General features: G+C 38.6%; 1 protein-coding gene across 6 annotated transcripts; it reads right to left on the bottom strand.

The window, feature by feature from the left end:
- Positions 1-14702: 14702 nt before the first annotated feature.
- Positions 14703-66686, bottom strand: RHOBTB1 (Rho related BTB domain containing 1). 6 transcript variants are annotated; one of them, XM_063435207.1, is made up of 10 exons: positions 66580-66686; positions 30222-30423; positions 29570-29673; positions 22837-23022; positions 21655-22616; positions 20631-20749; positions 19881-20031; positions 17680-17768; positions 16026-16131; positions 14703-14939 (listed from the first exon to the last, which is right to left on the bottom strand). In XM_063435207.1, exons 2-10 carry the CDS (start codon positions 30411-30413, stop codon positions 14767-14769), a joined length of 2082 nt encoding a protein of 693 aa, XP_063291277.1. In that variant the 5' UTR covers positions 30414-30423; positions 66580-66686; the 3' UTR covers positions 14703-14766. The 6 variants fall into 6 exon arrangements, with proteins under 6 accessions (XP_063291277.1, XP_063291280.1, XP_063291281.1 ...); XM_063435210.1 differs by lacking the exon at positions 66580-66686 and adding an exon at positions 39977-40269; XM_063435211.1 differs by lacking the exon at positions 66580-66686 and adding an exon at positions 39880-39944.
- Between the last annotated feature and the right edge of the window lie 5403 nt (positions 66687-72089).

Below are 72089 nucleotides of genomic sequence, written 5' to 3'. Positions count from 1 at the left end.
ACGCTTGATTTTTCCCTGCAAAGACATGAAAGCTGGGTCATTTGGTGCTTGCCCTGTTTGAGCGGTGATACCCCAGATAGCTATGCCATGGAGCCCATTCGTATAACGAAAGACTATGGGAAAGACTTTGGCTCCATGGCGATTGAACTGTATGTATGTGATCTGAGCACCATTCGGTAATAATGTGCGCTCAGATCTAAGCTATCTGGGGATAGGTGGAATGTATATGTTTTATTCATTATTTGCAATATTATGTATTTTATTGTATTTTAGTGCAATGGAGTTTTGCCTCTGTCCTTGGACATAATTGGATTACTTCTCCAATTATCTCCAGGATAGAGGGGAGGGATTGTAATGTACTGTGGTTGTGTTTTAACCCTGTATGCCTGTGATTGGTTATTTTGCCATTTGTGTCCCAGTCTTCCATCTGGTCCCCTAGGGGAGTGTCCACCAGGTGGAAGACCTGCATAAATACCGGGCAGGTAGCCCACATTAAACCAGACCACTGCTTGACCTTCAACATGGAGCTCTGTCTCGTTTTTGGGGGGATTTACTGTATGCTGTTAGAGACTGATTGCCAGGAGTGTAAGCCGCTTGGGTGCTTTTCGTGTTCGTCTGCTAGCAGCTATTCGTGAAGTTCCAGTTCGGGAGTTTGGAGTGCTATTTTGTATGCAGTTCGGGAGTTTGGAGCATTCCCTTGTATTCAGTTCGGGAGTTTGGTGTTCTGCAGTAGCTGTGCCTATGTCTCTGGAAGGGGAAGATCTTCTAAACGGCAGTTTAACCCTTTTATGTCTGGGGGTGCCGTTACAATTTTATTGAGTGCTTAGACATATTTCAACAAAGAAATATTAAGAAGCTGAGGAATTTATCATTAACTCTTCTGAATAATCTAAGAAAAAAAACAAAAAAAACTAATTAACATTAATGCTATCATATTTATTGTTGGATGAAGAACTAACTGATAAGATTTTCTTTTTTCTTTAATGTTTTTTTTCCCCCTCTATATAGCAAGGGACTTAAAGTGACACTAGGCACTATAACCATTTAATTTAATTGAATTGGTTATAATGCCTAAAGTCCATTGGCACTGTCCTTCAATTCAAAATTATACCATCTTCAAGCAGTTTAACACTGAAAGAGGGCCCCTGGCTTCCAAGCACTGCACCCACTAGAGCAGGGGTTCTCAACCCAGTCCTCAAGGACCCCCTACCAGTCCAGAATTTATGGATCTAAGGTGTTTTTTTTTCTTTCTTCTCAACACCTTAGACACACTCAGGTAATCCCTAAATCCTGGGCTGGTAGGGGGTCCTTGAGGACTGGGTTGAGAACCCCTGCACTAGAGGCATGGCTAAAGTAGAGATTACACACTTCCTTCTAGCCGTACTGGTTTATACCTGAATGGGCACTTTGAAAGGCTGAGAGTGGTCAGATGACACTCTCAGCCAATCACAGCCACCCATTGCTACTTGGCTAAGGCTTCCTCATTAACCTGCACAGTTTAGGGGGATGAGCTTCTGGGAACTCTGATATAAAACAGATATAAAACTGAATGGAAGGATGGCACAATGGGACTCCAGACATGGAAACCACTTTACAGTATTGAGATAAAGCTGTTACTGTGCCTACAACCTACAAAAGATTACTGTATATACTCGAGTATAAGCCGAGTTTTTCAGCACATTTTTTGTGCTGAAAAACCCCAACTCGGCTTATACTCGAGTCAATTGTCTGTATTATGGCAATTTACATTGCCATAATACAGACAGGGGGCTGTGTGCGTTTACTTACCTCTCCTGAAGCTCCTGTCCCTCCTCCTCCGCGCCAGTCCGTTCAGCACCTCTGTCAGCTCCCAGTGTAAGTCTCGCGAGAGCCGCGGGGTCATAGTGCGGCCGCGAGACTTACAGTGTGAGCTGGCAGAGGGAGCTGACCGGACCGGCGCGGAGGAGGTGGGAGCTGACAGGAGCTGCAGGAGAGGAAAGCGCTCTCTGCCAGCCCCCCTCCACTGAACTGCCAATGCCACTGGACCACCAGGGAGTGAGAGCCCCCCTCCCTGCCATGTATCAAGCAGGGAGGGGGGACGAAAAAAAAAAATATATATAAATAATAATAAAATATTAATAAAAATAATAATAATAATAATAATTAACTAAAATAAAAAATAACAATAAAAAATAATTATTAAAACAATTAAAAAATAATAATAATAAAATTGCCCACCCCCCACCAACGCTCTGCAACACACACACACACACACTGCATTCATACACACACACTGCATTCATACACACACACTGCATTCATACACACACACTGCATTTATACACACACACTGCACTCATACACACACTGCACTCATATACACACACATTGTAATCATACACACACTGCATTCATACATACACTGCATTCATTCACACACTGCACTCATACACACACTAAACTCATACACACTGCACTCATACACACACACTGCACTCATACACACACTGCACTCATATACACACACACTGCACTCATACACACACACACTGCACTCATACACACACTGCACTCATACACACACACTGCACTCATACACACACACTGCACTCATACACACACTGCATTCACACACACACACTGCATTCATACACACACACTGCATTCATTATATACACACACTGTAAAAAAATATTCAATTAATATAATTTTTTTAGGATCTAATTTTATTTAGAAATTTACCAGTAGCTGCTGCATTTCCCACCATAGTCTTATACTCGAGTCAATACGTTTTCCCAGTTTTTTGGGGTAAAATTAGGGGCCTCGGCTTATATTCGGGTCGGCTTATACTCGAGTATATACGGCATTAGCGTTTTCTGAGACGCATATGGCTAAAGCCAGTGTTGCGTTCTCTTTAAAACCTTGGTAGTCTTGAGATCACTCCGGCTCAGAATCACATAAAATAAACAAGAAGAATATAATAGTGAAGTACAGTTAAGAGATCAAATGGATAAAAATACAAGTACATGTATTTCATATGTTCATAGACAATACATGCTATCCAAAACTGCAATAAACACAAAGAATATGCAGTTGAAAAACAAAATAAAAGTATAAATAATAGTAAAAACAACAATATACTGAGCCTCTTACAACATGTCCGTTTATGTCATCATATTCTTTGTGTTTATTGCAGTTTTGGATAGCATGTATTGTCTATGAACATATGAAATAAATGTACTTGTATTTTTATCCATTTGATCTCTTAACTGTACTTCACTATTATATTCTTACTGTTTATTTTACGTGATTCTCTGAGCCCAGGTGATCTCAAGACTTCCAAGGTTTCTCTCCATTGGCGCTCCACCAGTTTAAGTATATCTCTATATCTGTATTTATGTGTTTACATTTTGGGTAAAACACAGGTGTGTAGCTGCCTAATATATAATTTTGGAACTCCTGATTCTGGGTGTATACATTTTTAAGGTGGTTGGGAAGGATTTTCCACATTTTTCTTCCCCTATCCCCGTTTTAGCGCTTTTATATTAGTATTTTCTCTTTAAAACCTACTATGCAGGTTACCATTCGTACTATTAAACTAATAAAATAGATGTCTTACCCTTTGTAGAAGTCTATTGCATATAAACCTCGAAAAAAAAGTTTCTGACAAGGGTGGCAGATTTCTAATTGCAAAACGTTTACTTAACAACACTCTCTATGCTTTAGTAAATCTGTGTGGCCCTAGTGGTGACCTACTTTCTTTTTATTCAGACATTTTCACATCTATCCATGTCGACCCCCTACAGTGAAGTATTCACGGGAGATGACTGCAATTTTATGTTAGATAGAACCTTGGATACTATCACTACTTCCAGTAGTTTTTAAGCAACAATTTTAATGATGTGTGGAGAGTGATAGATCCACATGAGGAAGGTTCATTACTTCTTCCTATATTTCATTTTTCTTTTTTCATTTTTCTTTTTGATCTTTAAGTACAAACTGAATACAGTTATTATCTGCAGAAACACATTGGAGGGATCGTTCGATGCAGTATAGATGTTTTGTCAAAATATCTACCAACACACAGAGTTCAAACCCTTACAGAGACAAGGATACATGAGGACATATTACCGGTGTTTAGAGGTGGCTGGATTTAACACTATACAGAGTAAAAGAATTACTGTAAACAAGTCAAAGTCAAGAAAAATAGAGATCTGACAAACGAGGAAACAGAACTGGACCAGAGATGCCAGGAATCAGAATATTGAAATGGAAAGTTGATTCAACATACCAAGGAATCCAAACTGAGTCTAACTCTATATAGGAACCAAACAGGAACCACAACAGGGCGATGCACATAGGATAGATTAAAGTATTTCTGTACTCCAAGATAGTACGAGTACAGTGTAGCAGGAAGGATGCAGATGCTAAGCATCATTAGAACCATACACTGGTATGGAGCGTACAGCATCAGACATTAAGCATCATTAGAACCATACACTGGTATGGAACGTAAAGCATCAGGCATTAAGTGTCATTAGAACCATACACTGGTATGGAACGTACAGCATCAGGCATTAAGTGTCATTAGAACCATACACTGGTATGGAGGCTAAGCGTCATTAGAACCATACACTGGTATGGAGCGGCCGGCGTCCGACATTAAACCAGGGAATGACGCGGCAGTGTTAGAATGACTGCACATACAGTGGTGTGTTGCAGTTATAGACAGGTAACCTCACAATGTTATAGAATTAAGTCCCTCAAAACTGTGCTGAAAAATTAACATCTGAAAAATAACTGCAAACAACTTCATGTTATGTAGAAGGTAGTCCAAAAAGTACCACAACCTCAAGCTGGTCCATGTCCAATCATTTCTCATCTGAGGTGTAGGCCAATTAACATTCACACATTAAATTTGATGTGAGCAGAGGAGGAAGGTAATTTCTGACTATGCACAAGAATGATCTGCCAGTAAGGCTAACCAAAGAACCTGATGGCATAATTGAAAAGTGCAGGTATAGGGCGTCCAATGCAGGGTATTATTACTATGACCTAGACATGTGCAATTCGTTTTGGTCCGAATGTACATTAGGCTGAATTTCGGAAATTCGGACATTCGGATGCTTCTGAATGTCCGCATTTCCGAAATGCGGAACCGAACCAAATTGCAGAAGTGACGAATATCCGAAGTCCTGAATTGCCGAATTTTGGAAGTGCGAACCGAACCAAATTGCAGAATTTTCGGAAGTGCCGAAGTGCTTTGGATTTCTGAAAAGTGGCAAAACAGGAGAGGGAGGTAAAATTAAGGGAATGATGACAGGAATCTAACCCTACTCCTAACCAAACCCCTAACACCAACCCTAACCCTAGTAGGGTAGGGTTAGGGTTAGGGGTAGGGTTAGGAAATTGCCGAATTCCCGAAGTCCCGAATTTCGGAAGTGCTGAACCGAAGTGCTGAATTGCCGAATTTCGGAAGTGCTGAACCGAACCAAATTTTTTGCCCATGCACATCCCTACTATGAGCTACATGTGAAGTGCGGTTGTTCGCCTGGTCCACTGAAGTTACAATTGGAGCTTGGTATGTGCCTATACTACATTTTGAACTGTATGGGTTGCCAATGGCTTACAAGAATATCTTGCTGGCCTTGCACATGATTATACTCCTCATTCTTATCTCCTCCCATTTACTCTATTATTATATTATTTGAAGGACTGTGCTCATAATTCATGTTCTCCCTAAGCTCCCGGCCCCACTGCATCCTTGGTTAACCACTATGAGAAAACAAGGGGCTGGCTGCACTCACCTAATGCATAAATACTGTGCTGCTGGGAGCCAATGAGTACAATAAAAATTAAAATCCAGCACAGTCCCTTATCCACTAAACAGCAACTTTGGTGTTAGCAGATTTTATTAGGTTTTTTTTTTTTTTTTTTAAACACCTAATCTAGGCAAAAAATAATGGGGGTTTAGTTACATTATATGATCATACATTACATAAGCCTGCCACAATGTCAATGTAAGGGAGTGCGATTGATTTTCATTTTTATTGTCTAGCATTTTAGAGTCTAGCCAACTCCTTGGTTTTGCACCCCTCCCTGTTACAGGTGCCTAATCCCAGGACCCTATTTAGCCTTGTACTGCAGAGAACTCGAGATGGAATTTTCCGCCCAAGTAAGTAGCTCATTTAGCAAACATTTGGCCAAAGATGGGGTACATTGACATTGTGGCAGGCTTATGCAATGCATGATCATATAATGTAACAAAACCCCCATTATTTTTTTCCTAGATTAGGTGTTTTTTAAAAAACGAATAAAATCGATCAGCACCAAAGTTGCTGTTTTAGTGGATAAGGGAGTGCGCTGGATTTTCATTTTTATTGGTTAACCAGTATGACTAAGAAAAGTTTTACTCTATTCATAGTTCCTATATCTGGGATCTTTATTTAATTCTTATGCAGTTTCCACTCCAATGTATGCAACACGTCTCCCTTTTTTCTATTCTGAACCACACGTTATTTTATCAAGAAAAATCAATTTATGAAAAAAAATAGTTGGACAATGATGATCTAAGAGTAAATGAACCATTTTGGAGATGTTAATCTTGTGTGGTTCAGCCAAGATTGCTTGTGTTTAATATAAATTGCTCTCTCAAACAGCTAGGATATAATCTGCATTAAACTCTTGCCAAAATATCTGCAAGCCAAACACAAACATAATTCTGCTAACTCTCTCTATTAGTAGCTACAGGAAACCTGGAATACATCCAGATCATAACAGGGCATAACCTAGATTCTAGCATGTAAGTGGTATTCAAGGAGAGACAGAGAAAAAACACTTTCAGTCTCTCAAGTCAAATAATGTAAAAAAGAGACAATACCATGTTTTAAAGGGGGAAAGTGTACAGAGATTTAATACGAAGACAAATCACTTTTAATAGTTTACGTATTGATATTCCTTTTGTAAAATATATGACTAGGTGGGTCATTCACCAAAATTAGAATTGTTGAGAATTCTAAGTTAATTTCAAATGTAAATACAAAATTCCTCTATTGGAAAAAAAAATTTAATTGACTTTGAGTTCCTGACGATTCTCACTTTAGGCAATAACCCTCTAAATTATGTTAATCTTGTGTGGTTCAGCCAAGATTGCTTGTTGTTTAATATACATAGCGCTCTCAAACAGATCGGATGTAATCTGCTAAATTATATTCTATGCTACTGCAATATTGCTTTCAGTCTGTGATTGTGATGTTACACAATGTTCTAGCTAGTAAAACATTGATTGAACGTGAAAGAGCACACACATGTATTCTTAATGCTATAGTGTCCTAGTACCTAGATTATTGGCCAACCTAAATGAAACAAGTAAAGAGATTTGCTTACTTTTACTCCCCATGTGGAAGCATTAGGAGGCTAGCATACATGCGCAGCAAGTTGCCACACTGCTCTAATCAGCATGACGTCATAGAGATGCAATCAACGTCTCTATGGATAGCATGGAGATTCCGAATGTAGGTCCTGCAAAGATTACCGAACTTCTTCTAGGAAGTCCCTCCAGTGGTTGTCCAAATGATCGCTACTACAGGTGGCTTAGGCAGAAACATGAACACTGTCCTTTCTCTCAAAAGGCAGCGTTTACAATGATTAGTCTCCATGGACAGGCTATTTGCCCCAGAGCCACTACATTAAGCTGTAAAACAGAAGCAAGTGGGAAAATTCTGGTAGAGAGGATTGAAATAATTGTGAAGGATGAGTTTGTTTACAATGGGTTGTAAAACGGATGATATTATTAAGCATGGTGTAAGCCAGGGGTAGGCAACCTTTTAGCAGCACTGTGCCGATATAGGATTGTGATGTCCTGTAGTGTGCGGTCCTATTTTTTTTTAAATTGAGCTGTGCATGCTGCCGTATTCTGCTTGAGTTATTTTTACTGTAATTGCTTTGTATCGTTGTATATGTGCATAAATGCAGGGCCGTCTTTAATATTGACTGGACCCTGGGCAAAGCATTTGCTTGGGGCCCCCTGGACCCTGTCCCCCCTCCCCAGGCATGCAAGCACGTCCTCCACCGCAACGCTGACACACACAGACATGCTGACACACACAGACATACTAACACACACACACAGACATGCTGACACACACAGACATACTGACACACAGACATAGTGACACACAGATATAATGACACACACACACACATACTAACACACAAAATTTACACTTTAAAACCCACCCTCCAGTTTCCTACCTCTCCTGCTTGTAGCTGAAGGTGTTGGGAGTTGGAGTCTGGCTCTCTCGGCCAGCCCCCGTCCACTCTGCCTACTTTTCTTTCCTGCGCGCTCCTCTCTTTGTGGGTGGAAGTGATGCGCGGCCGTCCCTTCCTCCCAGCCTGCTGCCGAAAAGCAAGGCGCCCACTCGCGCTGTTAAAGTGCCTTAGTGCGCAACCAGACCCCTGCTGACAGAAGCCCACCGGGCCAGCCAGTGGGCCTCCTTCGTGTGCGGATTACCGTCCGGGGGTGAGAAATAGTTGAGGCCAGCGGGGCTCACGGTGCAGCGGCCCCGTTTGCCCCGCGTTAAAGACAGCCCTGCGTATATGAACTATTATATTGTATATGTTCATAAGTAGTTTATGGTATTGTGTATGATACATATGAATATAAGCTGTGTATGGGGGCTGCTTGTGGAATTGTGTGTGTGGATGGATATGTCACATTGTGTGTTTGATAGTGTGTGGGTGCGTTTGTGCGGATTGTGTGTATGTTTGTGTGTGGGCTGTCCGTATTATTTGTATGAGGGGAGGGTTATTCTGCATTACTGTGTATATCTAGCAGTGTGGGTGGCTTCCCTGGGTTCCAGTGGGGACCAGGCCGGCCAGGTACATGTCAAGGACAGGAGCTGCAACAGCAACTGCGTGCTGCTCTACTACTGTGTGGATTCCCATTCACAAGTGCTGGGAGGAAGTGATCTGAGATCACTTCCTCTACGTGCTGCAATGCATAAATTGAGGATTGTCCTTCACCACCTTTTCGGATTAGCAGATATCTGAAGTTTTATTGGGACTCCTGATAGACCAGAGCTTGTTTGGCTCTAGCAGCCTTGAGTGCCGTGCAAAGGCGCCTCGAGTGCCGTGCATGGCACTAGTGCCGTAGGTTGCCTACCCCTGGTGTAAGCAGTAAGAATGCTGGCTGTGAAGAATAAGCACTGTACACTTTTAATCTGACAGAACAGACAGGGGGCATGGTCTAATTTGACATTAACAGTGTCAGAGGTACAATGGTGAGTTGAGATTGTTTAAAAAGTTTTGTTCTAAAAATCAGTGCAAAGTATGTAAGAGGCAAGTGGTCACCAATGGAATGTTCTTCTGGTTCCCATGGTGATTGTTCCACTTTTAGTACTTAAGAGCACTTTGATACATTTCCCCCCTTGTGTCTGGAAAGGTTATTGGAGATAGTGACATTAGCAATATGTTATGATTTGTTGATGTGGTTGTTATATTTTGTGAAACAAATTCCATCTTCCTGAATGCATAACAATTTATATATTTTGTGGGTGGTACCCTTTAATATCAAACATATTCACCAATGTATTTGAATAAATGCCTACATTTTAGAGTCAACTCAAAAAGTTGCTTTATAGAAGGTTTGAAAAAGAAGAACAGAAGATCAAGATTCTATTCCTAAACTACAGCTCTTACAAATCGTTGTCCAAAAGGTAGATGTACATATTATGGGTCATAGATATTGCACTTCAACATATAAGTCAAAGCAACTCTGTCAAACCCTTTCATGAAACGCTCATAATGGCTGGGTTGGAAATTCACTGAAATTCCAACCCAGTCAAAAGATATACAAAGACAAAGTAGGGACTATTTTGTCTCAGTATTTGTCCTACACCTGACACCTCTCGACACTGGGTAGAGCTACTGCAGTCTTGACGTGCCAGTCCATCTCAGACGTCACCAGTGACAGCTGCACGGCATTGGCCAGGGCTATGGAGGATCCTGCGGTCCTGCAGGACCCTCTATAGACTTCAATGCTGTACTCTCACGCATGCTCAAGAGTACAACAGTGATGTCGGCTCCTGTGGAGCGCCAGGAGCAAAAGAAGACCTACTGGAAGAAGAGGGCGGCACCAGCGAGGGATAGGTTCCGGTAAGTTAAACTCACCTTTGCCTGTCCTCCCCCACAAGCCACCGGACCCTCAGCGACAATGTCACTGTCCGTGGACTTTGCAAATTATGCAAGTCCCCAGACGGTGAGAGACGCTTTAAGTCTCATGTTTGCGACCTTTGATTTAATAGTTAAAAACACTAATGTTTGATTACATCACTTCTGAATTAATGCCTCACCTGGAGTATAATTTAACTAGCATAGCAGAAATTCTAGGATTCTCTGAGTAATAGCAAAAAGCCTGGTGCAAACAAAGTTATAAAGCAGGTTTGAGCATATGGTAAATGATTATTTTAGCTGCCCTACATATTATACAAACACTGGCAAAACGTATTTGCTGCGTGTAGGAGTCAAGATTTTAATGAATTACAGTTTAATACATACTTTACTATTTTAATATACTTACAATTCACACATCATATGTGTAAATTAGCAGAGTTTGAAACATATGCTAAAAATACAGATATAGCCTTAAAGTTACACTCCACTCCTCCATCCCCCACCAAAAAAGAATAAAATCAATGAAAATGTGCATACATTGAATTATGCATTTTTTAAAAAATCTTTTATTAGTGGTATATTTAGAAACAGCTTGCAAAACCTGTAGACTTTTTGTCTGCTTACACTGCTTTGTCTGCTTACACATCATGCACGGTTTGGAGTGTTCCCTTTAATACAGATATAGCCTTAAAGTTACACTCCACTCCTCCATCCCCCACCAAAAAAGAATAAAATCACAGTCTACCCTCAATGCAAATGTGCATACATTGAATTATGCATTTTTTTAAAAAACTTTTTTTTAAATCTTTTATTAGTGGTATATTTAGAAACAGCTTGCAAAACCTGTAGAATTTTTGTCTGCTGCCTTTGCACGACATTTCTTACACATCATGCACGGTTTGCCTTTTAGTGCTTTAAAGGAATTTAAAGCACTATAACCACCACATTTTAGCTCTTCTGAAGTGAACGTGCTAATGCTGCTCTCCACTGGCTCCGAGTGAAACTCTGCCCAGCCCACCACTCACTCACTGTATTGCTACCCCAGAAGATGCAGGGGTGAGGTAGGGGTGAAGTAGAGCTTCTGTAACAGGTACTACCACCACTTCTCTTGCACTGTTGAAGATGAAATAGCCTTTTCCTTTATAATAAAAATGTGGAGTCCTACAGTGTCCGATACAGGATAGAGTTCTAGAAATCTTTCCTTTACACATAGTAATTAGACTCTTTTCCCCCCCACAATTATTATAACCATCCTAGTTATGAGCATTCAGGCAGGAATTCTTCAATTCGTTTTCCTTTTAATTCATTTCAGTTCCATAATATATTTACAAGGCACCAGGGGCAGAACTAGAAACCACAGGCTTCTAGTGCAAGAGTCAATGAAGGCTCCCCCATTGTGTGTAGGGTTGGCTGAGTTTGATTGTGTAGGGTAGGTTGATTGTTGTTATTTCTTAGATCCCCCCCCCCCCCCACCCTGCTAACCTTAATGCAGGTAGAGGAGTTTTATCCGTGGTGCTCAAGTGTGTGCTGGCAGGGCTCCTGGTGTCCAGTGGAGGAGCATGTGGTCTGTACTTCCAGCTGGTGCAGACCACATGCTCTTCCACTATTCCTTCAGGGATCCTTCCGTTCAGCACTCATTCAATGAGACAAAGGGCTGCCATGGAAATCTGGCGACAGCACGCTGACTCATCAAAGAAGAGCTGGGACCGCAAAAGGGGGATAGGAAGGGGGCAACCCATTGAAAGTGGAACGCCAGGGCCTGGTCACCTTAGAAACCCTGGTAGTTCTGCCACTGCCAGGCACTCTTGATTCTCCCCTTACACATTTTAAATTCCAAAAGGTGGGATTTTCATTTTAACAAAAAATGATTTTAACAACTCATTGAGACTTAGGTACCTGAATAAATAAACAAATAAAAACCAAAAGAGATTTATATTTAAACAAAATTTATTAACAGTTTAATTTTTTTTTTTTTACAAATAAAAAAAAAAACAAAAAAAATCACAAACAATAACCACGAAGATAAAGGCCATAGGCTGCATTAACCAAATGAACCAGCCACTTGGTTAAATAGATTGACATTAAGATTACAACTGGATATTATTGCATATAACCCAGGTGCATTTGTATAGTTGTAACATTTTGGCAAGTTTGCAATCATAGCTTTGGTTGTATAAAACCATAACTGTTGAATTTCTCCAGGGGGTCACGCCACACGTTATCTTCTGAATTTATCCATTCCATCTTTCCCTGGTCGTGTAAAAGCCTACAATGACATACTCATGCCATCTTGAGAAGATCACACAAGTAAATCCAACCAGCTACTGTGCCTACTTTATGGATTAATTTTGCTGGTATCCAACACGGAATTCCCGTGGCAGTAGCACCCGTAACCACTATGTTAAAATACATTAGTATTAATGACATTGCCAACAACTAACAGATTTATTACCTAATTAACAGTATATATGGATATTAGCAAAGTTCCGTGTGACATGTTGCACTTGAGATATTGAATTAGTTCTCATTATACCTACTTTACCAATACTTTGTGATATCTACACACCAGCATCAGTCACACGTACTCAAAAGAAGTCTTGACATCTCAACGTGTTTTAAGGTTTAGCACCCAACTTCCATCTTCATGAACGGGAGAAGAGTGATAGAGCCAAAAACCCTTTACTTTTGGGATCGCCTGAGGCATTTTTGTAAAAAAAATGTTTTAAAGGCATTTTTCTAAATCCTAGTGCCGAATAACAATCTGTGATATGGTTTTGTAGTGGTTAAGCCCTGGCACCTTGAAATGAACCCTCCAGTCCTAAGATAAAAAGACAACCAACTACCAGAACATGTAATACAACAGGATGGTCCTAGAACATTGAAGATGTTCCATCAAAAGTGATTTACACATTGTTCTCATAATTAACACTGAAAACTCACATTAACGACCAATTTAACAGGTGACTACAGTAGTGGTTATCTCCATGAAATAACACTGCACTGGAAGCATTTGCACTATATAACAGAAGGAGTAAGGGTTAATAAGCACATCCTGCAATGTCTTGTCTTAATAAAATTGAATATTCACGGAGATACAGCATAAATTAGATCTTTAAATTTTTTTTCTCCTGAAGAACTTGTGACACCCTGTGTTGTGACCAGCTTGGTTTATGAGACAGTGTTGACCAGGTTATTTTGTAGACACTGAAGGTGGAAGACTACTGCCTTGTTAAGAAATGGTATAATAGGAGAAATACATATTTTAGGTACTAAAGATCGTAACACACATTCCCGCCATAGGTCTGGTCTATTGTTTGCCCTGAATATTACTGTGAATAAAGCCCTTTCCGTGTGTATAAGTGTTCTTCTACAATCTAAACGTAGCCATTTTACACAGATGAGTATTTATATATGCAAAGTAAGACAAGTATAAAAATTTTTTCCAGTGAAGGTGGAAAAAAACATCACAGCTGGGTACTAACACCAACAATACAGGGTAAAATGCACTTGCATCTTTCCAGTTGCAAGAGAGAAATGCTTAACCCCGAGACGGACATGCCGAGCATTATGTCAATAGGTCGTGCCCTTGACTGAGTGCACTCCTTATCCTACCGGCACTGAAAGGGTTAGTGTTTAAAGTGAATCATTTAGTTCCATTGCGTTGCTTTTTTTTTTCTTTTTAAAAAGTAGAAACATGAAAATTTAACGTTCTTCTAAATGACATTTCTCCCTGAATTTTCTTTTTTTAAACAAAACAAAAAAACAACACGATGGGTGGAGGTCAATTGCGATAACTGCCCTACCAGCTTGATTAGTAGAATACGGCTTCTCTTGTCAATATAAATAGTTAGAAGCCGCATCGACTTAACGTGTTGTGGATCGAAAAAGAAGCACGCAACAGAACAGCATATATTTATCTATACATTTATATATTAAAATAAAAAAAAACATAAATTATATGTACCTGAACCTGAAGATTTTGTCTGATTGTTGAGAATTGTCATTTTGTGGTTGTTTGTTTTTAACCATGTTACATACATACAACGTTAAAAGTGATTGTCGAGCTCTCCACTTACTAAGGTTAGCTTGACACAATACTTACTATAGGACACCTCATTACACTGTGATCAAGTCAAAGGTCCGAACCAGAGTCATGCTCTACCCCATCACATACACATATAGAAAGTCTGTATTGGTTGGGGTTGATTCTTATTTTAACCCCAAAACGGTTGATGCTCATAATAGAAGGTAAGATGTTGCTTCCATGGTGGCTATCCCTGTATTTAGTGTTTTGTATATCTTCGAAATATACATTGTATTGCGACAGGTGACGGTAAAACCATAATTTCACAAAATATTGTACCTTTTCTCTCTCGGGTCTGACCGGATGAGTAGCAAGACCGTATGCCAGCTTAAGAGTAAAAGATTGTGAGTCTTTGACCTGCTTGAAGTAAAATTGTGCTTTGATCATATAAACGATAAATGCACACATGTGGATTCAAATCAGTGCTTGAAACCTAAATACTGTACAGCTTAATTTGTTTTTCTTAACATTAAGACATCATGTTAAATTTACATGTGTTTTGTTTCTATAGTCTGCAACAGCATCGTTGCTTAAGCGAAGGCTGCGGATGACGAATTCCAGAAGCACCACTTGCGTTTTGAGCGATATTTGTTAAGAGCACTGTCCTCTTTCTCCCTCTCTTTTTTCACCCTTTGGTAATGGTCTTCTTCTTTTAGGTACCACACTGGTGGCCAACGATGTCTTTCAAAATATTCCTGATTTTCTGGGGGAGAAAAATAAAAGAAGAAAAAAAAAAAACTTATTTAGATATTTTTTTTTATCAATCAGGATTCTTGGTAAGCATGGTTTAAAAATAAATAAATAAAAATGCATACACGAAGGAGAAAAATCTCAAATTAAATAAAAAAAAAGAATAAAAAGTTTTTTTGAAGAAATTGAAACTTTGCACTCATGTTATCTTCTTGTGAGAACATACTGCTTGAATCATAAAAGATTATGCATTTTCACCAAACAATTCCAAAAGGTTATCTAATTTTTAGATAATTACTCATTAACCAGCAATAAATAAAAAAAAACTAAAACAAAGGTCACATGAAGCTAAATGTTGCTTCACACAAGGGAACAAGGGACAATAGGAAAACTAACAAATCATAACAACTTCATCAGGTCTAAAATGATCAAGGTTAAAGGGACACTAGGTACCAGACCACTTCAGCTCACTGTGTATTTCTAACACTACCAAATCACTTCACTCTTCCCATAACTTAATGTTAGGCAAAACAACACAACACGTTCTATTACAAAAGCCATTCTGTAATATAGTGTTTATGTGTGCTCACATTCCCAACAATTCTTCAATTTAAAAAAAAAACAAAAAAAAAAAAAAAAAACACCTCCAAAATTTGAAATTAAGTGTTCTGGCAATACATATTTTTGGTATTAAACATTGTTACACCTACTTCCCTATTGCAAACTAATATGAATGTTAAAACTGCCCATATGTATACAAAGATTTTGCAAGCTACAATTAGAAATCTTGTTTAATTTCTCCTTTTCTCTGTATCATATAGATCTATAGTGACAATAGAATGACAGGGAGCCAAGGTGGAGACTTTCAGTTGCATGATAAAGAGGTGTGAATTTCTACATTTCATATTATATAACACCACAAATGTAAATTTTTTTTACAAATGTTTATAATATTAAAAAAATAAAATAATAAACACTTCCTGAAGAAGTGATAGTTTCCCACTAAAGTTTATATATATATATATATATATATATATATATATATATATATATATATCTATATATATATATATAAATAGCCCAAAAATTATTAACATACCTGCAGATTTAGACTTTATGTCCTTGCGAAATTTGGAGCACACGCTGTTATAGTTTGTGCAGATGTGGTGTAAGCACCATGCTGCTAATTGATGGGCATTGTGAAACTGCAAATAAGAGAGAAGTACTTAAATATTGTGTTATGCATGAGTCATCTAAGGTCACAGTTCTGTTTGAAAAACCCTTACATATCATGAACGTTGGGTCATTAGATTATTAGGTCAGATAGAATCTTCAAACACATTCTGGATGCTCGGATAAAGATCAGTGAACACGATCCCGGTATTTTCATGTCGGTGTTAGGCATGGAATGTTTTAGTTTGGTTTCTAAAAACCACTCAAGTCATTTCCACATTAAGAGACTGCACAATCATACTTTCATAATAAAATGTCAACACTATTCTATTGTTTTATCTTAATGACATCTGGGTATATATTATTACACTTGCACAATAAAAGTTTGTCCTGTGTTTCTGTTTCATGGGGCAGTTGTAGGGGAGGGTCATGGAGGACATGGCGGTGTCTCTTTTGGCTCTCTGCTGATGTCCATGCACTAAAACTATTATCAATTATTGGATCTCATACACTATTTGTTATTGTGATACAATGTATTTAGCCTATACCCTTGAATGTTTCTGCATCCCCTTTCTGCTTTTTGCACCCACGGCAATATTGAAACCCTTAATAAATATAATTTATTTTTATTTTTTTATAAAAGTTTGGTCTGTGTTAACCTTTTTAAGAAAAAGGAAGAGGCTGCTATTATGAAGGCTCATCCAGAATGTTAATTAGTATGTAGTAAGCCCTTTTCATTTCAAGTTAGACAGCTGGAAGTAATAACTATCCTTCTGTTACTGTTACCAAGAAGTAAAACCCACAACAAAAGTTTAAACACACACGTGCACAACACTACTTAACAACATAGGACAGAGTTTAAAATACTAACAAAACAGCAAGTTTAAAAGCTTTTCATAATCTTATTACACTAAAAACTTAAACAACTGGGCAGATATGCCTTAGAAGAACCAAACCAGAAAAGTTCTAGCAATCAAAATAACGACCTTAGCTGCAGTGGGTTCTTATCACATTCAGCGGCTCAACAGGGTTAATTAACATTGGCGGTAGGAAGGACCAAGTAGCTTAGGGATTTTACAGAACAAAATTCTAGTTTAGAACAGCAGACCCGAGGTCTTGTTTACTTTAATGATTACACAAATGTCTGTGATAGTTTAAAACTGACTTCACGATTCTATTTACAAAATCGTGAATTCACAATATATTAGTACTTAGCAATTTAACCTCATATTGCCAACTTTATAAAATGCTCTTTAAAAAAATAAAAAATTAAAAAAAAGAAGGCAAATACAACACAAAAATAAAAATGAATAAACAAACCACCTTGTACAGTATTTTAAATTGGTGGCTTTTTTTTTTTTTTTAATCCCAATTGCCCCAGTCATGGAACATTTGATGATCCATAAAGCAAAATGCCTTTTACTTATCTGAATGAATACTCTTTGCATGACTTTTAGCCGGATAATCCCTACTGCAAGATTAAGACCTCTACAGCTGCTATTCTTCTGCCTGCGCGCTGCCACTATGTTTAGAATAGAATGCCTTTCAAAAAGTGGTTGAGGCAACATAAAAATACAGACCTGTGCAAGTTCCAGGTACATCAGCACTTCTTGATCGATATCAACGCCATTCACCGAAGCCTTGGTCAGCTCCTGGACCGCATGCTGTTCTGCAGAACAAAGAAAATTCCACACTCAGTGACGTACTTAATAAATATTCCAAACTATATTTATAAACCAAAACAATAAACAACCTTTCTCAGCAAAACCTAGGAATACAGCAACAGAAACATACATACAAAAAAACAAAACAAAACAAAAAAATTATATATATATATATATATATATATATATTAACCCTTTAAGTGCACATAGGGTTACCAAGCATTGCAATGCCTTATTGAAATCTTTGAAACTTCTAGAATTAAGGGTTGTATGCTCATGAAAGGGTTACTTCAAGCAACATAACCACCACAGCCTGCTGTAGTGATTATGATGCCAGGGATATACTGGCCATGTTCCCCAGGTAATGGAGCAAATGGCTTACTAATGGTTTGCTCCTTTACCGGGGTACCCGCTGGGCTCCTGGTCATCTCTCCTCACTGCTCACGAACGTCCAAGTTCTGCATGGCTGCAGACGTAGAAAACAACAGAGTCACCATTCATTGTCTAGAGCTTTAGCCTACCTGTGACACAGTATGCAACAATGAGACAAACTAAAACACACACACACACCATGCTGCCAGGTGGCATTATACATCAGGCAGCCAAGGGGTTAAACTCGATACGTACAGCATTTCACAGCGGAACGCTGCACATGCTCTGATCACTATGACAATCTAAAAATCACTGAAGTGGTCATGGTGCTTGGAATAACCCTTTAATGCAGAATATTAGAAAGCGGGGGAAAATAACGGGACAATTTAAAATATTAGCGGTAACAAGCTCATTGGGCTCATAAATTTGTTTCCCCAAGTACTAAAACTGGGTATATAGAGGATTACATCATTATTGTTCTTTCTATAGAACCAACATGTTCCACAATAGGTAGAAAAACAAACAAGCAGTTTTAAAAAAGTAAAGTTGGACATACAGTAACAAGAGTTGGTGATGACCATGCTCATGGTTTAGTGTCACAAACATAGACTTGTCAGGGAAGGTGTCTCCATCTAAGCCCAAAAGTGATCATTTATAGAACGCTCTCAGCATGCAGCAGTAGTAAATTTGTGTTTGGCTGGCTAAAGATCATAGGATTTGCATTCTATGATGTATTGCAATTGCATTTGTATAATGCATCATAGAATACAAACACTCTAAGAAACCTAGCAACAGAAGGCATAACAAGGGACGGCTATCATATCACTTACTGCCAATAAACTTATGGCCAGCTTCTTCAAGCCTCACAAGCCTGTACAAGTGAACTATTAAACAAGGCCTTCTATAAGCACACCTTAACAATTATGTGGCATAGCATAATCATTATCCCTTCATCCATGTAATCATTAGCATCCTGTGAAGTAGTAAAACTTGGTTCATCTTACACAATGATGTCCTACATTGAAATGCTAGCCTGTAGATCAGGGGTTCTCAACCTTGTCCTCAAGGACACCCTACCAGTCCAGGGTTTAGGGATTACCTGGGTGTGTCTAAAGTGTTTAGAAAAAATAAAAACATTTCCCCCTTTTCCTAAACACCTTAGACACACCCAGGTAATCCCCAAATCCTGGACTGGTAGGGGGTCCTGAGGACTGGGTTGAGAACCCCTGCTGTAGATCTTTCAAAAGCTTGTGTGTTGGGCTCAGTAATGGACACATTCACTCATCAAGCTTCCAACTGGACAGTGCTGATCTAAAGGTCTTAAACACACTCTGTATAGGAGATCGATATATAGATTTCTGTTCAAGGTCTATTTTTTGTCTCAAATATATGTACAAAATTGTCCTTCTCAAACTGAAATTAAAGCAGACTAATCTAGACTGGGGAAAAATGCATTTTAATAAAATATATTTACATCATACACATACACACACTCATTAAAAGGCATTTTCCCCCAGTCTAGATTGGCCTGCTTTAATTTCAATGTATATACACACATATTTCACAATGCAAAAAAAAAAAAAGACAGCTATTCGCAGGGTACATGTGTAAGAAAAGATTTTGCTTTAAGACGGAAATTCTCTTGTCATACTGTACACATAATATTGAATGACAACGCTGGCTCAAGTGAAGGGCAAAACAGGTTAAGTCCATTTGATGTAAAACAAATAATTTTTCGCACTTACCAGTAAGTGCAACCAAATGCGGAAGGCAGATTCTGTTTGCCAATGCTATAAGCTCCAGAGGGTCCATTTCAGAAGAAAATGATAACTGCTTAATATACAAGTAATCTAACACCGCCTGCATTGAAGATTTGCTTGCATTGGGAAGATCAATCTGCAAGGGTAAGAGGAAAATAAGTGATCTGTATGGAATATCAGAAATGCATGCAAGGACATTCGATGACCCATGTAATCTACACAGAAAAAGGTGACCGATACAATTTATTCATCCATTTTCCAGGAATATCTAACAAGAACCTCACTTGCGAAATCAAGTATTCAAAAGTAATTTTCAATATCTACAGTTCCAACATTTGGCTAAATCAGAGGATTCCACAACAGATATGAAATATACGCCAACATATTTTATCATTGTCTGTGAACTTGGTAAAAAAAAACAAAAAACCAAAAAAAAAAAAACAGTGGTACAAAAATTGAGGTGTCCAATCTTAACTCTCAAGTTACTGTCCACCCATGGTCATGCATTGCATTATAGGAATTATAGTCCTAATGACAGCTGACAAAGTGAAGATAAATATTGTTGCTGTGGACATTTGAATTACATTTTTAGATGTAAAGGATAGAAAGAAACAGCTTTTTGCTGTTCGCTATAGTAGATGAAAAAAAAATGTTCACATTGCAGAACCACTCACAAGTGAAAAGGGTTAAGAAGAACAAGAGGAAATAAATAGCTCAAAATACTCAAAAATGTACCTCGCTATTTGCACTTTCTACAAAGGAGCCCCCGAACATTGCAGCCATCCATTCACAGCTACAGATTAGCAGAGGCTTATGGGCACTGATGTTTCCATCATCCAATGTAAAAGTCACATCTGGAACAAAGATAACAAAAATAAAAAACAGAAAAGTGGGTTATTGGTGAATATGTCCGGACATCGTTTTCTAGACGGAGTACCTGGGAGTCAGACATAATGCAGGATTAGATTATAATGTGTATTCACTATTAAAACATAGCTCTCTCCCCCCGCTTCTGCCTTTGGTATGACAATCAAGGTGCAATGAATTACTAATATTCCGTTGAAATCAAGCAGACAGTCAGCTGGTCTTGCCCAAGGACAGATGACAGTTTGCTTTACAGCTGTTGAACTACAACCTCCATAATGCTTAGCTAGTCTCTGGCCAAGAATAGAAGAGGTTGGCAAGTACCAAACTTTGATTCTGCTAAACAGCAGCCATAACAGTCACAGCATGTATACATTGGGGAGATCAAGGTCGGATAATTAGGTCTGACTTGTAGATTGCACTCCTAGTCATACCAAATGTGTTCGGTTAGGTTGTGTTCTGGAATCTGTGTCGATCATGCATTGTTTTCCATATGATAAACTATTTGTGTGAATGGCCATTGCTTGGATACATGGATGTGGTCATGTTCCAATAGGAAAAGGCCTTTGCCAAATGTTGCCAGTTGTTAAGAACAAGCTACATTTGCAATAGCTACAATGTACTTGGGCAGTAATTGTTCACATTTGTGACCCAAACCTTTTACAGGCTTAGCTTTCAAAATAAATACATTAATAAATAATACAAATTGATGTTAAGAAGTGCCAAAGAATAACAAATCAAATCCATAACAGAACAGATCCACAAACCTTCCCTTGAGTGCGAAACCACCCATGGGGCTATAGATTATTATCCTGCTTGTCACAAAAATAAAAAAAAATTACACCAGAAAGAAAAAGTTCAAAAAGTCAATGTTTTGTATCATACATTTACTTACCAGAAAAAGTTGCCTTGGAAAGACATTCTTTAATTCGGTTTGATTTCCGTACATGGAATGCTTTTGTGATCTCCTGATTCATGAAGGCTTCTTTATTGGTTATATTTTCAACCATCATGCGCAAGTCAAAGACTTCAAGGATTTCTGCAATCTGGGCCACTCGCATCAAACCCTTTTCATTTTCATCTAACTGTCCAGTGTAAAGAAACCGTAAAACGGTTTTAAAAGGCCCATATTGTATAGAGGAATCCATTCGTACCACTGTCATTGAACAAGTCCTGCTTGAGATTGGGTTGTTCAACAGTTCTTGATGCATGCTGAGGAAGCCTTTACTCCAGGAGGATAGAGATATGCAGTTTTCCTCATCAAAGTCAGTGGTTAGTAACGTATCATCACTTCTTGATATCCGAAGACACGCATTGGAAGGTTTCAAGGAAGCTACATCTGTATCCTCATCTGTATCAAGGCTTAATGTCCTCATAAGCAAGTCCTTGATTGGCCTTTCCTTCTTTGAACATCTATCTACGGGGTTTTGGAACTCTTCATTTTCCATTAAAAAAAGGTCATAAAATTTTGAAGAGGAGGTAGAAAGGTAAATCTTATGAGCAAAGATCCTTTTTTGGTCCTGAAGGACAAACATGACATCTGCACACAAAGGATTGTCCAACAGATCGCCAGCATCATTTATGTTAACTGCACTGGATTCCGGTATCTTAATAACCGGAGGCGGTGCTTTAGGGGGGAGGAAAGGAGCTTGTAAAAAAGGTTTCTGAACTTTTTTCAAATGGGATTTCCAAAACTGGAGATGCCTCCGGGAAATCAAAGCAGCCCTGATTGCATTGTCAAAAACATCCTTAATACCAAATTGATCAAACACACTGGTTTCATAATATGGAATCCCAAGCTCTTTGGCCACTTCCCTTCCCCTTTCTGGTGGCAAAATATCACCTCTTTTGATTGGTCTAAAGGAAAAAACAAAATATATGTATATATATATATATTAAAATAATTCAAATACAGTTTTCTGCATATCTGTATTGACATTTAAACATAGTACAAACACTTTGATAAATATTTGATATTTAGATATACTGGATCTTTCATCAGAAGGCGGCACACATATTGTACATTCTACATACATACGGAAATAATACAATGTTAAATGCAAATTACAGGGCTTACCTGGCTAATGGTCTTCTTGCCCGATTTACGGCCTCCAGATCAGCATAGCGCAAGTCTAGTTGACAGCCAACTAAAATTACAGGTGTTCGGGGACAGAAATGTTTGATTTCTTGAGCCCACATGGTTTTAACATGATTTAAAGAATTGGGATTTGCAATTGAAAAGCACAGTACAACCACATCCGACCTGGAAAACACAATATGGATATATATGTTTAATTATTTAACACATCAGGCAGAAAAACACAAACACAAACTGGACGGGTTATTTTTTTTAAAAAGTGATTTTAAGGTAAAATGAGCTGAACTTGGAGATTTCCCCCCCCCCCCTACCCCCCCCCCCCTTTCACCCACCGTGGCAATTTTGACCTCAACATAAGAAATTCACTTTGAATTCTCACTTTTTTGAATAACCTTGTAAGTGAATTGCTATAAATGTTGTGTCCAACCCCAGATCTTGAAACCCAATCTATAGGTTTGTAATTCCCTGATTAAGCACAGGTGGTTAGCTAAAAAGGTTGAACAAAATAAATAAAGTATATGATCAACATTCAAGGAGCTATATCCAGAAATCTGAATTCATTCATATTCCACATTTCTAAGCAAATTATAACGGGAGACTGAAATGCAAAATGTTAAACAGAATGGTTATGTCTACCATACCAACAGCCTCTGGAGGCGATTCCACTGAAATAGTGGATTCAAATTGCACTATTTTCAATCCGTTGATCTCAAAGAGACTTTGTCTCGCATGCGCACATGCCTCGGATTGGCTAAAATCATACATTTTGAAAATCTCAGCCAAGGAAGCGGGACAGCAGCACGGAGACAGTCGCTGCGAGGTAGAAGAAGCTAATTTAAACAGCCTTTTTCCCCCCAGCAAACGCTACTGTTTCTTTAACCAATAGTTCATGCATGCACTTGTTATTTTTCTAGGTTTCTCTAGATTGGCAGGCATATCCTATGCCAGACACACACTGTCTAAAAATAATATGCTAATAACTGTGCACTGCAGTTTTCTTCTCTTCATAATCAGGAAAATGATTTCCAAGCCAAATATAAACTATATGGCTGGTTTTATGCTCAAACATGTCTCACTTATAAATAACACCTAAATAAATGCATGCTGCTTGTCTGATTAAAACAAGCTTGTTATGGATAAGAAGAAAAAAACAAAAACACTACTCTAGAAGTAATGAAGGGATACATTTGCAAACGGGCACTATTGACAAAGCATTTATTCACGTGAATGGATGTCAAAAATCAATCTCAATCTCCAGGAACTGCTTCTAATGCTGGATACATGTTAAATGCGTTTCTATTCTCTTGCAAATTATGTAACATAAGCTTGGTCAACGGGGACATCTGCAAAAGCACCAATTCTCTCAAACCTCTGCAATATAAAGAATATAACGTATGTCGCAATTCTATCACATGAAAAAAAGGTAACACACATACCATCCATCATGAAACAGGAGGCTTGAAAACAAACTTTAAATTGTGGGCGGATCATATACATTACTGGTATATATTTAATGTACATACAGTAGATCATGGATAATCCATACGTCTTTGGGGATATGGCTATGGGAATATCAAATTTAAAGGATAAATGATCTTGTATGTGATCCCATTTTAATATTGTTTATGCGGCAAAAAAAAGGCAGTTTATGCATTAATGCTGATCAGATAATAAAGAGAAAAAAAAATTCAAGTGGATAATCAATGACTTACTGCATATATTTATAAATAGCAACGTGCATTTAACAGAAGAAACATTGTGTCCTAATAATGCTAAATGGGGCTTCTTATTTTTTGCACTTCTATATTTATAGAATTCATATACCTCTCCTCTGTCCCTCTTTAAGCCTACAATGATGTGGGGTTCGGTAAATCGCTTTATCATGACAGTCTTGACACAGTCTCCTGATACTGTTAAATAATTATTTTTCACTCGTACATATATAGTCCATGAGAACTCAATTTGTGGAATGTGTTCCACAAAGAATTAGTTGTTTAATACTAATTATCACTGTTGGGTGGGGCGGGGCCAGGCCGCCGAGCCGAGCGGCAGCCATCCTTGCCAGCTCCGGCACCAAGCGACACAAAACGCACGCAAACGGGCACAAAACCTACCACCACACTCACGAAAAAATGAGCAATCAAGAGGTGAGACACCCAGGAGCATAGAGCCGTGATACCGACCTGACAGGCAACGCCATCGGAGCACGGCAAGCCCCATAAGCCTGAGGCACGCTACACAAGTAGGCAACAGGAAGAGGAGAAGCAGGAGAAACGGCCCGGTCCCGTTCCCCCCCCCACCCGGCCCGGGGGGGTGATCCCGGCCCAAGAGTCCAAGCTTCAGATACTGGAGATGGGGGCATGCCAGACACACAAGGTATGCCCACATTGAGCTAAAATGGCAGACGGACGCTCCACGTCAATACAGCGAGCGGCAACCTGCGCACACGTGGCAGAGGCCCAGGTTGAGAAATCCCAGCCCCTAGAACGGAGGATCCCGCAACTGAACCCCAAAGGCGGCGGACCGGTCGGCATGGAGCCGGCTATGACCTCTGGATTCGGGGGTGGTCCAGAGAATAAGCCCCCACTTCTGTGAGCCCTGTGGCGCTAGAGGGCGTGGGCCCCTTGGCGGACCGGTGGCCGGAGGGACGCACACCGGCGCCATATATGAGACTGGAGGCGGGAGAGGCAAGTTGGGACTGGAGCTCCAGGGGGGCTCTGCTGCAGCTGGGGAGGTGCAGGAGGTTGGAGCCCTGGCTGATCCTACAGGAGGGGGGGGGAGAAGCTGGACAACTGTGGCCTCTGAGTGCCCACAGTGCAGTGGAGCTTACCGCAGGCACGGACGCAAGCCTTGGGGGGGAAGGAGGGGGACCTGCCGTGACAGGAGAAGCTGGGGGGACTCGTGTGGGAACAACTGACCCACTGAGCGCACACAAACCCCGTAATAAGCTACGGCGCAGCCATGCTGGAGGGAAGCCCGCGGACACACTAATTAGGCAGTTGGAAGCCTTGCACTGGACAGTCCTCTCACACAGGGCGCCAAATCACCCGCTCCAGTGAAGCGACTCAGATTTTTCTTTTTTTTTACCTTCCTCTTCCTTTTTTATGAAGTACGTTTTGAAACTCCTAAACATGCAATAGCATATCTATAAATTCTTATACCTGCACTGTTTAAGTAGCTACATTCTGCTCCTGATTGAAGCGTTATGGAATGAAAACGGTAGCACAGTCGCTTACTACTGTGTACATGACAACCTGATAGCTCCATTATCTATTACTGCACAGCAGCTTAAAAAACAAATATACTCCTTATGTTTAAATGTTTGAAAGTTATTTTTACTATTTGTATATCTACTTCATAGCATACATATTGCGCAAATCATGAAAACATAGTCATAATGGTAATAACTATGATTTACTATGGCCACACGATGCCAGACAAATGCACCGCTTTGGCCACAAAAGAGAGTTAAAGCACTCATGTTAACTATACGGAGTACAGCATGTTAAATGTATTAAACATGCCACCTCTCCTTATTGGGGGAGCCCATCTGCATTTCATATAATTTGTCTATGTTTATATGTTTTATGTATATAGACGCACGGATGAATCTAAAGGCTGTCACACTGTGATAATTAGCCGCTCGCTCTTTGACATATCGTAAGCGAACAACAGGAAGACTGTGCTAGCTCAAATACAAAACCGGTTCCTTATACTGGAAACTTAATCGCATGCTCAGATAGACAGAATCAGACTATGCAATAAAGTATAGGGTTATGCTTTTATAGATGTACTGGCTATGTTTGATGATAGCTGAAACTCGCATGTTAGAACCATAACCTACGAGGTGCTAATACCGAGCTCTATGTAAAGAGTCTGTTTATGTATCCCTTAGCTGGAACAGCACCGCCAGCAATAGCCTGCGTAATGTAGTAAGACCACTCAGCCTAACAGTGCATTCACCTGTCTCTGTATTGCTTGTTTATTCTGACTTCTATGCCTCTGCGCAGGCAACCAAATGTTATTTTTAGCAAAAATACAAAAAAAATTACAAAAATGTCTGCCTACGCATTCTTGCGACTATAATAAACATATTCAAAACAAATTATTACTGTTGTATGTCTCTTACCCCTTTCAGGGCTTCAAATTTTAATCCTACACTACTGGACAAGTATAAAAAAAAAAAGTTTCTTGCCATTGCAACCCTTGCGTGTCCACGGCACAACAACTAGATGGTAATTTCTACTCGCTAGGGCAGAATTTTCACTTGCCAATCGCAGGTTGAAGTTGTGAGCCCTGCCACTATACTTCTCATCAACACCAAACAAGGCCTAAAAAACATTTAAAGAATCAATAACACTCTAATTTTCTATATCTACTAAAATTTTAATATATATATATATAAAATTACAAAAAAATTACGGTTAGAGATAGGGTTCTTCTAACGTTATGGTTCCAAAATGAAAAAGACTATGGATACCAAAGGAAAAATTCATAACATTATACATTGTCTGGCAATATGTATTTTAAATTAATATTATAATTCCTTTAAAGATGGAGAGAATGAATTAAATATGGTTTGTGTCTGAATATTGTGTGCAATACAACAAACAAAACAAAACAAAAAAACAGGTTTATTATCCAACCGCTTGCCTACTCCCCACCCCAAAAAGAAATTAATAAATTTAAAAAAAAAAATAGAATTATGAGCCATAAATATCTCTACAGGCACTTCTCCAAGAACCTAAAGATATCCAATCTTTTATTAAAATAAAAAAAATAAAAAAAAGAGAACATGCTTTCTATCCAAGACTTTGCCCTTGGGCGAAATGCTGATTATTCTGGAAGTGCACAGTAAAAGACAAGCTGAATAGAGAAAGTCTGGCCCAGCTATGATTTAAGTGTTTTTTTTAGGTCTATAAACAACATTTTCACTACATGAAGAGAATATATGCAAGCTGTTTGCAATCATTCTACACTCGGCTTAAAAAATTATTTAATGCATGTATATATTTTTCTGTATACCTTGAAGAATAATAATTTAAACTTTATTCTTTAACACCGCTTAGATCTTCAAAATATATTAGATATATACATTTAGCCGCTTATATAAAACCCACAGAGATATAGATTAGCTGAAATGTACTTTAAGTTATACATGCAGTTATGCAATTTCCTGTTGGTTGCCCCACTTTCTAAAAAAAAAAAAAAAAAATGTAGCGACACTGCTATGTGCAATCAGCATACTGTGCCTTTAAAGTGGAAGAGAGTAATGGCAACATAAAAATATAATACCATGTATGGACATGAATGCATAAAGCTATAATTTACAGCACTGTTTACTATAGCGATATTGGCCATACTGGCACACGTCAAGTAAATATTACTTGTTTGTTTGGTGTCGACTATCAGTTCTAGGATTCCCTGCCAAACCTTCATTGGTTACAAACTAAATCATGAACCTTGGTGTGGTCTGCAGCAAATATTCAAGGATCATGTTTTACTACAAGCAACACATGATCTAAAACAGGCTGCACACATTCTGGGGTCAAACGGCACAAGTTATGCCTGGAATAACTATTTGTATAACTTACATTATACATTTGTATAAATATAGACATAAGCACTCTAACCTATTTGCAAACAATGCAGATGCAACTCCTTACTGGTGATACGTGTAGCTTTTCTGCACGAATGTTCCGGTCTATAATTTAATCCTAAACAAACACTTAAGTAATTAATGCTTAGAGTTGGTGCGTGTTCGAGGAAAATAACCCTAGATGGGGACAATCTCCTGTGAACTGTTTACCTAACTGATGTATCCAACACATGCCAGCTCAGGTCATACAGAATAAGTAGAGATTTGTAAGGGTCCTCAAGTACATGTGGGGGGGATTTACTTTAGATTATCAGCTTGACCTTTTCATCTTTTCAACATCTTAAGGGACACATTGTTTATTATTCAAAACTAACGGACTGTCATGTATTTTTTAATGATGGAAACATTCTGGTGCTAAATGCAAGGGTAGAATGTTTTTTTTTTTTTTTTTATTTTTATAATTTACTTGCCAAACCACTGTTAAAAGCCTGTAAGTGTTACATCACTGGGCATATTTGGATAGCATAATAAACCTACAAATCTTGTACTGTGTTTTCACAAATAGTAAGGGCTAATTATAAGGGGGATTACATTATGGGTATGAAGGGGTTATCTTGTCTACAATTCACAACATACAATTAGGTTGTTCCCTTTTTACTGATGCTGCTCCATGTTGCAGTAATCTTCTGACAATGTGTAAGCTACAATTTGTTACCATAATGGAGTATCTATAATGTGGCTTCCTAAATATTAACAAAAAAAGTACAAAGAGAGAAACAGAAATACAAATTAAATATAACTGTGCAGACCGTTGTCTTAACACCATGGGTACCTGTACATAATTTCCTTGTAACACCCTGCTGACTCATTAAGAAAAATAAAAGAATAAAACTATGCATAAAAATACATCCATAGGGCCAATATGAATTGTGCTGCAGAGTTAGTCAATACATGGCACCTTATAAAAGACATGCATAGTATGCGAAATAGGAGACAGGTTTCTGTTTTAGCACAGAAAGCCATTAATCCTTGAAAAAACTGTTTTTATATCTGTACAGTTTTTATATATTGTGCAGTGCTAGGCATTTTATAGCAAGCATTATATGTTTGTACCTTCCATAAGCAAATCGTCTGTCCTTGTGATGGTCACCAAAGGTGTCCCACAGCCGTAGAGAGACACTCACTTCATCAACGACATCCCGGGAGCGTTCAAGGACCTGCACACCATAAATGGAAAATAAAAATTGATATGTCAAAGTATAAAGAAAACAACAGTTTTGAGAACTCTCAATAGCAGGCAAATACAGATCACCGGGGTGTTTGGTTTTATCCATCTTAGAATTTACAATTTAGTCATAAATATCTTGAAGATAGTAAACATATCTGCCCTGAAGAGGGAACCTCCTTGCCCCAAGAGTAGTACATTAAATAATATATTTTACATTTTTCGATTAATACAATACTCTTATGTCGATTCAAATACAAGTTACTTTAATAACTCTTCCCTCTCTGTGAATAAATGAATCACAACGGGATTTTACCTAAATGCAGATATTACTCATGGTAATAAACAAAACAAAAAATAAATATAAATATGTATATATATATATATTTATATATATATTTAAAAAAAAATATATATATTTTTTTAAAGAAAGGGGTCCTGTTTTTTTAAGGGGGGGGGGGTTAGTTAAAATATAGACAGATGCAAGTAAAAGGAGAGGAAGGTGGAGGAAAGTGTCCTTGTAGCATTACAAAAACTTACTTCTTGGCAAACCCGGTACTGGTCAATTGCCCATACTGTAGGCACATGTGTGGCCAGCAGCTGGTACTGTGTTAAGGTTGTGTTACATGCTCTTGCACATATTAGTCGAGTCTTCCCAACTGCGTTGTCTCCCACCACCACACATTTGATGGTCTCCACATTTGGTCTCTCGTAATCCATATCAGTGTCCATTGAAACGGCCCTGAAGAGAGAATAGAACAAACCGTATTATAATCTTTCAGCACTACTAAATGCTAAAAAAGTCACACAAAGAACTGACCTCAGAATAAACCAGAAAGCAGAAAGATGTTCCTTCTTATAGCTACTGAAACCCTCTTAACCGTGAACTCTTGTTTTGACTGATCACACTTGGATGGAGTAAACACATCATTAAATCCTTGTTTTCTACAAACAGAAACCAGTCCTCTTAAGGTATATCTGGAATTTAGAAGAGTTTCTGGAATCTTATGAATTTTATATGCGTTGATGAACAATTTAGAGGCAGCTGAGACAAGATCTGTAATGTTTCTTTTAACCCTGTGTAAGACTAGCAGAAGCCTGTTCCTACTGCCCAATGTTTTCTTCTTTCCCCAATATACTTTTGTAAAAAAACCAACTATTACCAGACACACACAAAAGTAAAAAAACAGTCAAACAAAAAAACACCACAAAATCTCTACAAAACTTATGTTTTAAACAGACCTAGCACAGGTTTATTGTGCTTTAAATAACCATCCATGTTTCATGAGCAGGATGTTCCAAACAAGAAAAAATAGAAGAAAAAAAGTAAACCTTGATAAATCAGACTCAAGAAAAATAATTAACAAAAGAAAGTCACACACATGAAGTTTCTAATTTATCAAGGCTAAAACAGGATTAATTCTGGGGAAAGTGCACAAATGTTGTGACATGATCTATAATGGTTGCACACCATTTACTACTTTGGCCTAGAATAGAAACGGTTTTCCCTTGCTAAATTTTGCCTTCTTGAAGTTGTGGTTCGACTGAACACAAAAGCCGAGAGGCTCATAGAATCACAGGGCTCTTTACTAAAGTGATAATACAAAGTGAATTTCAAATGTAAGGCCAGGGTAGCTGAACTGAAAGAAAAGCTGCCTTAGAGCATTTTTCCAGTTTTATTATTTTTACCTTAATGGTAAAATCTTTTACCTACAGTTACCAGAACAACTACAGCTTATTATAGTAAATCTGGTGTCTATAGTATGTCCCTATAGAGAAAAGGCAGTGTTTACATTATGGCCTAGGACGGCCTTTAGATGTGCTTCCTGGGTTAGTGCACCACAATGTGGAGCACTGCCATTCAGTGTCTCCACGCTCTGCATGGGGGCGCTGAATGCTCCCCATAGAACGTTAAATTGTACACCTCTATGAGGAAATGCTGATTGGTGCAGCGTTTTGCCATGCATGCACAATAGGCTCCCAATGCTTTCCTCTTGGAAAGCATTGGATTGGCTGAAATCATTAATTCGGATGAAGTCAGCCAAGGATGCAGATCGGGGGCAGGGCCAGACGCAAGGAGTGAATTTCCTTTCTAACCTGAGCTAAGGGGGGTTGACCACCTAAACAGTGGTTTTAGAACTATAGAGTCAGGAATACACGTTTGTGTTTCTGATACTATAGAGCCCCTTTAAAATTTCTAAATTCGCACTGTAGTGAAATGCCCCGCCAATGCTGAGTAATGTATGACTGAACTCTGTCTTTTTCTTATTTATTTAGTATATCCATACTATAAATACCAGATACACAACCTTTTGCAACATTTTGTGAAGGTAAAGTGTTAATGTTTCATAATTTACCATAGTTTTCTGTAGTTAAAATACGATAATGATTCTTGTTTTTAATTTGGTGAATACAGTATTCCTAGTGTTTTACTGCAGTGCAGTCATTATACCTGTTAATTTTCACCTTGCGCTCCCTAAGGAAATCACTCATTACACCACTTCAGCTTTCTGCTTTTGAGCCTTGGCGTCTATTCTCTTAGCTTGTTATCTATCAGAAAGAGATTATACTAAACGAAACAATGCCTTATGGAGAGGTGAGCTTTGAATGCTTTCTAGAAAACATGGATCTATGTAGATTTCCATTTTCTGGAAATTATACTCGCTAGTGTATTCATAATAACAGTGACGCCCTATGGGAATAGTAGATTGGCTTATCCACTTTGTATCTAGCTCTCTCCTGAGTTACCAAATGCTAAATAGAACAGCTGCGAAGATCAATTCCCAGAATTCCATTCTCTGTTGCACGTAAATCCCAGGATTGGGGAAAAAAAAAAAATTAACACATTTAAAAGTAATATGAGAAATAATGAGAGGTGGAATAAAAAGAAAAAGTTAAGTAAAATGACGTCTTAAAGTGCTAACCGATGTTTACAAAAATAAAATTATGAAATATAACACTTGGCAACAGTCTCGAATCTGGTAAATCAGTCCTGATTTCGTGCTCCTGCCCCATATCTCAGGATTTACCATTTTTTGGTTTGATGTTCTTATAAAGCACAGTGCAAGCTCAATAATAAAAGTACTAAGGGTTTACCAGGATATGTACACCTATAACAGAATGCTTCAGCAGCAATCTGTGTATGGGCAGTCACGAGTAATTGCAGTGTAGAGCTTCCCACCATCTAGACAGAAATTAATACTGGAATTACATAAACCCTGTAAGAACACCAACATCACTCATGCTGCCCCTCGTTGTCCTAACTTCATAATTGCCAACGTGGGCAAGTTGTTATACAATGTGTAAAGGAACACTGTAGGCATGTCAACAACTTCATCTTATTGAGGTTGATATAGTGCCTGCAATCCTGCCTCCCGAAAAAACCCACAATATAAAACTAATTTGAGGGCTTGGGAATACGGCTTCAAACCACGTCTCCAAACCCTCTGGGTGCAAGAGCTAGAAATCTTACTTCCTGGTTCTCATACCATAACATACAGTGACGTCATGAGAATGATTGAATATGATGATTCTCGATGGAGGAAATGTTGGTGCATTGTGGCGAGCGCCACTCACGCGCCTACATTCCCCAATGCTCCTCTATGAGGAGCGTTGAATTGGCACGCCTCCAGGATGATGCAAGCCAAGAAGGAGGTCTCAGAAAGGGTGAGTAATTAGTTTATTTTTTTTACATTTTTTTTTGTGCAGATTGGGAGAAGGGGTAAAATGTTAAGGGGCACCCGGACTCTAGCGTTAGGAATACATATATGTTTTTTACAAAACATAGAGGATAAAAATATATATATATATATATATATATATATATATATATATATATATATATTGCAAGTACTCAATGTCTCAAGCAAGAAAGTTACTCTAGTGACAATGTGAATTACACCACAGTAAAAAGAAACTCACTAAGGGAAAGTAGCTAGTATATATTCTGACTTTGTAACATATTTACAAATTTCTGGTTGGTGGAAGGTGCTTGGCAGGTAAACCAGCTCTATACAAAAGGTTTATTCCAGTAACAAATATATATATAGTATGTAAGCAAGTGATTATATATATATATATATATATATATATATATATATATATATTTTTTTTTTTTTTTTTTTAAAGGCCTCTTTTTCTAGTACCAGGAATGACGCTCTGAATCAAGAAATGAACCGAACATGCGCAAGCAGGTTCTTCCAAGTGTCTGGTACGTGGCGACTCTGTAATCGTAAATTCAGTTTGAATTACAGATGGACCCAAACAAATCTTCAAGTCTATTATTTAGTGATTAAATCACAGAGAATGATATCATATCAATATATAAAAAGGAAGAACAAATGGCTCACTTTCAAATGCAGGCCAATTAAAAGAGGCCGCTATGTAGCGGTCTGGCATTGCCTTTAGACGTTAGACTGCTGCCACAGTGTTTTTAAACTGTATCTGCAGATTTCTAGGAAGCAGACTGTCTGGTTCATTTTTCGTCCCATTATCAATGCCAGAGCTGGAAGAAGTCATTGCAGGAATACATATGATAGCCACAAGCGTAGAAGCAGACAGGCTTAGAGGGGAACTGATCAATACAAGTCAGACAGAGGATAAAAGCAATGAGAATGAAGCATAGAGACCATTTCCACTCAGCAGGAGACCTCAAACCTGTGCATGATGAATTGATAAGCGTTTAATTTAGCTGTTCAGAGCCAATAATTTTGTAATTTATGCTTAAGATCTGTAACCTTGGTAAGGGAGGAAACACATTATTCTTTGCACAAAAGGAAAGTGGTGAGTGGTTTAAAAAAGAGACATGGTACTTGAAATGTCAGTAGAGATGAAATTAAACAGAATCCTTATCACAAGTTTATCATTTCTGCCATTTTGTAGTGGATTACAAAATTTTCCTTACGTCACCTTCTTATTTTGTTTGTTGCGGTATTTTTGACGAAGAAAGCAGTAATTCAAATATCAAGGCCTAGTAGAACAATCAAACCTACTCTTCTAATTTATTTACATATTGTGCTTTTAGTCTACGTGCGAGAGCCTGGAATATAAGTAGTTTGAACCCATTGGTGGTAAATGGCCACATTTAACAAAGTGAAACTTTCTGGCGCATGGACAATGTGTAAGTTAACATGAGTTTATTAAAGTGCTGAAATCAACACTTCAAGAACAATTTGTAGAAACAAATGGCTGTCTGTCAGACAGCCAGGGATGTTTTTTTCAGATTCCATCAATTTCACGAAGTTAACGGAAAAGGCAGGCACACTCTGCTAGAGCATACCAGACTACTCTCCCACGTAAAAGTGTGCCTGAGTGTGTCCTCTGAATCCACTTTTAACCCAGTTAATGTCACTAGAACAGTCATGGCCATGGACCTAACATCACCTGTTTAAACCAAAAACATCCATAAAACTTTGCAAGCCATAAGGCAGGAAGAGCAGCATGGGAGGAGTGGCTCTTAAAACGTATGTGTATTTACCTTTAACCCCTTAAGGACCAAGCTTCTGGAATAAAAGGGAATCATGACATGTCACACATGTCATGTGTCCTTAAGGGGTTAAATAACCCTGGACTAGAGTTAAACGCAGTTTTGTGTGAAGCGGAGGTGCTGCACTTCCTAATTTTCAGCTCTGTAAGGTTCCTATAATGCACAATGACCATTTCCTCCCTTTATTAAAGGACCACTATAGGCACCCAGATCACTTCAGCTCAATGAAATGGTCTGGGTACCAGGTCCCTCTAGTTTTAACCCTGTAGCTGAACACATAGCAGTGTCAGAGAAACTGCTATGTTTACACTGAGGGTTAATCCAGCCTCTAGTGGCTCTCTAACTGACAGCCGCTAGAGGCGCTTCCGCGATTCTCACTGTGAAAAATCACAGTGAAAAGACGCTGGACGTCCATAGGAAAGCATTGAGTAATGCTTTCATATAGGCTGTTTGAATGCGTGCACGGATATTGCCGTGCATGCGCATTCGGATCTGATGTCAGCAGGGGGAGGAGAGTTCCCCAGCACAGAGGGAGCCCGGCACTGGAGAAAGGTTAGTGGCTGAAGAGGTTTTAACCCCTTCAGCCCAGCGGCAGGGGGGCCCTAATGACCCTATAGTGCCAGGAAAACAAGTTTTTTCCAGGCACTATAGTGCTCCTTTAAGGATACACACACGCAAGCAAGCATGGGACTAATTTCTTTGTGCTGGACGGCAGCCTGAGCCTGATGAGCCTTGCATTATATTCCATTACTTTTTTATACTTTGCTTTTCAAAACAAACTTGTTAGCTACATTTTGTTACTTCCTCTTAAGTTTCAGTTCCTATTTAATAAGCATCTCCTACAGTTATATAGAAAGAGGATTAACAGATATACAAGTAATAAATATTAGAAATTTATGAAAAACTCCAAGGGACACAGTCCAAAACATTCCACTTCTTCCCAGGTGATCTTGCTTCTTATGTAGTTTGGAGGTATTTCCGTGGGTAAATAAAGAAGTTGGAAGGAAGGAGAACCTAGAGTTTAGTATTTCTTGATACGTGGAGACATACACCTTTATGTTGTACAAGAGCTCACATATTAAGGTGCTTCAGAACCAGCTCCAGCATAAATGGCGTGCGGTCTTATAATCCACACTTATGGATATATAAACTCCTTTTGTAGACTATTATATTATTCTGGAAAATTCTGTACGGTGTCCTTTAGACTTTTTCATAATTTTCTTATCATATTCATTACTTGCATATCATTAGGTGCAGCCTGTTGAGTTGTGTTGTTTTTTTTGGGGGGGGGGGTTACTGATGGAGTTTTGAGTGGCTGCTGCCTTTGAAAAATCTGTTGTCTAATTTGTTCAGTGCATATCCTTTCTTTGTTTCTTGTTCATCTACACCGATGTGTAGGCCTAAAAAGGGCTGCTTCGTCAAACTCAAATGACTATAAAATGATTAACATGGACATTATTGTGTGATACGGTAAAAGAGATTGGTTAAAATAGATTATTACTTTACTATATTACTTCGGTCTGATTACTCTTAAAAATAAACATAAAATAAAGCTCACGTTTAATAACATCTACAAATTTAATATCACTTGCACCGTGTACATCTAGATTATCTAGGTTGGTGCTTTGTTTTATAATGACCGTTGTGCAAATATTTGCCTTTGATTAATAAGTAAGGAGCAACAGATGGATGGTATGACCAGCGTATACACTAATTTAAACCAAACCCACAGAAATAAATAAAGAACCCACAATAGCCAACTTTCAGTCAGCCATTTGAATGTGTCACTACCTTTTAAAGGTACAGTTCATTATGAACTCAATGTGCTAGCTCCAACAAAGCTTTATTCAAGTTAGGATGCACTCACTTGCTAAGAAGTACATTTTAGATTCTGCCGATTTTGTGAATGATTGGGAAAGCTTTAGTGTTGCAGAATACAAGGCCCATATTTCATCCTATATCAAATTTTGTTATTTCTGGAATAAATTAAAATGCCCAGTCATCTATACATATTAACAGATATTTCTGTGTTACCAATTAGGCGCCATCTGCTTTCTATCTATATGGCTTCCAACATGCTTACGGAATATGTTGGAGCCATATAGATAATAATCTGTGCAATGAAAACACAATGGGATCTCTCAGATTGCTTTTGATTGAATGGTTAGCCAAGTCTAATCCCCGCCATGCTGTCTGTGCTCAGCAGCATAACTGTAGAAAGCAATATATATGTGAACTTGAATCACATCCTATAAACCAGCCGCTGGAAAGGACACAAACTGACTCACGTTCCTGGCTGTGACAAGCACAATAAAAATCATACAGATGTGTCATTTAAGCATGTATGACTTGGTAGTGATCTCAGCCTACCCTTAACATTAAAGGACAATACAATTTGTCAACAGCTCCCTTTTCTTAATGCTGCAAAATTAATATATTTTATTATGATCTTGTGTGGCTGTTTTTGTTTCATTTAAGACAGAATTAATGTTTGCAAATCTCAAAACAACAAGAGAGATGTAGGATTATAAATATTACACCTGTACAAAAACAGTGACGAAATTGCCAGAGCATTCGAAGGTTGGGATATAGATAGCCATACGCACACACACATCTTCTTACATCATGATAATCATTATATATATATATATATATATATATATATATATATATATATATATACACACACACATACATACATACATACACACAGCTTCTGCAATGCTTTACAGTAATATAAAACAGCACATTATTGACAAACAGGGTCCCTCTTAAATTAGATTGCAATCTAGGTAAAGCTGTTAACTACCAATACATGTTTACAAAAATAAGGCATTAAAAATTTAGTAAATTTCAGCCCTTTGGCTACTGGCGTACCAATCTCACCAACACCAGCCATTTCTAGGTGCATGGGAAACGATGACGGCCATATGGCAGCTTTGTGCCTTTAAACTGCTCATCCCAACGATGGCTGAGGATTGCAGGTAGTTATAGTCCATGTTCATGGACATGTACGTTGCCAAATAAGGAAAAACTAAAAAAATCTGTTAGATCTGTATTAGCAGTGCTGCTCATTTGCAGCCACGCATGTGGTTAATTAAATAACTCAAATACACCAAGGTAAAATATCATTAAAACCCTGCATGAGATTCTGCTTTATGGGCGAATCACGTGAATGTATTTATTTTTACTCCCTGACAAATGTCCTGCCTCTTATTTTTAACTGATCATATGGCATGTTTATGCTCTCCCAAGTCCCCCTCAAGACAGCCTACACTGTTGTCACAGCAACACACAACAGACTCCATAGACACAACAGCACCCAATCCCCAAGCCTTGTGTTGCTTGTGTAAAAAGCTCAGTGTTAGTGAATACAAACAATGCAGCTCATTGCCAAAGCCTTTCCCTAGACACATGCACCTTTGTTTTTGCACACGAAAAGAGAAAAACCCACAAGGCAATTAAGAGTGAGCATTCCCTTTCACAAAAGGTAAAGTGGCTCATTAAATCCTCCAATAATGAAAAGAAAAAAAAATGTACACAAAGCCTTGATCTGCTGTATTTCCTGGTAGCTCAGATAACGCCTCTCTGCCTCTCACTCCCGTTATATGAACTTGCAGACAATCACCAGCCTGCTGCCATGACAGTGTGCATGCTAAGGAATCCATGCAGCTTCCATGTGACTGAGCATGCATGTCAATAGAGCCAGCTGCAGTGTGCATCCCACCAGGACCAGTGCATGGTGAGCAGCACATGACAGCAAGCAAGCAGGCATGCACAGTCCTGAAATACATAACATGGGCACACATGAAAGCTGTCACAGGGAGCATGTCAACCTATAGAATAATACATACAATAACAACACAGCAGATGTTAAGTAAAAATATAATAAGAAATATGATAACAATGCAGCAGATACTAAGTAATCATATAATAACAAATACAATAACAATGCAGCAGGTACTAGGCAATACTATAATAATAAATACAATACTGCAGTGTGTATAAAGTAAGAATACAATAATGAATACAATAACAATGCAGGATGTATTAAGTAGTAATATAATAGATACAATAACATTGAATCCTTGAATTTATAATATATTATGCCTGGTCAGTTGTCTCTGGTAGCAAGTATTAAGTACATTATTATAATAATATTAATAATAATAATAGAGGTAGCATACCATGTGTGATCCTCTTGGATCCCTGTATATAATAGAATGTATTGTCCCAGTCAATGGTCTCTGGCAGCAGATATTTAGTAATAATAATGGTAGCATACCCGGTGTGATCCTCCCTGTATATTATAATATAATGTCCCAGTCAGTGGTGTCTGGTAGCAGGTAATAATAATAATAATAATAATAATAATAATAATAATAAAGGTAGCATACCCTGTGTGATCCTCCTGGATCCCTGTATAATCTACTGTAATATAATGTCAGTGGTGTCTGGCAGCAGGTGATAATAATAATAATAATAATAATAATAATAACAATAACAGAGGTAGCATACCCTGTGTGATCCTCCTGGATCCCTGTATATTATAATATAATGTCAGAGGTGTCTGGCAGCAGGTGATAATAATAATAATAATAATAATAAAGGTAGCATACCCTGTGTGATCCTCCTGGATCCCTGTATATTATAATATAATGTCAGAGGTGTCTGGTAGCAGGTGATAATAATAATAATAAAAAAGTAGCATACCCTGTGTGATCCTCCTGGATCCCTGTATACTATACTGTAATATAATGTCAGTGGTGTCTGGTAGCAGGTGATAATAATAATAATAAAGGTAGCATACCCTGTGTGATCCTCCTGGATCCCTGTATAATATACTGTAATATAATGTCAGTGGTGTCTGGTAGCCGCAGGAGGTGCAGGGTTTTGGGCTGCTAGAAGTTCACAGAGCACCATATCGCCATCTCATTGTCTCCTCTCTTTGCGATGACAGTCCCTACCCCTATCCATCTCAGGAGGGGCCATTTCTACCCTGCTCAGCATCTCCACCCTCTTTTTTTTTTTTATCCTCCTCTCTTCTTCTTTTCCCTTTCTCCTTCGCCCTCCTCCCCTCTCAGACACTCCAAATTGTGAATTGAAGAGAGGCGCAGCTACAGAGTTGCAATGCCTCCTCCTTCCAGCTGCGGCGGCGGCGAGCCTGTGACGTCAGCAGCCCTCATTCTATTTATATCCGCCCGATTGGATTTCATTCATGAAAAAAAAAGAAAGAAAGAAAGAAAGAAAAGTGGCAGTAAAGGGGGTGCGCGCATTCGAACGCAAGCATGCACGCGCGCTCCGCCTGCGAACCCTGATCGAGCGTGCGCGGGCACGGGCGCCCCTGTCACCGCTGTAAGGATGTGTTACTGTACGTGCAAGTTCACTGCAGCCAGAGTGAGCCACAGGCAAGAGGCAGCAGTACAGTGTGTGGGAGGGGGAAATGACCCCCAGGCTGTGTTGGCTAATTGAAAAGAATGACGTCACATGTCTCACAACAACATGTTTTTTTGTTTTTTTTTTGTATCATATTTCAACCCCCCCCCATCCAATAATACCTATGTCTAAAACAAAACCAAATTTACTAAACTACTAAAGTAAACTACCCTTAGGCTTACATGAGACAAAAACAAATGTCACATTCAAATGTAAGGCAAAATAGCCGAGCTGGATAAATTATACAAGGACTTGTTTAACGTTTTTGGATGAGCTTTTCAAGTGATTTGATATTTCTCGATAAATTTGTAAAATTATTTTTTTTCAAAATATTCAAATATATATGAAAAATATAAATGTATTAAAATATTGAAACAGTTTTAAAAACATTACAGCATTTAAAAAGGCTTTTCCAAAAATATTAAATCAAGATAAGTAATCTATCTAGCCACTTTGGCTTCCTTGGGTTTTAAAAATTGAAATCCACTGTGAATCACAATTTGAATTCACAAATTGTGAATTGTCAGGAATTCAGATTGTGTTTGTGATTTTAGACAAAAACGTTTAATTTCAGTTCCACAGAATAGCTCTGATTTCAGGCTCCAAAGGTAAATCCCGGATGGATCGATTCGTTCGGGGCGTAGATTAAGAGGGATTTGATTCGTTCGACAAAGCTGAAACGGATTTGTGCACAAGTTTTACCTTGACCCAGTTATTCAGTAAACTGGAAATTGTCAGGAATGGACCATAGAATTTAAAATTATAGTCCAGAGAGACCTGTGTGGCGACTGGCAACTTTCTGGAACAATTTTTCCCACTAAATGATTTAGGTTTAAAATGTGAAATTCCCTCATCATTTACAGTGACTAGCTTAGTAAATAACCAGTGACAGTGTCTAATTGCAAGCGGTTGAAGTATGGTGAAAGATTAAAATGTATGATAATTTTCACTTTCGGTATTAAAAAAATAAATAAAAAGGCACATGGTTGGGGTGGGATATACGGTAATTCATTTTGGTTAAGAATTTCAAAAAAAGAAAATCTCTCTGATTTTCCAAATTAGATAAAAATGATTAGGTACTGCCTGCTTTTCCCATGTGTTGAGGCCCCATTGATGCCAACTGAGTACTCATCTTGATTAATGTCAAAGATGCTCAGTAAATAGTGGATTTATATTATGCACACAACACAAATGGAATCCTGTCATTTTTGCCAGAGTACAGCAGGTCACCTTCATAAGGGAATTAAGGGCTTACATGTTTTGCAACATTGCATTTTTTGCAATCTTTGGTATCTGTTAGTTAAATAAGTCATAATAATTTTCCTTATAAGTGGAAAATATCTGGCTTTTATATGGACATGCTAAAATATGTCAAATATCAAAATAAAATAAGGTAGTACTCAGAAATCCTACGTTTGTATGAAATTCAGATCAGATTTTCTTTGTGTCTATCAGTATTGCTAAAGACCTGCACATTTTAGCAAGCTGAAGAAAAAGATATGTGTATAAATTACACAAACACCTTTATACTTCAGTGGTTCTAGAACATTATTGTTTTTTCAGGTTTAATTTAAATCTGTTACAGTCTACGGCTGTTAAACCAGACAGGGAGAAATATACAAAATCATGGTTGTTTTAGTATAGTGTTTTTATTTGACAAAGTGCTCACCACTATGAACCTGAACCTTGCAGCTAAAGGGACACTATAGGCACCCAGATCACGTAGTCTCACTGTGGTCTGGGTGCAGTGTCCATGTCCCCTTAATCCTGTAAGAGAAAACATTGCAGTTATTGAGAAACGGTCTCGCAGACAGCGACTTAGAGCCGGTTCCTGCTGCTTCATGGAGTTTTACTCCATGAAACTATACTGGACGTCCTCACACTTTGCATGGAGATGTACAGCGTCTTCAAATCCCCCAATGGAAAGCATGCATGGCACTTTCCGTGCATGCACATTAGGTTTCCCCTCGCAATGATATTAGAAGAGGTGGAAAAGGAGAGTGTTTAAAGGGTTAGTTGAATGCTGGAGTGTGTAGAGGGGGCAGAGGGACACTATAGTGCAAGGATAGGCAACCTTTTAGTAGTACAATGCCAAACAAGATCTTGAAGACCCTTGGCATGCCGGTCCTATTCCATAAGTGTTTATGGTGCCGTATTGCACTTTTGTTATTTATGGGTGTTGCAGTTACTTTGTAACATTGTATTTGTGTGTATGTGGGCTGGTATAATGTATGTGTTCATGAGCAGTTTGTTGTATTGTGGATGATAACTATGAATGTGGTCTGTATATGGGAGCTGCTTGTGGAATTGTGTGTGTGGATGATGTCACATTATGTGTTTGGTGGTTTGCGAATGTGTAGGTCTGTTTGTGCTATTGCATGTGAGAGGCTGCTTGTGGGGTTGTGTGTGTGTATGTGAATGGTCAGTGGTTTTGTGTTTGTGGGGACTGTGTGTGTGTGTGTTTGTGTGTTTGTGTGTGGCCTGTTTTTATTATTTGTATGAGGTGGAGGCTTATTCTGCAGCTCTGTGTCTATCTAGCAGTGTGGATGACTTCCCTGGGGTCCAGTGGGGACCAGGCTGGCCAGGTACAGGTCAAGGGCAGGAGCTGCGATAGCTGCTGTGAGCTGCTTTACTCCAGTGGGGATTCCTGTTCACAAGTGCTGGGAGGAAGTGATCTGGGATAATTCCTCGAAGTGCTGTAATACGTAAATTGTGGATTGTCCCTCACCACCTGCAATCACTGCTTAGTTTGCACTAGTAGATATCTGAAGTCCCACTGGGACTCCTGCTAGGCCAGATCCTGTTTGTTTCTGGCAGGCTCGAGTGCCCTGCAAAGTCATCTCAAGTGCCATGCCTGGCACACGTGCCATAGGTTGCTGACCCCTGCTATAGTGTTACAAATTCAGCTTTGTATTCTTAACACTGTAGTGTTCCAACTTTATCTAAATCCATATAGTTCCAACAGGAACTCAAAAGGTGGCTGGGGGTTAACACTTTGCATCTTCAAAATTCTTACTCCGTTAAAGACAAGGACAGGATTTCTTTTTTCATAATAGACCCACCAGCACACAAAATGTTATTTTGTTTTTAAACATTAGTTATAATTTAAACACACAGTGAAGTTTAACAAGGAATTGTATACATCACATGTATATGGGTGAAGTGTTTTTTTTTTTTTACCCTTGATTATACACTCCTAGTTACTCAAATCTCACGTGTTGTATGGAAAAAAAATAGCATAAGGGAGGAAAAGAAATGCATTCATTTTTCAATCTCAAGGCATTCCTTTGGTGCCGGTCACCGAGCTCTGTCTAAGGTGTGACAGAGTCAGTGTAATTCTATGATGTTACATCCTCTTACTCATGGTAGGTGTATTGTATTATTAATGTATTTACAGTCGGTTTCGTCATGTTTTATAACTGCTCATTCTAAGCCACTGGTGATTAGAGTAGTATGGCATTAAAGTGAACCCGTGAGGAATAATTTTACTTCTCTGTAATCGCTTCCATGTGCATTGAATATACTATATATTACAAAGATGCATGGTGTATTCGTCAATGTAAAATATAAAGATTAACTCACTTTTCCTCTGTTCCAACGCTGGTTCGTGGGTGTTACTTTTTATGAAACACTCACTTCATGGCCGGCCTCTGCTCCACCTGCACTCAGCTTCTGTTCTTTAATTTTGTTTGGGACACATCTTTAAGCAGGGCAAATCTCGCAAGTGACATAGGCATGCTGACTTCGTTGTCAGCATCGGAATGGTGTAATGTCACGTCCCTCCGTTTCCTTACTCCCTAGAAGTGCTAGCTAGGGAGTTTCCATAGCAACCGCAGCACATGTGCTGTGGTTGCTATGGGATGAGAGATGAAGGACCTCCTGTGGGAGGCCTTTTCTGCTCTCCCTTGTCAGTCAGGCATTGAATGACAGCTGGGAGCAAATCCTATTTTTAGATAGTTTTTTTCTTCTCATCTATACATTTGCTAGCGCAATGTATAGATAGAATCGTATGTACAATCTAATGAGCATATGTTGTTTGGTGAATGATATAGGCCCTCTAGTAGGTCCCAGAAAAATAGAAAAATTACATCTTTCAAGTGCTAGAAGTCAAACTATATCATACAAGACAATATACAAGAGTGGGATATCTTTGCTATGCTAGGGGTCAGTCGTGTGACAGTTGTCCCATCTACTCTGCAGAGGCAGATTATAAAATAATTATCAAATTCTATTTGCTTTCCTACAACATTGTTTGTTGAATTACATGAGATTTTCTATATAAAACCGTTGGTGGAGGAATTGTGGTTTATTTAATCTTTTTTTCGTTTTTTTGATTAGATAATGTATATTGTACATTCTATTCCTAGTTCCTCAAACATTACGTGCAGGGATTCAATATAGTATAAAGGAGAAAAAAACAATACGTATTTCATGCTATCTTAAGGCACTCCTTGGTGCTGACTCTGCCAGTTACTAAGCTTTGAGGTGTGATAGAATCAGTATGAAGTAAATGTGATACAATATATCTCACAATCAGTTGTGTATTTACAGCTTATTTTACAATTAAGTTCATCATGCTTAAGAAATGTCCATTCTGAGACACTAATTAAGTTATTACCGTTGGATGTATCATGTTTTTAATTTTACAAGGGTAGGGAAGGAAAAACACCCAAAGAAGGATTAAGTTTGCCCAGGGTCCTAGTTAAGTTACCAGTTTTAGGCTTCATTCACTATTATTCCATGGGTGCTCAATAGTGCCAGGCCTAAACAGGTATCTTCATGCCCCTTGGTTGCTTTATGGGTAATACAGCCACCCCATGCTATATTTAAGAAGAATGGAAAAAGGTGCTTTTTTTTGTTATAGCTATTATGTCAGGGGTTTGGGCTTTTACCTGATGATATATGCCATGTAGACAGTACGTGCCCCCTTCCTTCACTGTAAGGTTTTGGGGATTGTATGGCCACTATTAATATAGCGGGACTAGTCATCTAAGGGGCACGATATGAAAGGAATAGTATGGGCACCATTTTGACAGACTGGGTTATTCGCTAAACTCTAAATTAAATCAAGTTAAAATCCAGACGGCAAAATAGAACCTAAAACAGCCTAATTGTAAGTCTACCTAAGTTGATGGCTTTTTTCAAGGCTAGTTATTTTTGCCTCAATTTTGCAATTACAGTTTTCATTTGTTGCAAACCGGAGTTTATTGAATAACCGTGGAGGACTACTGGACATATTCATGGGCCCCACTAAATCTTAATGTGTATTTAATGTATTTATTTTTAACTACAGTCATTGGTGGGGACATCAGAAGAAGGGGTCTGATATATTTTTTGACCTGCTCGGTTGTTTTTCGAAGTTTGGTACAAGTTGGAGCTTAGTAAATAGCTGACTTGCGCTTTGTTATAGTTTGTTTGTAATACACGATTTTCACGCTCACAATTGTAAAATTGCGTTCTACCGTCCATAAGTTTTGCTACTTCAACTTTAGTTCTTAATTCAAAAGAGGAAGGATGAAGTGTCTTAGTTAGAAAATATTTTTTTAAGTCATATTTAAAGTAGGACTATTACTTCCCTTGAACTAATAACAGTAATTTTGCAGCCCACAATTGATTTAAAATTGCTTTTTTATATAGTTACCTAAGAGCAACCTAGCTACGGTTTCTCCTTTGTTGCCCTTTGCCACGGCTTGACAAAAACTTGCAAGGGGGAAACCTTACCAAATAGTAATGTACTAAAGGCAATTTATGGTGCAGAATTTATGTTGTTATTTTTATGAGGAATCAAAATAGAGGATTCCTTCCTACAGCTGTTGGTAGAAAGATTTGACTCGTTATATTGCAATTTTCTTGAAGTGACAGTTCTTGATGCCCTCAACCCAGAAATTGCTTTTAAAGCAAGCAATGAAATGAGTAGGACAGCATAAATAGGAAAAAAGAACAAGATGCACATGCGCACTCAGACACGTCTTCCACAGTATAATAGGGTTAAATTAATATACAAGCCATGCTCAAGCCGTGCCATGACAGATAAGTATGCAATGTAAATCATAAAATAAAAAATAAAAAAAACAATGGAGATATTTTATTAGCTATTTATTTTTTAAAAGCACGAACCAGCTGTTGGGCTGTAAAAAAACAAACAAATAAAACATCATATGTGATTTTTGCTTTAAAAGGAAACTTGTGACAATGAATCACGTTTTGCTCTATCAGAAATTGGTCTAAACTGAAAAAGCATTACAGGCATTTACTTGTGAAATATTCTCAGCAAGCATCTGAAGAAAGTACTTGGAAAATGATACTTAATATGTCACCTTGGACTTGTTCTTTCTTCCCTTGTAATCTGCAATTTCATAAGCAATTTTTTTTTTTTTTTTTTTGCCAGCTGATATTAATGGACTATTTTCTTCATGACTGAACATTCTCCATGCAGGTGATAGCTCGGTTGGTTAATGCATCAACAGTAGTGCCTTTTAAAATGTCAGAATTGCATCTTTATCAACCCATCCATCTTAAACTTGGGCCGTCAGAGTACATGACTTAATGGTACCTAGTATGCTTCTCATGTTAGCTTTCTGCTACTCTGACATCTCATTGTGACAAAGTGCTACTTATAGCAATGCTTTTAGAGGTGTTGTCAATGTGTACTCCCGTTACAAATGCCATTTTTTCCTATGACGTTAGTCTTAACATCCATACATCGACATTTGTTTTGGAAGTCCTGATACTTTCACTAGACGTAATGTAAATATTGTGTAGCAGAAAATCCTTTTTCTACCTTTAATGTCCATCCAGAGCTTTGACGTGCATCATGCACCAATTCACCATCTCTTATGCAAAGGCATATTTGTATTGGAAGTTGGAAGTAAATCTAGGGAAGTGGCTTGGGTGTAATGGTCCTGTGGGTTTAAATAGTGCTCCAGAAACAAAGAAAAACTTTGCCTCACATTCTCATCAGGTCCCCAATGATCCTCTACAAAGAGCTTTGGACCAACTCTTAAGGAGACCATTACTACTTTATGACACCGTAGGAGGAGGAGAAATAAGAAATGCCACAAGGACACAAAAGCGTTAGGAATACACATTTGTTTTCCTAATACTTTAGTGTTCCTTTAATGCACAAACAATTTAAAGCAATGATTATAGTTTAAAATTAATAACCCTTTATAAAAAATATGGCAAAGATATATCATGCATCTATCTCTCAACATTTTTAGAAGATTCTAAATTTACTCTCATCATTCTTATCACATGGTCATCATCTACAGATTCCAGATGGTTTGTCACACTTCATAAACTTTGTCAAGGCCTGATTTATATGGCTTTTGGGAAAGGCTTAGTGTGCAATAATTAAAGGTAGTTCTGACGCACTTACAGGGCACATGATAAAAAAAAAAAAAAAAAAAAAATCCAAAACTATAAAATAAATTATCGCCAGATGTATTTATTTCTCAGTTTGAAGAAAATAGCATTTTGCTTTTAAAACAGTTTGCTGTAGTGGTTATGTCGTCTAGAGTGGCCTGACACCCCCCGGGTTATCATCAAACATTTTTGGAATGGGTTAAGGAACTGTGCCCATTTCGGCTACGCTACCTTGGTACTGCAGAAATTATACTTCCGTGTTACCAATTTAAAATTTCATACAACCTGTGCTAATCCACTCTCTGCCAATCAATGCTATCCAGTTTGGATAAAATAGACATATTTAATAAATGTTCATTGGCATTATCAATGTGGCTGAGATGATACTGGCACCAAGAAGAATCTTTATATATAATATGAAATCATTCCTAAACAGTTTGATATTAAATCAAGGGATGGCACTAGGGTGCTCACGTCATCACGAGCACTACTGTGAGCCAGGGGAGGACTGGGATGAAAATTCAGCCCGGGCAGTTAATGGCAGAGCAGCCCACTGTGAGGCTGTGTAGTGTGTTAATAGGGGGTATGATGGCAGGGGGTGTAATGAGCTAATAGGGGGTATGATGGCAGGGGGTGTAATGAGCTAATAGGGGGTATGATGGCAGGGGGTGTAGTGGGTTAATAGGGGATAAGATGGCAGGGGGTGTAGTGGGTTAATAGAAGATAAGATGGCAGGGGGTGTAGTGGGTTAAGAGGGGGTATGATGGCAGGGGGTGTAGTGGGTTAAGAGGGGGTATGATGGCAGGGGGTGGAGTGGGTTAATAGGAGGTATGATGGCAGGGGGTGTAGTGGGTTAATAGGGGGTATGATGGCAGGGGGTGTAGTGGGTTGATAGGGGATAAGATGACTGCTTAATTAATGAAATCATTAAAATATCTATATTCCACCCCGCTCCCTCTTATTACCTTGCCGAGGTACAGCAGAGCATGCGATCCCTGGTGGTCTTGTGGGCTGGTTATTTGGTCTGTACCTCCGCAGGGTACAGACCATGCTTTCCCCTCTTGCGAGCGCCGGTATTACCAAGCGTGCTGTGGGTTACCATGGCAATGCTCTGATAATATCGGAGCTCGCGAGAGGGAAACAGGTAGGCTGCACGGCACGCATGGATTCAATAATTTTTCCTTCGGCCCGTGAAGGGACATTGGACCTTCTTAGGGCTGGTGCTGCCCTGCATGGGCCGGCAGGGGAGATACTGGGATCTCCCTTGCCTGCCCCGGCCAATTGCCATCACTGCCCACCAGGCATTTGCCCGATGGTCAATCCGGGCCTGGTGTGAGCTATAAAGGTTTTTCTTCTTAGATTGCCCCTTTAAAAATAAAATTAAAAAAAATGCATTTGTGTGACATATGCTTGCTATTAGTATATTTTTTTAGCCTGTACCTCTTAGCCATAGAACAGAGATGGATATACTATACTTAATAGTAGTACTACAACTGCCTCTGATAATGATAAAAAATGCAATATTAAAAATGCAGTGTATGATGCAATAAAGTCATGGCGTTCCCAGACCTTCCAAGAGCCACGCACTCATACACAAACCTGACAGTGTACACGTATTATCATAGCATGAAAACATTAAGTAGCGTTTAGTAGAGTTTTTAAAGGGTATTAAAGTATTTAAGTTAGGGAGTCGCCAGCTTTCATGCTTATAATCTAAAGGGAGCGGCAGACAGGTGTCTATTCCCTTAACTGTGACTGGGGATAAATCAAACAGTGAAATTTAAGCCAGATTAGTTATGTTGTAAAAATATCAAATATATATATATTTTTTTAATTTATATAATATGGGCTGAACTTTTAAAGTTAATTCTCAACGCACCTCAACAAAACATTTATTAATATCAGGTCATGAGGTTTAAATTAGATTTCCGGATCCATGTTTCCATACACACATATTGCTTATACATTTTGACTGGCCAGCTTATAAAAAGTCCTGTCACAGAGTTTGGAGCATTCAAACGCTACAGGATTCCTCTTTGATTTGTCGATTTCATACCTACAGAATTTGAATGCTCCATACTACCGAACAGAAATGATCTCCCCACCAATATGGCAGCAGAGGGTGTCATAGTTGTTCTGGAACAATTAATGGCTTGATTTAGTTACTGAAGCAAATGAATGCTACATACTGCAGTACAGCGATATATGCAAGTAATATATGTGTTCAGTTGTTGGTATTCATGTGACCAACAAACAGGAAGGAGCACACCTGCGCATTGCACATCTACTGCAAAAAGTATTGGTGAGTTGAAATCATATAAAATGTATATTTTAAGGTTGACTTTAACAAAGGTCGATGCTCTAATACCACTCCCTTCAAAGGAGTGTAACTTTCTGGACATGGAGGGATACAGTTGCTTACCCTTGACTTATCAAACATTGGACATGCTATGGATTTTAATGCTAATTTCACTTGGCAAACTGAATCTTGACCAAGAATTCTGGGATCATTGGTTACGGCTCATAGTATATTGAATAAAGGGTCACATAGGCATGCGCAGCCTATTGCACCCTAAAGCACAAACACGCACAAACACACACGCTGCATGTATATGCAGCACTTATGTACGAAACAGCAACTTTAATGTTGACAGATTTTATTAGTTTTTTTTTTAAAACACCTAATCTTGGCAAAAATAATGGGGGTTTAGTTACATTATAAGATCATACATTGCATAAACCTGCAACAACGTCAATGTGCCCCATCTTTGGTAGGTCCTACTCTAACATCCTGTCTGCTCTTATGGAGATTAACCCACTTACTTGGGGAAAAAATTCCATCTGGGGTTCTCTGCAGTACAAGGCTAAATAGGGTCCTGGGGTGAGGCACCTGTAACAGGTAGGGGTGCAAAACCAAGGAGTTGGCTAGAAACATATATACACATATTATATATAAATAAGTAAAAAAAAACTTAAATAAAACCATAACATAAGACCTGAATGGTTTACGCCCCCCATAGACCCCATGGCACAGGGGTCCCTATAATATAATCAGACTGTGAGTTATTTAAGGTCTTCTTATAAATACATTCACAGATATTACCCTGCTGTGATTCATCTCCCTTTACCGCCGCAGGATACCGATTCGCAATCTCCAATCTCACCTCCCATGTGTCCGTCTGCCATTACTATGGGTGATCTATGGAACAACTCATTGACAGGGCGGCCACCATTACACCTCGTATCACGGCCACTGCGCATGCGTGGTGTGCGCGTCACCTGGGCGTTGGATGAGGCGGCGGCACGTTACCTCGCAACCAAGTCCTACGCAGCAGACCAGATTCACTAATATGGAGTGAAGGTGCCTGGAACCCAGGACAGGCCCACAAAATTTTGGACTGTCCCAGGAGACGTGGGCACCCTAGATTAGGGTATGCCCAGGCACACGCAGTGCTCACGCCTATGCAGAGTCATTTGCTGAAGTGTCGGGATGTCATAGTGAATATGAAGTCAATTTCATAGTGAATTTGAAGTTAGTCATTCTTCAAGTCATGTTTTCAGTGTAGCTATTTTTGGCTGGGCTTAAAAGTGGAACTTTTTCTGAATTCCTGACAAATTACACTTCAATGAATCATCCTAAACTAAATTTAAGAATTTTTCCAATTCATCTACTTTGGCCTAAAAGTTTATATTTCCGACCATTCAAACATTAGAGAATAACTCTGCTAACTCCTCTAACGATAAGAAGGCTGAAATGATTGTCTGAGGTTGCTGTATCTCTGGTGCAGAGAGAACTTGCCGGCTTATTGGGTCAGGACTGCCACTATGGGTGGTTTCAGTCTGATGTGCAATGGAAGAAGTAAACTCTGTAATGGCACAAGTGAGCAAAAGCTATTTAGAGATCTGAGTGGTGATTTACCGAAGGGCAAGCTATTGAGTTTCTATAAACTTTTGTCCGTTCTCATTGTGGCGAAACCAACCTCGCCACTGGGCCCTGGAGAAGCCTGTTTGCCCGCCTCCTACCTGCTGACTATGGCCCCTGGGTTATTTGGGGCATATTGTATTTTATTGTGCGACTGCTGGCCCTTTAAGCACAGTGAATGGTATTTGATTGTACTGCTGCTGGCCCTTTAAGAACTGTCTGGGGACATATTGAGACTTTGGGTAACAATACCCTTTAAGACTATGGCCCCTGAAAACGTATGGACTTTTATTCAGTGATTATGGCCCTGTGTGAGCGGTGATACCCCAGATAGCTATACCATGGAGCCTATTCATATATTGAAAGACTATGGGAAAGACTTTAGCTCCATGGCAATTGTACTGTGTGAATAGGATCTGCGCGCTATTCGGTAGTTTTGTGCGCTCAGATCCCAGCTATCTGGGGATATGTGAAATGTCTGTGTGTTATGGATAAAAAGTAACTTTCTGTATTTTAAAGTGTTTTATGTCTTTCTGTAACCATGTGGTTAATGGAGTCTGCTTCTAGCCCTGGATAATTGGATTACTTTCCTCTTTGTCTCCAGGATAGAGGCCTATGTAAAACATGTCTAAACCGGTTTGCCATGCGGCTAGTAAGGGACAAAATATACTTTTAGTAACTTTTGAACCCCTGGTCGGATTCATGCCATTTTTTAATATGTTGTTCCCCTGGATGGATTGATTGTGGATATGTATTTTTATGTGAATGTGATGTATGGTTTTAGAGTTATGAAAGTTGTGTAAAAAGTATATTTTAAACTGTATGCATAATGGGATTATGTGTCACACTAAGGGGAGGGGATGTGTGGGTTGCACCCGTTATACTATTGGTCATTTTATGCCTCCCCCTGGGTGTGGCCTGTATGTGTGAGATTGAAATAAAAGCCAGGCTGGATGAGCCAGTCCAGAGTTCCTGTTTAACCCTCAAAGTGAAGTGTCGTCTCATTATTGGGGGAGGATTTATTGCATGCTGTTCCAGTTTGACTGCTAGGAGTGCAAACCTATTCGTATGGTTCCTATTCAACTGTCTACAGCATTCAGAGGCTTGAGAGGATTCATATGCTTCTCTGATTCGGTGATTGTGGTGTCGGCTAGAGTGCTTGGAGGCCTCAGGAAACGCTAGGAGCATCCTTTAACGGAGGTACCCAGTCGGGGTGCCAGGTGATCCGTTACACTCATATTCTCTGTTTTTGTTCCTCTAACAGTTCAACCTTCCCAAACTCCACTTACCAATCCTTCATTATTTAAAATGTCACCATTTCGAATGGCATTTTAATAATAATAATAATAGTTCTTTTGTTGCACAGTGCCTTTTTAAAGGACCACTATTTGCACCCAGACCACTTCAGCTCAATGAAGTGGTCTGGGTGCCAGGTCCCTCTAGTTTTAATCCTGCAGTTGAAAACATAGTACTTTCAGAGAAACTGCTATGTTTACACTGAGGGTTAATCCAGCCTCTAGTGGCTGTCTCCCTGACAGCCACAAGAGTCCGCTTCCGCGATTCTCACTGTGAAAATCACAGTGAGAAAAGGCTGGATGTCCGTAGGAAAGCATTGAGTAATGCTTTCCTATGGGCGGTTTGAATGCGGTGCATTCGGTGCTGACTTCGGCAAGAGGAGGAGAGGTCACCAGCACTGAGGGAGCCTGGCGCTGGAGAAAGGCAAGTGGCTGAAGGGGTTTTAACCCATTCAGCCCAGCTGGAGGGGTGCCATGAGGGTGGGGAGGAACCTAATGACGCTATAGTGCCAGGAAAACGTGTTTGTTTTCCTGGAACTATAGTGCTCCTTTAACTCAAATACCAATTGACGATTAAAACACTTAGTTTTTGATGTAGACAGATAAAATAGCATTGCATGCCTTATTCTTGCATACTTGATCTTTTTTTTACCTTGACTGAACAGTATTCTATTCATCATAAAAAAATAAATTGCTATTTATGTACTGGGAAACGTAGTGGATTGAACACCAATAATGAAGGACAAAACAGCTTATTTGATGAAGTTGTGTGTTTAAAATAAATCGTGTGTTTAAGATGCTACTTTTTACACAACATGATTATACATAATGTAAGCTCGATCGAGCAGGGTCCTCTTCAACCTATTGTTCCTGTAAGTTTATTTGTAATTGTCCTATCTATAGTTAAATCCCTTCTCATAATATTGTAAAGCGCTACGGAATCTGTTGGCGCTATATAAATTGCAATAATAATAATAATAATAATAATAATATACAAAACTGCTGTTTTTTTGTCGAAGAGGTTAATGGTAAGCAGGGTAATAAAAATGCATGGTATGTCCTAAGGAGTGAAATTCAAAGAATTTTGTGAGTCTTTTTAGACTAGCAGTGCTATAAATGACCACAATAGGATTCGTGAAATAGTGGACATATCATCACAATGAGGCAATGCGATCTCAGACGTTTCATAGGTGCTCTTTGTTTTTCAATTGGTAACGTTGACTCAGGCACGTTTTGAATCTCAGTTTACATTCACTTATGTATTTGTTACAGGTCACATGAAGGTGAAAATAACAAAAAGACAGGTTTTTAGAACCACATGAATGGCCTGTAATTAACTGAGCTCATAACTTGCTCAGGGCTTTTATACAGTTGACAATCTTTGTGAAATCAGATCTTCGTCTTATTTTTATAGGAACACTATCTTTAAAAATCAATGTATTTTTTAATGACAGAGCTTTCCTTTTAATTTTAGATTCAGGACCACTATAGTTAAAAAAAAAAAAAAAAAAAAAACCTTTAAAAATGTATCTGTAAGTAATATTATCCCTCCTATTGACGCGGTCAATTAAGCAAGTTCTCTAGTAACCTTGATTGTGAAATAAATTAAAAAATCAAAACAAAAACAACCTATAACTATGTGGTAAGGTGATAATAGACCACATCAGATAAATTAGTGGAGCGTATTGATAAATGGTAACGTAAAACACTTACTTTTTACCATTGTAGGGGTACTTCAGATGTAATCCTGTAATACAATGTAAACATAGGAAACTGGGAAATATGTGATGTGAATACACTCACATAAGGCAGAGCTTCTATTGGATAGGCTTAGATCTCAAGCATAGATGTGTACTAACGTGACACCAAACCTCTTCAGTCTTCTATCAGATGGAAGCTCAAAAAGAACAATGATGTGGAATATAGAGTAGCAGTTTATCAAATAAATGGTGCACATAATGATGTGTTTCTTAAAGTGGTGATTGGTCAAACACCCTACATCTTTGAACAACATTAATTCAGCTTTTACCAAGATTTAAGTTGCTCAACCTTACAATTGCGTGCTTCACTGAAAGAAATGACCTAAAAAATGGGGGTACCCGAGGGCTCTCATAGCAGAGAGGTATGTCCGCCGTTATAGGAAGCCTATTATGTCCGTGTTGGAAGCTGACATATTCCTGCACTCATTGGGAATTACTGCTGCTACCACCTCTCTTAGCCCGGTCAGGTCTGCTCATGGATGGGACATGGCAAATGTCGCGGTTTTCACCCCCTTTGGCTTATCTGCTCAGAGCTGACTTTGTTTTGAGAGACGATTTGTTCCAACCTGGACTGTGAAAAGACCACCTCCATTCAAGCTCCTCATGCTTAACTTGTTCATTCTTTTCAATTACTGTAATCTTATAGTTTTAATGCATATGGTGTGATTCTTATGGGGTTTAAGGTAACTAGATGCAGTTCCCTCCTTGCATCTATATGCTTTCATATCTATGTTGTGCCATATATATATGCCCTTGTTGCCCCAGTTCTGTCCATCGACTCACTCTTCACCCCCCTTAGGCTTTGGGATGTAGGAGCTTCATAATCTCAGAGAATTAGTTCCCTACCTTAGGCATGCCACGACGAATTCAATACCTTACCAGTTAGGTGGGTAATCAATAGTTCTGGAGCAACATTGCTCCTTTTTAAGACGCTCTCAATAGCAGGATTCCTATGTTTAGTTTAAGGTTATTTTTGACTCTCAGTTTAATATATATATATATATATATATATATATATATATATATATATATATATATATATATATAATAGTTATGGTTACTGTAACAGAGGCGCAAGTACAGCTCTACCAATTATTGATCAAAAAAAAAAAGATGTAAAAGGCTTGACTCATCCACTATTAACGTCACATGTGCAATAGTTACATGTCTGTATTTACCATCTTGATTATTGATTTTTTTTTATCTACATATGTCATTGATGTGATACTCTTACCTGATGGACTGCTGCCTCAATAAAAATTCATTGACAACAAAAAATTAAATAAAAAATATCTAATTAATAGAACAAGCTGATGGAGGACGCCACAGGATTCCAAAATGCAGTATTAGTAAAATAAATATTTATGGATATAAAAATTACACAATCAAATCAAATAAAAAAAAAAAAAGTAAAACACAAACTGAATAAAAATTCATAGGGCAATCGCCTCAGACACGTTTTGCCTACAAGCAGCTTCCTCAATCGGATGTATATGTAAATTAGAAGAACCTTTTTTTTTTTTCACCTGTATAACAACAACTGAGACTTATTTTGTAAGATATATTTTTGATTTGTTGTTGGTTCACACACCAACTTTTTGCCTTACAGGGCATGCAAGGACAGATACGCAAAGACTAATTAGGCATATTTTCAAGACAAAGATTCATCTCTGCCATTGACAGAATAAAGAGATTAAGTCTGTCTAGAACGTCTTAACATGACAGAGCTGTGTGAAAAGATCAAAGAAGTAATCAGTTAATATTCTCATAGATGAGTGAATTAAAAAAAACTAGCTGACTTATAATATTTCACTCTGAAGTTCACTTCAAGATTTTGCAATGCTTGATAAAATAAAATGCATTTAAAAGAAAGTGGAACAGTACTGAAACATGCATTTTTTTCTTTTTATCTTAAATCTTCAGGGGTGTTTGAGTAATACACCTGGATGGCAATGGGGACGTTCTCCTTTCATTGGGTCCTCTGCCTTTTCACATAGTAACCACCATTTTCTATCCTCGTATAGATAGATCTCTGGGACAAAGGATCTGAAAGGCTCCCTGATATATATATGATGTTCTCAAATGCTAAAATAGAAGTTTCCTTACAAACTCATAAAATAGTAAATATGCTATATAATATGGACATAAGATCATAAAACAGGACAGGGTATATGTAATGTAGAAGAGATGACTTTTTAAAGTGAAACTGCAATGACAATAGATTACATCGTCTCCAAATACATTGAATTCCTCATGTATCACAGAAATACAGGACTTATTCAATGTAAAATACAGCGATATACTCACCTCATCTCCAGCGCCACTTTGGAGTTGTTTTTGTAATACCCACCTCCTGGCCGCCCTCCTTCGTCCCATCTTCTGTGATTTGCATTGGTTGGGGATGAAACATAGAAACATAGAATGTGACGGCAGATACACCATGTTTGTTATGACTTAGAGAGCAGAAGGGCCATCTATGGTAAGTATTTTTTACTCTACCTTGTTAGTTAAATCATTAGCATAGTCCATGCCAAAGATTTGACTGAGAGGTGGAAGAAAGACACATTTTAAAATCGTTTTTTTCTCCCAATTTATACATTTGCTAGCAAGCCCGCTAGCACAAAGCAATGCATATATGGCATGTTATGCTCTTTTTATAAATTTGAGGTTCATACATTCGCCTTGTGAGTAGTATATGAAATTATTTTTTTTCCCCTTGAGCTAAATGAAATACATATTCTAAAAGTTACAAACCATAGCAATACAGATGCTGCTGAGCCACAGCTGTCAATATCTATGTGAACTTCATCAGAACCTATAGCTCAATATACATAAAGCCCTTATGAATTGAATGTAGCATGCAGAGATCCAGGATTGACAGCTCTGCCCTAAATTCTTCCTATTAATAAAAGGCACGTCTGATTTAGACCTAATGGGAAACGTTAAGGCAATTTGGTAAAGAAAACAATTTTCCTTCTAGTTTCTTTCCTCCTGTCACCATCTTTACTCACCAGCTTTCAAAAATTACTTTTTTTTTCTCCAGAGTTGGTATATTCGATATGGCAATGATTTTTCTGTAATTTTACCGTGCCAATGGCTTTTGGACCACCTTAGTCATATTATGTATTTAAAAAGGGAGAACTATAGCAAAGTATAGCAAAATATGGTATTTTATTTGAGAATAGTGACCTCTCTAAATTTCACTTAAGACTCTCTCCAATAAAATTATCATGCAAATTATATAGAACTTGCACAGCACCTGTGTGCTATGTGTGTAAATACCATAATATAACATAACATAAATTGTTGCAGCTAAAATTAACAAAATGAATAGAATCAAATATAACGTATTATATATTACATATACATATAATATATAATGTATTTAAAAAAGCCTTAATAGTCCATGTCCAATTAAAGTACAACTGTCATGGAAATCTGGTATACTCACACTTTGCATTACATACAATTTTTTTCTCAATGGCGTGCTAGCCAAATTACTGCCAGATAATTCAATTTAGTTCTATTTTTAGTTCATTCAAGTTATGAATAATTAGATAATAAATTACACTGAGAAAAATGGTTAAAAACCCTTAAAGGATCACTAGTGTCAGGAAAACAAAGGGGTTTTCCTGACACAATAGTGCCCTGAGGGTGCCCCCACCCTCAGGGTCCACCTCCCGTGGCGCTGAAGGGGTTAAAACCGCTTCAAGCAGCTTACCTTATTCCAGTGCCGGGCTCCTTCAGCGCTGGTGACCTCTCCTCCCCCGCCGACGTCAGCTCCCGAGTGGAGCGGAGTGCGCATGCGCGGCAAGAGCCGCGCGCGCATTCAAACAGTCCATAGGAAAGCATTTCTCAATGCTTTCCTATGGACGCGAAATTCGCATCCAGCAACGCAGATGCGCCTCTAGCGGCTGTCAGGAAGACAGCCACAAGAGGTTGGCTTAACCCCTAATGTAAACATGGCAGTTTCTCTGAAACTGCCATGTTTACATCTGAAGGGTTAAAACCTTAGGGACCTGGCACCCAGACCACTTCATTGAGCTGAAGTGGTCTGGGTGACTATAGTGTCCCTTTAAGGCTGTATTTGGTGACTTGCCAAACCACAATGATGATGTCACTTTTATTTTTAGTAAAAGGTCACACGCTTTTTCTTAAGTCCACATTACATAATTTAACATATTATGAAAAGTACAACTGCACGTGAAAAAGAACTGTTTTTGTTTTACTACTGTATGAGCTGAGAATTTTGTAGCTGACAGAATTGGTTTATTCCTATGTCCAATGTCATTGACCATAATTTGTGTTCTATGCCTCACCCCTCTGTCAGTGCCTGCATGGGCTTTCATTAAGATATATGGCTCAATTTAAAACTGTGGTTCTTGCTTTCAAATCTCTACGTAGTGCTGCTTCAACTTATCTATTCTCCCTAATACACAAATATGTCCCGTCTAGGCCTCTATGCTCTGCCGAATTGTCTATCCTCTGTTCGTACGCCCACCTCTGATGCTCGCCTTCAAGACTTCTCTAGGGCTGCACCGTTCCTGTGGAACTCACTTCCCTTTTCCGATAGACGCTCACCCACTCTCCACTTCTTCAAAAAAATTATTAAAAACTCACTGCAACGATCATTAAAAAAAACACACTAACTCTCCAGTAATTACTATTCCATCAATCTACTTCTAAGCTCCTAAACTTACCTTTTGTGTCCCTTTACCCCAGTCCCTCTAGCATGTAAGCTCATTGAGCAGGGCCCTCAACCCCTCTGTTCCTGTGTGACCAACTTGTCTGGTTACAATTACATGTTTGTTAGTCCACCCATTGTACAGTGATGTGGAATTTGTTGGCGCTATATAAATAATAATAATAACTATTGGCTATAAAAAACAAGCACCCAATAAAAATTCAGCTTTGATTTTTACATTAAAGGGAAACTCCAGTGCCAGAAAAACGATCCGTTTTTCTGGCACTGGAGGGTCCCTCTCCCTCCCACTCACCAATCCCCGGTTACTGAAGGGGTGAAAACCCCTTCAGTCACTTACCTGGGACAGCGGCGATGTCCCTCGCCGCTGTCTCCGCCTCCGCGACGCTCCTCCTAGTGATTACGTCGGCCGGTGGGCGAGACTAATCTCGCTCACCGGCCGAGGAGACCTAATGCGCATGCGCGGAAATTCCGCGCATGCGCATTACGTCTCCCCATAGGAAAGCATTGAAAAATCATTTCAATGCTTTCCTATGGGGTTTTGAGCGACGCTGGAGGTCCTCACACAGCGTGAGGACGTCCAGCGACGCTCTAGCACAGGAAACCTGTGCTAGAACCCAGGAAGTGACCTCTAGTGGCTGTCTAATAGACAGCCACTAGAGGTGGAGTTAACCCTGCAATGTAAATATTGCAGTTTATGAAAAACTGCAATAATTACACTTGCAGGGTTAAGGGTAGTGGGAGTTGGCACCCAGACCACTCCAATGAGCAGAAGTGGTCTGGGTGCCTGGAGTGTCCCTTTAATCATTAAATTTTTTATTCTTAAATTCTATTTAAAAAAAATAAAAATCTTTCAAGAACTAAAATACATAATACTCTGGTCTCAACATGCTAGTAGTATTATATACAAATGCCATTTATATAAAGTGATCTCGGCTAAATATAAAAACAATATTTCATAACATAGAAGTGTAGTACTATGTTTATTTACAGCATATGCAGCAATATGTAGCTTATGTGCTAGGTACAGTGTGTGCTGTAACTTGACTAAAGACTGTATTTGCAGCAAATTCCACCCTATGTCTGTAAATACAGCAGACCGATCCTTACGTCAACGTGTGTTAAAGTTTTGCCAGTAAATAATTGTGATTGTTTGAATTTCAGAGTTTCGTGTGCTGCTGTGGGTAGACAACTAACCTGAAAAATTTTATTAGTATTGTTTACTAAAGTAAGAATGTAAAGGGAATTTTTAATTTAAGGCCAGAATAGCTAATTTGAGACATTTGAATTTAAAATTCACGTTGAATTCTCACTTTAGTTAAAGGACCACTATAGGCACCCAGAACATTTCAGCTCAATTAAGTGGTCTGGGTGCCAGGTCCCTCTAGTTTTAACCTTGCAGCTGAAAACATAGCAGTTTCAGAGAAACTGCTATGTTTACACTGAGTGTTAATCCAGCCTCTAGTGGCTGTCTCACTGACTGTCGCATGAGCCGCTTCCGCGATTCTCACTGTGAAAGTCACAGTGAGAAAATGTTTGATGTCCGTAGAAAACATTGAGTAATGCTTTCCTATAGGCGGTTTGAAAGCACGGCTCTTGCTGTGCATGCGGATCTGACGTCAGCAGTGGGAGGAGAGGTCACCAGCGCAGAAGGAGCCCGGCGCTGGAGAAAGGTAAGTGGCTGAAGGGGATTTAGAGGGTGGGGGGGGGGGACCTAATGACCCTATAGAGACAGGAAAACAAGTTTGTTTTCCTGGCACTATAGTGATCCTTTAATAGCTGTGTCAAATTTAGCACAACTGGAAATGTCTCCAGTTCTTTTGCCCTAAAACATCACAAGTTTGATGTCAGATAGCTACAATTTGCTTCATAGTTAATAGGCATTTTTTGTGCTTTATTCAGGAATCATTGCTACATTACAGTCTGATTTCTTCTCACACATGTCTTCTTCATTGTTCTGGGTCTCTGGAGATTCCTTATTTATTTTAAAATCTGGGTAGTTTGTTTGTAAAATTAAACATTTTAGACCAATAATAAAAAAAAACAAAAATGAATCACACATAATTTTTAATTCAGACTCTACTAGAAGTCTATCTACCCGAGCTTCTGTAGCAACCCTTGTTGACTTTGACTGTCTGCATGCAAAAATATTTAGCCAGTAATTCTTTCAACAAAAATAAGACTAGTTATTCAAGTAATATTCAACACTCTAGTGTGCTAGCTCCCTCCAGAGGACTACTGTTTTATTATCAATTCATCTTTAAGGCAATCAGGTCTTTTGTTTGTTGTATTAATTTTTTTATTTTTTGTACCTGAAAACTGTTGTTTTCTGAATTTACTAAGGGCATGTTGGACTGAATAAAATAAGAGATTAGCAGTGTATGTGAAATTTGATTTAGAGCAATTCACAGTTTTTTTTTTTATTATTTATAAAAGTGTGAATATAATTGATTTTTTCCCCCGTATGTTGTTTGAAAATCATGTATATTTTTGAAAAGTTTTATTACACTGTTGAAGATGTGGAAAAGCATATTTTTTTATAGCTGGCAGTTGTGGTTTTAAATATGAGCGTCATATCTATTATAAACATTGGGTGGAGAGTTATTACTTAAATGTTTTATAAAATAGCATTTGTGTGTGTAAAATACTTTTCAGAGATAGAAATGTACACAATTTTTGAATGGTCATTTATTTGTCTTTCTTTACATAATTATTGGGGGATGATAAGCTTTATAGACTACATTATCATGCAGGATTGATGATTTCAGACCCAGACTAGAATATATTTGCATAGAGGCATATGACCCTTTTATTTATAGACAATTAAAATTGTCAAATACCCTGCATATAGGCCTTAGTAAAGAACCTCAGAATAATTTTAACAGTTATTATTAACATTTATATAGCACCATAGCGCCTTACAATTATAGAAAGGGGGTATTTGAAGGTCTTGCTCAAATGAGCTTAGAATCTATGAGGATTTTAGGTAAGTGGACATATATCGTTGTGTGTCCTGCCCAGTGACTCTTACTGGTAGGGTGGTCTGACTAGGATTCGAACTGGACCTTACCACTGCTGTAGCCAGTAGTGCAGCTTCATACAAATTTTAGAATATATAAATTAAGTCTGTATGTGTCTGTGTGCATACATGTCCACATACAATAGGTACTGTTTATACTTACGATTTGTACTATACAGGGCTTTGCAGGCTGCTATAGCAGTTTACAAAAATATGTGTTCTGCACGAATTGGCATTCCTGGTTGTTATAATGTATTAAATGGACACTAGCATCCAGACCACTTCATCTAATTGAAGTGGTCTGAGATCAGTGTCTCTGTTCCCCTCAGCCCTGCAATGTAAAACATTGCAGTTTGAGAGAAACTGTAATATATACATTGCAAAGTTAAGGCGGCTTCTAGTGACTGGCTTCCAGGCAGCCACTAGAGGCACTGTCTGCTATTTCACGGAGTTTGACTCCGTGAAAAGACACTGGACATTCTAACACTTTGCATGAGGATGTCCATTGTTTTCAGAATCGTTTTCAGTAGGCCTAATGTAGGTGTGGCGCATCGCATGCACATTAAGTTGCCCCAATCGGTTGATGTCCCTGGAGGTGGAATACATCTTTGTACTATAGTACTAGTTAATAACACTACTCCTTGAAATTTTCTTGTATAGTTTCCTTCTGCACAGGAGGAGGTAAGAAGGATTCACAATAATGCAGTAATGATTAGGGACAGATTGAGGATCCTGAGTCGAAATATTTAATTATGGTCTAAAATAAAATTCAACAACCATGAGGGAGATAAGTTGTGCTTCATGAACAGAATCTCATTTTTTACATTGCAAAGTAAGGATAGAATGTGTATATACTATTTTGGAATTTGCCCAAGATGTTTACTATGTAATTGCTTCTTAGATTTTATTTTAAAGTACTTCTTCGTAGCAGCAGATTCTATGAATATTATGAAGATTCTAAGAGACTGAACAATGAACAAGTCTATGAAACTGACTTCCTTGTCTTATGGTTTGAACTAGAAAAGTAATAAATTATTCAAAAGTACACCAATGTTGCCAGCAAATAAGGAAATGAACAATTCTGAACAATGGAAAATGGATAGTAGCATCATTTTATAATGTCATCTAGTATTATTTGGCAGAGGAGCAGGAGAGTATTTTGCGTTGTATAATTAAACTGTATTGCATTTAACCCACAATAGAAAGTTGTCAAAGAACACATTTTTGTGGACAGATATGGATATCCTGCTCAATGCTCCATCAGACATCTTACAAAACCATTTACAAAACAAATGGCGTGTTCTTCCCCTGACATACTCTCAGACACGTGTACACATTTACAGGCAGATAAACACTCAAGATACACATATAATGATTCCCCTGGATCATGTAAGCAGCACCATGAAAAAGAGGCGGACATGCCCAGAAGGGAGGTGGGTCTGCCCAAAGAATTAGAATATCAGCCTGGGGTGACTGCATGTCAAACTGCCTGATAATCATGCAGGCTGGCCAACTAGAGCCGCACTGTGCAGACAGTGCCCTGAGCGTGGCCCAAATGATAATGATGCACTTGCTCTACACTTTCTGGGGACTGTCCACTAACACTCACTTGTTCACTCCTGTCCTTACCTTCTTGCTAGCAGGCATGAGCAGCTGGTATGCAGTCTGGGACAGGGAAAAGGTGGATGAAGTGAGTGTAGAAGACAGGGGACATGCCACAGTATTAGAAAGACAAAAGCAGCAAGAGTATTTGCACAGTGGGAAACGTCAGCTTTATTTGATCCAATTTCACACGTGTTTTTCCTCTAGATCCCTCTAAAGTCTCCAAACTTAATTTCCACTGCATAAAGCAAGAGCGTGTAAAGAATAGTAAAAATGTAAAAACATTTTTTTTTTTTTATCAAAGGGCCTATTTGATTGGCATGGGCCTTGAACTTCAGCTCCATCAGCCCCAATGTTAATCTGGTCCTGCTTTCTGCAATGCTCTTGCCCTCCAGTTGAGTTCAGTTGGTTATAGTAGACGCTGGTGCCAAAATACATGAAGCAGGAAGAGCTAGAGTTTTGATAGCTATAGTACTCTTGAAAAATCTAATTTTTATTTGATGGTTTTTATTAAAAAAAATATATAGTTGATTGCAACGTTAAGATTTGTGAGTGATTGCTCTCTATACTTCAGGAGACCTTCTGAAAGTTCACTTTACATTGTATTAGATATTTTCATTCTATGGTATGCTTGCCAAGTAACCTCAACTCTAAACAGATATAATGATTCATGTCTTCCTTCACATCTACTCCAAAGTTGCCAACAAATCATCAACTGGAAAATAGAAAAATGGAAGATGACTCATTATACCACTTTCAATTTCATCTAGAGTTAACTGGCAGATGTGCATTATTTTTGTCTGGCATAATTAAATTGTTTTATATTTATGTTCTATATAAGAAATTAGATGCCAATGGAAAAACAAAAAAGGCATAGCCAAATTAAGGAATGGAAATTGTACTTTGCCTTTATAAAACCTCATTAATTCTTGCAGTGTCAACTAGATTAAAACCCCATGGTTTTGTAGTGTACAGTACTACCGAACTTCCTGATAATTTTAAAAGAACAATACCATCTCCAAACACCATGTCCATAATTAAAGTTAAAACAAATCCAAGTTTTTATTTTTATTTTTTATATTTGTATATATGCAGGTGCTCACATTTAGGAAGTAACTCATCATATTCGTTAAATAGAATTCATGGGTGAAACTGACTATTTTACAAACAGTTCTAGAATGTACAAATAATAATACTACAATGCATACTCATTCAGAATAAAATCTGATCTACTTGGGACACTTTTGGATCCGTCTGTATTTCATTGCCGCACTGCTGCTTTCTGTTCACATCTGTGCCTGACTCGGCATTCATCGCAATCTGTCGTCTGAGCAAAGCTCTCCGGGCCAGATCACAACACATGCAGGTCAGGTGCACGTGAACATCAGTGTGGCTACCAGTGTGTGGCCGAGCTTGGAAATACGCCAGGCACCCAAACTTAAACTTGAGAAAAAAACTGCATCTAAATGCTTACTAGTAATGTGGCTAGTAGAATAGGTCAGTGTTTCCCAACCCAGTCCTCAAGGCACACCTACCAGTCCAGGATTTAAGGATTACCCAGTTTTGTCTAAGGTGTTTTTAGAAAAAAAGAAAAAACACCTTAGACAAAACTGGGTAATCCTTAAATCCTGGACTGGTAGGTGTGCCTTGAGGACTGGGTTGGGAAACACTGGAATAGGTAGTATTAAATTACGTAACTGAAATTAAATTGTATTATACATTGCATTTAAAAAAATAAATAAAATAAACTAGATCAATTCTTGCATTAGTATGTACTATTTCTCTCAATGCGCAGCCAGTGGCAGGAATAGAGCGTCAGCTGACATCCTTAGTTTATCACCGGCTGCCCGTCAAACTGTCCTCATACAGAGACAGTTGGGTGGAAGTCAGTGAGGAGGAAGAGATGTTGGTCGTCCATCGAACCAAACTCAGGGTTTAACTGTTTAAAAATGGTTTAGCTCCTGAAGGTAAGACAGTAACAATTTAAATAAGCAGTAGTCACGTGATATAATAACTAAATTATAACATATTTTGCTTGACTTCCAGATAATTTATGGAACTATAATAGTTTTACTATTATTTTTCATTTTATTAGGAGTTTAATTTACTAAAAAGTGTGAAACAGTTCTGTTTATTTGGCAACCAACCTGCAAATGTAGTGAACATTGCCACGCTGGAGAAGGCTGTGAATCAATGAATATTTAAATTTTTTTCAAACACAGCAATTTCGGTCTAAATTTTCGAAGGTTGATCTCATTTTACAACATTATGCTTATTGGTAAATACTTATAGCCATGCAAATATGAGCTTACCACAGTAGAGAAGAAAAAGGTATCCATTTTGAAGAAATCGGGGAAACCGGCTAGAAAATAAAATGTTCTCATGCAATTCTTCTGTGTATCTGTGAAAACAAAAATGTATTATGATATAAGGTGTTTACAGACTTTGTACACAGATCAGTAAGTGATATTATAGAACAGCAAGCAGTAAGATATGTGATATGGAAAAAGAATGCTTAAAACATGATGTAACGTGTTAAACATTCTTTGAATACCCCTGTTTTGCTCTATAGCTTTAGAATGCCTTAATCATGCGGTGTTATGGCTCATCAGCCACTAACACATTAATTTAAATTAGGATATTTATTTTAACGGGGTTGTTCATTAAATTGTAAATTGTTGGGAATTGACTTGGGATTTCAAATCTTAGGCGAATAAAAAGGAGCTGTAAATATAACAGAGTAAGTGAATTGCTTCCGTTTGTCAAATTTTATCACTAGCTGTAGCGTATATATATATATATATATATATGACATGATTCCCATAAGTTTAAAATACTGGATAAACCTTATGGGGTCAGGAATACAAACATGTATTCCTGACCCTATAGTGCTTAAAACCGTATTTAGGTTTCCGCACCCCCCCAATCCCTCCTAAATAGGGTAAAACTTACCTTTATTCCACCCTCGCCCTGTCCCCTGATATCCGCCAAGGAGGCAGGGTAAGGGGGTGGAGCCACATGCTGCACTGGCCAATCGACTCATTGCATCTCTACGGGGAAAGTTCAGTGGAGATGCTGAATGTCAGGCTGCACATTGTGCAGCACTGATCCAGGAAGTACCTCTAGTGGCTGTCTGAGTGACTGCCACTCGAGGTGTCCTTAGGGAACAATTTAAACATTGCCTTTTCTATGAAAATGCAATGTTTAAATCAAAAAGCCTGCAGGGACTCACTATGCTGACCAGGACAACTACATTAAGCTGTAGTTTTGTTGGTGACTATAGTGTCCATTTAATAAAAAAGGTGCTGACTGTTACCGCCTTATCCCTAGGTAACTAAATCTTCATTACTCCTGCATGATGGCTAATAAGTCGCAATTTAAAAATCACTAATTTAGAACATTAATGTGCTATGAACCGGTGGGAATTATATTCCTTCCCTTAGGAATGATAAAGTGACCACCACATCAATACTGCATTATATTATATATATATTTATTAATATATTATAAAGTCAGCTATGTTGGTTTCTAGAGTGAATATTATGGTTTACAAATCTAATAATTGCAAGTAAACTCCATTACGACTGCTTATTTACAGGATTACATAAAACGATTATAGATAGTTTAGAAGTGAGTTTTAAACGGCTTACAGAATAAAGTTGCTTACAGCGTAGAACCTTTATTAAATACAATCTTGCAGATCTCATTGCAGAATTGTAGAGAATAGTTTATCAAGCTAATAATCAATAATGAAATAAAAACACAGCAATTCTTACTCACATTGTCAGCACTATAAAGAGACCATCAACATATTGTAGGGATGCACAGAAACATCAAAATCACACTGTATCAGCACAAAAATCATTTCCACAAACAAACAACAAACAGTGAAACCAAGACATTGTGAAATTAAAATTAAAGGGACAGTAACGTTAAAGTAAAATACTGCAATGGAATATGGAATCTTTCTAACGGTTCTCACCACTGTAGGTTCTGTGCCATGTCAATGTGCATCCTGGCATGACATTAGTTGTTTCTCTACCTGCTGGAATGCAGGAGATATTTACTTAACATAAATGTTCAGATTAGGAACCACCTAAAAATTAAATACCATTGAGCAATGTTTCAGCCTAAAGAGACATACATCACTTGATAATTATTTTTTAGAGAGACAAATCCGACACCAAAGCCTGATCTGCATTAACATGTTTCTCAGACCCCCTAACTTCTCCCTTTGTAAAGATGTTGCAAGTTGAAGAGATCCAACAACTGCACATGTTTAAATCTCTCGGGTACGCCCAATGCATTTTTTCAGCATTCTTAGGGATAGAACACTGATTGGTTAGATCAGTGTCCCCCATGGAGTGGGTGTGGAAAGCATAAAAAAAAAAAAAGCAGGTAAGTTTAAAAACGAAACCACATTTACCTGCTTTGCAGCCTGCACTGTGAGGCAACTGTCTCATTCAAAGCTAAAGCTTTGTCTCAAAATGATGCATGTCACTTTAATTTTACAAGTAGTTTAAAAATCAGCTTAATCAATAGCGGTCTTGCAGTTCTTGTAATAGTTGGTGATCAATAAGATACTTTACAACGAATTGAGTCTTGATTATTAGCTTGGAAATTTTTGAGGGGGTTTACTTCACCAGGCCTTGTAAAGATCAGGTGCAACATCAGTGTAACCCCTTAGTGTTAAGTTGTCAACTTATACTATTTTATTTAATTTTGGTTTTACCTTCACTGAGTACAACATACAATTTGATAAAAAAAAAAAAAAAAAAACTGACAAAAATTGACCCAAAACAATGTAGAAGTTTTAGTTAAAATCTAATAGCATATTAGAATACTAAGTTTTAGTCAAGTAAGTTAGATTTGAAATGTAAATAGTTATAAGTAAATGAAAACTTCAGTTTAAGGGCAAATTGAATTTTGAACAATTTAAAGGAGTTTTCCAAAGTGTTTAATTTTACTTTTAAAATGTCACATTCTGGAAATCAAGAGTAGAGACGTACGGGATACCGAACCAACCAGGTAACCGAGGTGCTCTGAAGCCAGGGCTGACCAGGCCTTCCTTCCAAGATATGCAAAATAAAGAACTTGATAAAGACCTGGTAGGGTCGAAACGTTGCCATTTTTGCCCCAATAAAGCTGCTATTTTTTGTTATCCCAGAGTGCCTGAACCGTTATTTATTCTGCATAATACAGAAATCAAGATAATTCTTTCAGTGTACAGGTTTTCACAATAAAAGGGACACTCCACTGACCAATAAAAATTAAAAATCATAGTTTAGTAGATATGCCCCTAATGAAAACATGCATGCATTTTTAAACTGGGGTTTTATCTAAACGCAGCTTCCAAAAGGCGCAGGTCTCTTGTCTACAGCCTTTGCAAGCCATGGCCCTTTCTAATCCCGCCCAGACTTTCTGTGGCTGTCCAATCACAGACTCTCAATGCAGCTCAAAGAGAAGTCTTTGCAAGGCAGGTGCTCTGAGCAATTGCTGCCACTTGAGTTTAGCTCCACTAACCTAACCAAACCAGGAAGTAACAGGACCTGCTGTCTGCTCGAAAGCCTGGGGTGGGGGTGGGGGTGAGGGGTGTAACCAGGTGGATTTAGAAGGATGTCAATGTATATTGAAATCTGCACTTTGTAAAATTATAAAAAGAGGAAACACTTCACACATAAAGCATTTCAGCAAGCTAAAGTAAAGTAAAGTCCGGAGTGTCCCTTTAACGTTTATGAATACAGATTAGATTTTATGTTATAGAGATACAGAATTATATCTTTTATTAATATGTACATAGTAATCAGTGCTGTATTCATGACTTATCGCAAAGCAATTACAAGCCACATGACTGTTTTAATCGTGCATATTTGTAAATTACACACATAACTTGCAATTAGTTACATAACCAGTATTTGAACGCTTTAATGCATTATGCTTGCCGTGAACTCGCTGGCACTTGGGCACCTGGAATGCTTGAGTTTGTCCACAACTCCAATAAGATAACGGTATGCAACTCAGAAATATTGTTCCTAATACGTTATATACGAAACACTGAATTATAGTGAATTGGAAAAAAAAAAAATTAATAAAATCGGTCTTATGTATTTTTTTTAAACTAGTTTGTAGTCACTACAACAAATTTAGAATTTTTTTTTTTTTAATGCTTTATTTTATTTGCACAGTGTAACAAATCGTCTTGAAAAGCCACGATAGCTGTGACAAGCATGGTATAACAATCAACACAAAACAATGACATGGCTACAGCTTGTATTGCGCATTTTATGGTTTTATAATGTTGTCCTGCAGACCTACATGAAGTGGAGTACGTAGTGTTGAGACGAAGGCCATACCTTCGTAGGTGTGCTCGGCTTGCCTTAAATGCATACGGTAAGGTAAGGTGTGGTGGTGAACCACTTTATGTGTGTAGTGTGGGCGGTAGCATTATAAGCGTTGTGCGTTGTGCAGAAGGAGTGAAACTCGTGTCTGACGACATGGTAATTATTGGTAAGTACCCTATAACCCTGGGTGGGGGGGGGGTGTACCAGTGGCCTGTTCTCTGTTAGTGACTAGTGTGCGGTGCCCTTTGGCATCTGGTGCTGTGGGAGTGAAAGCAGATCTCAGCCCATTGCGCTTTGTAAGTCGGTCTCGCTTAGGCCTAAGGTAGGGCCGGGCGGTAAAAGATGAATCTACCTTAAACCTGGAGGGAAGGGGGGCCGATAATAGTGCCTACCAAGCAGATATATATATGAGAGGATATAAAAAAAGGAAAAGAAAAACAACAACAACAGAAATAATTCGTAAGTCAACTTGTGTTATATCTAACATTATGCTGGGAAGTCCATATAGATGCAGTCACAGTCCCATATTCGGCCTTCTGGTCCCCTCAGGTCGTGACGGCTGCATAGTTCGCGGCGGTGAGCTCTCGGGGAACAAATGGGAGAGACGTTGCTGGGTCACCCATCTCAGATGGTGCTGTGGTTGGTCTTTGCCCTCTTGATGGTAAGGAGTCCTTTCGCAGGCCCAACGTGGGCAGAAGGTCGCGTGCGCCCTGCATGTCTTGAATGGCGTATTGGCTGTTTCCGTGGCTTACTTGTAGCGCATGTGGGCTCCTCCATTTGTAGGTGATAGCTTGTGCGCGAAGCAGGGAAGTGAAGGGTTGGAGAGAGCGGCGCCAGGCCATTGTGGACCGTGACAGGTCTGTATAAAATGAGAGCGACATGCCCTCAAACATGTATGGGGTCTGGGTTCTGGCTGCGTTCATCACTGCCATTTTATCTTTGTTGCTGGGGAGACGCACTATTATGTCCCTGGATAGGGTATATGAGGCTCTGGCTGGCTGTGGGAGCCGAAATATCCCCTCTGGGGTTACCTGTTTGGCATACTTAGGTGGAAGGAGGGCTGTGAGGAGCCGTCGTATAAAGTGAGGCAATTCAGCTTCCGGTGTTTCCTCCGCTATGCCCCTGATCTTTATGTTCTTGCTTCTTCTTTGGTCTTCCAGTGTGGCAAATTGTTTTTCAAATTGTAAATTCTGTCTCTGAAGCTCAGAGACCTTTTGTTGTAACTGCTGTGTGTGTCTGGCGTTCTGGGTCGCGCCGTGTTCTAGGGCGCCCATGCGGCCTGTCAGGCCTTGTAGGTCTGTTCGGATCTGGGCCATGTCTGCCTGCAGAGCGAGTTGTACCCCAGTGAGCAGTTCTTTCAGCACCGCCGTGGTGACTGGGGTGGAATCGGCTTGTGGGGGAGACTGGCGAGGGTTCTGTGGGGCAGTATTGGTATCTACCTCCGGTCCGGTCGCGAGGTCGTCCGAGAAGTCGGAATACTC

The sequence above is a fragment of the Pelobates fuscus genome, chromosome 10 (assembly GCF_036172605.1).
Source record: "Pelobates fuscus isolate aPelFus1 chromosome 10, aPelFus1.pri, whole genome shotgun sequence".
NCBI classification, from domain to species: domain Eukaryota; kingdom Metazoa; phylum Chordata; class Amphibia; order Anura; family Pelobatidae; genus Pelobates; species Pelobates fuscus.
Note: the sequence above shows the minus strand (reverse complement) of the source record. Positions and strands in the feature narration are given on the sequence as shown.

Excerpts from the sequence above, each read along its gene's own strand:
- RHOBTB1 (XM_063435207.1), bottom strand. The coding sequence starts at position 30,413 with ATGGACACTGATATGGATTACGAGAGACCAAATGTGGAGACCATCAAA. Across the intron at positions 29,674-30,221 it reads AGTACCGGGTTTGCCAAGAA|GTCCTTGAACGCTCCCGGGA; the intron begins GTAAGTTTTTGT and ends TATGGTGTGCAG. Across the intron at positions 17,769-19,880 it reads GCATTTGGTTGCACTTACTG|AACAGCATGCGGTCCAGGAG; the intron begins GTAAGTGCGAAA and ends TTTGTTCTGCAG.